The sequence below is a fragment of the Arachis ipaensis genome, chromosome B3, assembly GCF_059453495.1.
Source record: "Arachis ipaensis isolate K30076 ecotype BB chromosome B3, ASM5945349v1, whole genome shotgun sequence".
Taxonomy (NCBI): Eukaryota; Viridiplantae; Streptophyta; class Magnoliopsida; order Fabales; family Fabaceae; genus Arachis; species Arachis ipaensis.
The window spans coordinates 10504608-10576696 of record NC_142438.1 but is presented as its reverse complement, the minus strand read 5'-3'; the positions used below and the strand labels follow the sequence as shown (position 1 = coordinate 10576696).

The following is a 72089-nucleotide window of genomic DNA, read 5'->3' as shown; positions in this document are numbered from 1 at the left end:
TCATTCTTGAATCCGTTTTTGGCCAGATACTCAGTAAGACGATTATACCACATTCGTCCAGATTGCTTTAGACCATATAAAGATCTTTGCAATTTGACTGAGTATAACCCTTGCGAATATTCACTAGATGGTTTAGATATCTTTAGTCCTTCAGGGACTTTCATATAGATATCCCGATCTAATGAGCCGTATAAGTAGGCTGTTACTACATCCATTAAATGCATATGCAGTTTATGATATGCAGATAAACTGACCACATAACGCAATGTTATCGCATCCACTACAGGGGAATACGTTTCTTCATAATCTATACCGGGCCTTTGTGAAAAGCCTTGTGCCACAAGTCGGGCTTTATAGCGCACAACTTCATTTTTCTCATTTCGTTTTCTCACAAATACCCATTTGTATCCAACAGGTTTTACATCTGCAGGTGTACGGACTACAGGTCCAAAGACTTCACGTTTTGCAAGTGAGTTTAATTCAGCCTTCATGGCTGCTTCCCATTTTGGCCAATCATTTCTTTGTCGACATTCTTCAACTGATCTTGGCTCAAGATCCTTACTTTCATGCATGATATCTAATGCCACATTATATGCAAATATTTCATTGACAATTGTCTTATTTCGGTCCCATTTCTCTCCTATAAAGACATAATTTATCGAGATCTCGTCATTTTCACAATTTTCAGGTACCTGAACGTCTTCTGGCGTTATATCAGAATTTTGGACAACTGCAGGTGTCTCTACTATGTCTTTTTCAACAGGAATATTATTTACCTCTTTTCTCTTTCGAGGATTTTTGTCTTTGGAACCGACAGGCCTGCCACGCTTCTGGCGTGAATTTGCTTCAGTGGCTACTTGTCCTACTGGGACATCAATTCGAATTGGGGCATTTTTCGCTGGTATATAAGATTTAGTTATCCTCTTTGTATCGAAAAATGCATCAGGCAAATCATTCGCTATTCTTTGCAAATGTATAATCTTTTGAACTTCCAGTTCACATTGCCCTGATCGAGGATCTAAATGCATCAATGATGATGCATTCCAGTTAAGCTCCTTTTCAGGAAGCTTATTCTCTCCCCCTAATGTTGGAAATTTTGATTCATCAAAATGACAATCCGCAAACCGGACTTTAAATACATCTCCAGTTTGTATCTCAAGATACCTCACTATAGAGGGAGAATCATATCCAACATATATTCCCAATTTTCTTTGGGGTCCCATTTTGGTGCGATTAGGTGGTGCAATGGGAACATATATCGCACACCCAAATATTCTTAAATGGGAAACATTTGACTGCTGGCCAAAGGCTAATTGCATAGGAGAGAATTGATGATAACTCGTTGGCCTCAAACGAATAAGTGTTGCGGCATGTAAAATAGCATGCCCCAAATCGAGGTTGGAAGATTTGTTCTCATAAGCAAGGGTCTAGCAATTAATTGGAGGCGCTTAATAAGTGATTCTGCTAACCCATTTTGCGTGTGAACATAAGCTACTGGATGTTCAACACTTATTCCATTAGCCATACAATAAGCATCAAAAGCTTGGGAAGTAAATTCACCAGCATTATCAAGACGAATTGCTTTGATTGGATTTTCTGGAAATTGTGCTTTTAATCGAATAATTTGAGCCAATAATCTCGCAAACGCCAGGTTGCGAGAAGATAATAAGCACACATGTGACCATCTCGAAGATGCGTCTATTAGGACCATAAAATATCTAAAAGATTCACATGGTGGATGAATAGGTCCACATATATCACCTTGAATCCTTTCCAGGAATTCAGAAGACTCAAATCCAATCTTTACTGGTGATGGCCTTAAAATTAACTTTCCTTGAGAACATGCAGCACAACAAAATTCACTAGTTTTAAGAATCTTCTGGTTCTTTAGTGAATGTCCATGAGAGTTTTCAATAATTCTTCTCATCATGGTTTTTCCCGGATGACCCAATCGGTCGTACCAAGTTATGAACTCATTTGGGCTAATAAACTTCTGGTTTACGGTGGCATGTGATTCAATTGCACTAATCTTGGTATAATACAACCCAGATGAAAGTGAGGGTAATTTTTCTAATATAACTTTCTTATTTGAATCATGAGTTGTGATACATAAATACTCATGATTTCCCTCATTCATCGTCTCAACATGATATCCATTTCGGCGAATATCTTTGAAACTCAACAAGTTCCTCAGAGACTTGGTAGATAATAGTGCATTATTTATTATAAATTTTGTTCCTCCAGGAAACAAAATTATAGCTCTTCCGGAGCCTTCAATCACATTGCCTGAGCCAATAATAGTATTAACATATTCCTCTTTTGGCACAGGATGGGTAAAATATATATCACTTTTGAGAATAGTGTGCGAACTTGCACTATCCGCAAGGCATACATCTTCATTACATATCCTTGCTATTCTCTTCAAAAACAAATAATAATAAAATGAGTAGTATGCACAGATAAATTGAATACTTGATCAGAATTATTTTTCTAAGAAATACCGTACATAAAATAATGTCATATACTAAAATTTTATTTTAAAATTTGACACATTTAATAATTTCAAAATTCATAAACATTAATATTTCATTATTTATGTACATCACATTTGAAACTTAAATACATAGAGAATAAAACTTAACAATAAATTCTTTACATTATTTATTTACATAGATACTTCACAATTTCACATATTAAACTATTCCATCATTGATCAAATGGCCAATATTTTCTTCAGGGTCCTCAAAGAAATCAGATACATCATAATGAGTGGTGGAATTTTCTGCATCATTTGAAACGAAATTCGACTCTTTTCCCTTATCGTCCTTTTTCAAAGATGCCTGGTAAAGATCAACTAGGTGCCTTGGGGTACGAGACCAATGGCCCTTTCCACCACAACGGAAACACTTATCCTCTGTTGATTTACTCTGCCTGATATTTCTTTCTCTATCCCACTTCTGGTGAGATCCTCTCTTTTGAACATAATTCTTTTTCCTTCCATAATTTTTCTTGTTATTAAAAGCTTGCCATTTACCTCTTCTGGGTAACGATTTGCCGCATTTATTTCAGGAAATGGGGCGGCGCCAGCTGGGCGCGCTTCATGATTTTTCAATCACAACTCATTGTTGCGTTCGGCAACAAGAAGGCAAGAAATTAACTCAGAATATTTTTTAAACCCTTTCTCTCGATACTGCTGCTGCAGGAGCACATTCGAAGCATGGAAGGTTGAGAAAGTTTTCTCCAACATATCATGATCAGTTATTTTTTCCCCACACAATTTCATTCGTGAGGTGATTCGAAACATTGCAGAATTATATTCATTTATAGATTTAAAATCTTGTAAACGCAAATGCGTCCATTCATATCGGGCTTGAGGAAGTATCACCGTTTTCTGATGATTATACCTTTCTTCAAGGTCTTTCCAAAGATCTGCAAGATCTTTTAATGTAAGATATTCATTTTTCAATCCTTCGTCAAGATGACGACGAAGAAAAATCATGGCTTTAGCTTTATCCTTCTGGGATGCATTATTTTCAGCCTTAATGGTATCTCCAAGATCCATTGAATCAAGATGGATTTCAGCATCTAGTATCCATGATAAATAATTGTTTCCAGATATATCAAGAGCATTGAATTCAAGATGAGAGAGCTTTGACATAATGAAAATTTGTTACCTTAGTTTTCCTAAAAATTTGATCAGAGTCTCGTGCTGATAACGTGTTATGAAATAAAAGATATATATATATATATATGTAAAGATGTATAAATAGAAGACTCTAGTATTAAAATAATTAGCTCAATAATAATTTATATATATATAATAATATTATATGTTGTAATGTGTATATATATACATAGATAGAAAGAAGTATTAAAAATAAAGAGAGAGAGAATTGCATATGTTTATTGTTACTATCTCAATATAATAAAGATGATTAATATTGCTATTAATATTATATGTAAAGAGTAATAGAAAAGAGAATTTAGAATACTAATAAAATAAAAGAAGAGAAAGAATTGTAGTAGAAATATAAAGAGAAGAGTATTTGATTGCAACATAAAAAAAGAATTGATTTTATTATTAGTTGCTTGTGTCTTGTATCCCTCAAATGACTTCTCTATTTATAAGCCAATGAAGTTTGCTTTTTCAACTTAATTCTTATCGGAAATAGAATTCAACCGTCCATATTAATGGGTATCTAATGTGATCTTATCACAACATATACTATCCTTCTTATAGATCGCTATTCCCCATAATCTACATATATAGCAAAACTAGTATAAATATCTAAATAAGTATCAAACGCTACACCTTAATGCAACATTTATACTGGCATTACATCAAATATCCTATGAAGAAACAAAGAAAGATGATGCAAATAAGTGAAAATTTGTAAATTCACAATAGTATGAAAATTTGTTATAGGTTACAAATGCATGAGCTTCTTTGTCTAAAAATATAATTTCACATTGGAAAACATGTGTGCAAAGTAAATGTAATATATGATTAGCCACATACAAACTTAGATGCTAAAATAGTCAATGTAGAATATTATTCACATACAAACTTTAACCATGAATTCAGATTTATATGATCAGCCATAACAAAGAAAGCAATCTCTAACGAATATATCCACACGCATTGTTTAGCATAAAAAAAGTTGATCAAATTAATTCAAAATGAAGGGGATTTATTAATACCTTCTAAATAGTCAGGATTTCAAAATCTGCATGTTGATAGCAATCGCGATAGTAGGCCGTTATATTGTCAAGGTTGCTAATGAAGATTTTGTATGTTGAATCCACCCCAAAGTTCAACGATTTCAATTTACTACAACAGGAGTAAAACTCTGGCTTTATAATAATAATAATAATAATAATAATAATAATAATAATAATAATAATAATAATAATAATAATAATAATAATAATAATAATAATAATATCTCATGTACTGAGTTGAAACAAAATCTAATAGACTAAAGTAACAATAAGTAAAGATTCAAATTCAATAGATAAGTATATTATAAAGGTGCAATTTGCTTAAAATAACAAATAACTTCTATTTGCTTGTAGTAGTTTGAACAAATAACCTCCTTAGAGTCTTAGACAATTGATTCCAACTTTTTACACAATGTTCTTTTTTTTTTTTTGGTAAAGTATATTTTTTGTTTTTGAAGTTTGACAAAAGTTTTAAAAATATTTTTAAGTTATATTTTATTTTAATTTTGTTTTAAAAAATTTCGATTTGCATCAAATATACATTTGACGACAAATTTTTCAAAAAATTTAAAATCGGTTCAACAACAATTTCATAAGAACAACACTCAACATAAACAAATCAAGTCTAATTTTTATGTATTATTGTTAAATTGGTCTTAAATTTTTTAAAAATTTAGTTGTCGATAGTATATTTTTTTTTGGTGACTTAAAAGAAAAATAAACAAAAACTAAGAAAGAAAAAAAAAACAAGAAACTGCTTAAGAAAGGCAGTCCCGCTGAATACTACTCTCAAACTCCTTCCAAGGCAATGGAAGCTCCACTTGGGGAGAAATAGTCCTCATTGCAGTCTTTGCCATGATGTCTGCTACTGTATTTGCATCTCTCAAGATCAACCGAAGATCAGCACGCCATTTCCAAGACATGATATCTCGGATTTTTAACACCAAAGGATCAGTAAACCCAGAGCAATCTTGTAAATTATTGACAATAGTAAAAGCCTCCACACAGTCTGTCTCACATATAATGTCTCTTTGTCCCGAGTCCCATGCTAAAAGAAAGCCTCTCCAAATAGCAAACAACTCTCCTTGCAAAATGCTACGACTCTCAATTGTTCCCAGACAGCCTCGTTGCCACCTTCCCTTCCAATCTCTGCTAACACAAGCAAAACCAACTCGAGCACCACTGCCAGGATAGCTAGCATCACAATTAATCTTAAAGGTACCCACTGAGGGGGGAATCCAAGAGCCACTAATGGTTGAGGGGATAGATAGTCGTTGCAACTCAAAAATATTTCGGAGCTCCTTTTCTAAGGACAAAGCCATACCAATCACCTTATCTGTGGTCCAATGCTCGTGAGGATGAAAGATCTCGTTGTTTCTCGAACACCAAATCCACCAGAGACCAGAAAAGAATCTAAAGGGGCGCTGTTTGCTATTATGTAAGAACCAACTCATCAAATCCACTGGTTGATCGGAGATCCCTAAAGCTTGCCAAACAAGTTGGGCTTTTGGACAATCCCGAATACAATGTAAAACCGACTCCTGACTTGAGAAACATCGTGGACAGCTATCCGTGTGCGAAATGCCCCTTCTAAAACGAAATGCAGCAGTAGGAAGAGCCTCCCGAAGACATAGCCAGGCCAAAAATTTGTGCTTTTCCGGAACATGTTGACGCCAAAGCCAAAGCCAATTACCCTTATCCTCCCAACTAAACATCTTCTTACTGAGCCATAAATAACCACTATGAGCATCATAAACCTTTGAGGCCGCACCAGTCCAACACCAACCGACCTCTGAACCAGCTTGAACATCTGGGTTGTAAGAATTAATGTTGCTCTGCAGAGACTGATTCAGAGGAGAATAGATATTCTCAAGGTTCCACTGTCCAGATGACCAAAGGTCCAAGATCCTGAGATCCGAATCAGAAATGTGAACATAATCCATCTCCTGACACAGTCGCCCCTCTCTTCTCCATTTAGAAAACCAAAAGTTCTGTTCCAAATCCCCAATGCACCAACTAAAACCTTCCTTTAGGATATCCCAAGCTCGACATATACTCTTCCAAACATAAGATCCACTTCCTCGAGACCGACTAAAACAATCATCCTTAGAAGAATGGTATTTCTCCGTCAACAGTTGAACCCATAGCTTGTTGGGATGGTGAAAAAGTTGCCAAACTAATTTTCCAAGAAGAGCAATATTGGCACAAAAGGGATCTCTAATTCCCAGACCTCCAAACTTCTTAGGAGTGACCAACACTTTCCAGTTAACTAGATTCAGGCCTCTACCATCAGCTTGACCCTTCCATAGAAAGTTTCGCATCATGGATTCTATCTTATTAGTTACCCCTTTAGGGAAGAGAGATACTTGCATGCGATAAGTAGGAATCGCAGTCACTACCGAGTTGAGCAAACAGAGTCTGCCTGCCTTATTAAGCAATCTTCCTTTCCAGCTGGCTAGCCTTCCCCGAATCTTGTCCAAAACATCGTTGAAAGTTGCGCGTGTCACCCGAGAGTGATTAAGGTTCACCCCTAAATACTTGCCCAAGTTCTGAACGAATCTGATGGAGGAGACTCCAGTGAAAATCTCTTTTCTTGTCGCTGAAACATTCTTGGAGCATAGCGCTTTAGATTTTTCCACATTAACCTTCATCCCAGAGGCTCTGCAGAAATTTTCCAAAGCTACCATTACAGTTTGAACTTGCTGTTTTTCAGCTTTACAGAAAAGAAGCAAATCATCGGCAAACATCAAATGAGAAATTCTTGGACCCCCTCTAGAAACCGCAACTGGCTTCCACACGCCCTTATCAACTTGCTGATTAATAGAACAGGACAATCTCTCCATACACAACACAAACAGATACGGTGATATAGGATCTCCTTGCCTAAGACCCCTGCTCGGAGTAAAGCTATTTAATCTATCCCCATTCCAGAGGATAGACAGTGAGGAAGCAGTGACACAACGCATAATCAGATTGACTGTCGGAGGAGGAAAGCCAAAACTCACCAGGGTTTGTTTCAGAAATCCCCAATCCACTCTATCGTATGCTTTCTCCAAATCAATCTTAAAGGCCAGGGTGCCTTTCTTTGACTTTGTCTTCTTCATGAAATGGAGAACCTCTTGTGCTACAATGATGTTGTCAGGGGTTCCTCTCCCCGGGATAAACCCTCCTTGAAGGGGCCCAATAATCTCTTTGAGATGGGGACGAAGTCTATTGACCAGGACCTTCGTTATAACTTTGTAAACCACATTACAGAGACTAATTGGTCGGAAATCCTTCATGGAAACCGGGTTTTCTACCTTCGGAATAAGAACCACAAGAGTTTCCATCATCCTTGGATCCATATCCAAACCAGAGAACGCATGACGAACCATAGTCCAAACATCAAAACCAACAATCTTCCAGTATTCTTTAAAGAAGAAAGCCTGAAACCCATCAGGGCCCGGCGCCTTAAAAGAATGCATACTGAAAACAGCCGACTTAACTTCTTCCAGAGTAACTGGCGCTGTGAGACTACAACAGGCTTCATCATTCAGGGAAGGCAGTGGCACATCACCAAGACAACCTAAGTCTACATCCTCCAACTGGCAGAATAGGCGTTTATAGAAGGATTCAGCTTCCCTTCTAAGGACATCCGGGTCCGTTTCCCACACCCCATCTTGAAGAAAGAGACCATGAATCTTATTATGCTTTCTCCGCACAAGAGTCTGGACATGAAAGAACTTGGTATTTCTATCCCCAAATTTTACCCACTGCTCTCTGGATTTTTGAAACCATAGAAGTTCCTCCTGCACAAGCGTGTTATTAAATTCCTCAATCAGCTGTTTTTCTTTTTGCCGCATAGACAAATCTTCCATTACTTCAAGTCGCTTCTGAAGGAAATTAATCTGTCTCTCCAATTTGCATTTCCTAATGAAAATATTGCCGAACACTTTAGAATTAAACTCCAAAGAGTTCTTCTGCACTTCTGAAAGCTTGCCGTGCATCTCTCTGTAGCCAGCCTGCCATGACTGGTTCACAATATTTCTGTACCCCGGATGAGTTGCCCAAGCTGCGATAAACCGAAAAGGTCTATTCTTTTTCGGTTGGGGACGACCTGTACAGCGTACTAGGATAGGACAATGATCAGATTGAAGCCTATTTAAAATTTCTGCGTAAGCCTCTGGAAATAGAGATAGCCAGCCACTATTGATACAAACCCGGTCAAGTTTTTTCGCCACTTCAATACCATTTTTAACCCTTCTGTACCAAGAAAATTGTCTTCCAATAGTCTTCAAGTCAAACAGATTACTATCCCCTAGAGAGGCAGCAAGCCGATCTGCATGATGACTCGAGAAGAGGCAACCCTTAGATTCATGAGAGAATAGTACTTCATTAAAATCACCAAGAACAATCCATGGCCCGCAGAAAGACGAAGATTGAGTAACAAGATAATCCCATAGCAAAACTCTGGTATTAAATTGAGGACTACCATAGATACCACTGCACCTCCAAATCACATTATTTACCTGAACCTCAACTGTAACACACTGATCGAAAGCATCAACCCATTTGCAGTGAACACCCTGTATTGCAGAAAGGAACCAAATACCCCCCTTGTGTCCTGACGCCTCCACTATACCAATAGGGTGATAACCAAGTCTTTCCCAGAACATTTTCAAGTGTTGAAAAGGACAGTGAGTTTCAACCACAATAAAAATTACAGGTTTAAATTTCCTAACCAGCTCTTTACAATTCACCCGGGCTAACTTATTAGAAGCACCCCTAATATTCCAAGCTATTATATTTAAACTATCCATAATATAAAATATAAAAATATAAAACAAGGAAATCAAAGTGCTTCACCAACCTCAAACCGAGGCTTGCCCAGCGGAAGTGACTCCCGTGACCTTCAGGTTTGCCGGATCTCCCTGGAATATCTCCTTAATCCCGCCTACCGACGCAGTAACAGCTGGCAATGCGCCTTCCTTCTCCAATGGAACCGCCACGGTAACACCCTCCTTCACGGTTGCAGGAAGACATGACGATGCTTCCACCACCGTGCCTCCATTCTTCTCAACTGGCGAGCTCTGTAGGGACCCCGGCCTTGGTCGTTTCCGGAGAGAGGACCCGCAAGGCACTGGGGTGTGTCGGGTTGAGGAGATCGACGTCTCACCAACACGGGAAGCACTGTGTCCGACCTTGACTCGTGACCCGACCCTAGCACGATAGGAGCTTGATCCATTCGTGTGAGAGAAGTGAATGGTGGGCCTGATTACTCTACCCGAATCGATTCTGGATTGAATGCCTCTTTGGACCTTGTTAGATTGCTTCTGACCCAGCTTGGTTTTACCTTTCCTCACAACTTGCTCCCAGCCTGGTTCATCATGCATGCAAGCCTCCTCAACATTATTTCTTTCCAAATTATTAGCCTCCAAATATTCTTGCAAATTCGATGCAGGATTCTCGCCAGTAACGCCACCTACCACATTAGGTTCTACTTCATTTAAATTGTGACTTTTGGTCTCAAGATGTGGCACTGCCTTTGTACCGTCCCGTGACTTGGTGGCATCGGAATCAACACTCTTTCCTTCCCTAGAGTCTCTACCCAAGCACTGTGCCATATCGTGACCATAACGTGCACAAGAGTTACAAATTAAATTTAAACTTTCATACTCCACTACATGAGTTACGCCTTCCACAATGATATGCTTGATCACTGGCAGTCCTAAATTTATTTGAACACATACTCGGGCATATCGTCCTCTCTCAGCCAATTTAGTGGCTAAGTCCACTTTGATGGGAACTCCTATTGCAGAAGCAATACGCATCATGGCCTGTTCCTGATAGCACCAGATTGGGAGCCCCGAAATCCGAACCCATACAAGCGTAGACCCGAAGGATTGCTCACATGGCCGAAAATCTATATCCCACGGTTTTACAGCAACATAGTGCCCCTCAATCAACCACGGACCACCAAGCATGACCTTCTCACGATCTTCACATGCATCGAATTTTACCATGAAGTACCCAAACCCCACATCAAGCAGATCAAAGCCACCTTTGATGCGCCAAACCATCCGAAGCTTGTGTGAAAGAGCTGTGTAACTATAATTTTTATCAAGAACCTTAATCACTAAAGCTTCTCGATAAGGCTCTGCCAAACAAAGCTTGGCTTCTTCAGTGAAGTTTACACATGGAGGTTGGGAATCGCCCTGCTTGCCCACCACCGTGGCTATACTATCCCCAGATAGAGATCCTGCAAGTGCAAACGCCTTCGATTTCTCTGGACCAATGACTTTATCTCTAAAGGAGATCTTTGTAGGATTTGAAAAACCCCCTCGTGAAAAACCCTCCTTGACACCGGATGCACCCCCACCCACACTCTCCCCCTTATCTCTTCCGACGGCATGGCCGCCATGCTCACTGTGTTTCGCCCTCAAACACTCGTTCCCGCTCTCTCCTTCTCTCATTCTCTCTGAGTACGGAGTACGTACTCTTTCTCTGCTAGGGTTTCTTCGCGTATTAGAGAGACAAAAAAAAAAAAAAAAAAAAATTGTCGATAGTATATTTGATATAAATCGAAAATTTTTTAGACAAAATTAAAACAAAATAAAACTTAAGAATATTTTTAAATTTTTGTCAAATTTCAAAAACAAAAAATATACTTTACACTTATTCACACACACTAATCCAGCTATCCAGCTATTACTGCTAGGATTCGAACCACGTGTGACTTAGTTTGAGATAAACACCTTTGTCATTATATCACATGCCTCAGCTACTTATTATGTTTATGTGTAAATCTCTTAACAATTTTCCTTATCTCTTGTATAATTTTCTATTGGGTTTGGACCCATGTCCATCTTCAAATTGAAAGATCATTTGAGACAGTACTCCTAGAGGCACTCTTATTATATTCCCAATACACTCTTGTTTAAAAAATTAATAGACAACCCATAATATATTGTGCAGGCCAAGATATGTGCAACCCAAAAATCTAAATGTCTATTCCACAATAACCCATCTCTTAACAAAGCTAGGCCCAAACACTTTGTTGGACTAAGTCCAATAACTACAAAGCCCGGTTACCCAATAAAAAATATAGATAGAAACGCTGCCAATACCATTGTCCCAGCAATCATAAAACACACCATAAGTACTCCTAACTCCTTTGACCTTTTCTTATCAAATCTCAAGATAATATCAATAAATAGCATAAAAAATATGGATAAAAATTCCACTAACAATGCAGCTTGTGGCTTTGATACTAATCATTATCAACATCACCAATTATACATCCTTTTAATGAAATGTGTTTCAATTTTGGATCCAGGGCACATTTTAATTTAGCAAAATAAAACCGATTATTGAACCGGTGCATTGTGCAATGGCATATATTAATGCACACGTTATACTAACAACACCCTTTACACGTGCACTAATTTATATTAGTGTACAGTGTATTAGTTCAATTATTAATTTTATCATACTAAAATGTGTGATGGATCCAATTTTAGAATAAAAGTATTCACTAGGAAGATGTGTAATTGGTGATATTGACAATAAAAGACTAGAATCTAAGCCACTAGTTGCATTGCTAGTAGAATTTTCATGCACATTTTTTATGCTGTTTATTGGTATCACCTTAGAATTTGACAAAAAAGGTCAAAAACATTAGGGTTATCAATGGTGTGTACTGTAATTGTTGGGACATTGGCATTGGTTGTGTTTGTGTCTATATTTGTTGTTGGGCAACCAGACTATACAAGTGTTGAACTTAACCCATCAAAGTGTTTGGACCCAGCTTTACTGAAAAATTTATTGTAAAACATGCATTGAGTTTTTGGGGTTGGACCTTTTTTTGGCCTGTATAACATATTACGGAATATCTATTAATTAGCCGAAGGAAAGTGTGGTTTTAGAACATAGTAGGAGTGTCTCTTGGAGTGTTGTCCCAAATGATCTTCAAATTTAAAGATGAGAAATATTTTATTCTTTAAAATTTGTACGATCTTTATTTATTGTCATATATGAGGAGAGAGCAGCGTCTCGGGACGATGAGTTGCTAGGGGTTTTCACAATTTGGATGGAGAGGCGTAAGAGAAGTTGCAAGGAGGCGCGTTTTTAAATTTTAAAATGAAGTGTTTTGTTTTTTTGAAAAGTCGGCTACTACACATAATCAAGTTAGTTAAGTTAGTTACATATTTTCTAGTAAAAAATATAGATACAAACACAACCAATACTAATATCTCAGCCATAATCGCACACTATTGGTAATTCTAATGTTTTTAAATTTTTTTTGTCAAATCCAAAATTGATATCAACAAATAGCAAACTAAATGTGAAAAAAAATTTCAGTAACCAATAGTCGAAACCAATAGTTGAACTAATACGACATCGTTTTCAATTATCCCTAAAGAGACAAAGATTCCCTCCTTCACTCGTTGATTTTCCAACTCTCTATCTCTTTCTCATGCAACTTCCTTCTTCCATTCACGTCTCCTCCATAAACGTGTTCACTGGTATCTATTTACTACAAAAATAAACGAAAAAAAAAAGAGAAAAAAATTCTGGAAACAAAAAGAAGTGAGTCAATAAAGTTTCGATCTCCATTTACAAGGAAATCACAATGTTCACATTGTCACGGTAGAACTGTACGGTACATATAAATCACTATAAATACATGCAACCCTTTACCTTATCTTCCCACAACACACAAATCACAAGTCACACCCATTATTATTAGGAAAAAGCTATTATTATTAAGATTTAAGTGAGTAATTTAGAGTGTAGTGTGTTTTTATTTTATTGGGTCAATTTTAGAGTTAATTGGGTCAATTTTAGAGTTAATTGTTTACATTATTCACAAAAACCATTGCTTACCTAGCAAAGTCATTATTATTATTATTATTATTATTATTATTATTATTATTATTATTATTATTATTAACAAGAAAATTTCTATAGTGAAATTAATTTTGGTAGTTAAAAGTGGTATAAGTTTGACCAACAAATAAAATATTGACATATGACAAGAAAATTAAATTTAAAATAAAAATGACTCTCTTGTATTTTTTTATGATTATTTTTACTAAAATAATTTTTTATAATTATTTTTATTTTTTATTTATTTTTATTATTATTATTTTTAATAATTTCTAAAAATAACACCAAAATTATTTTTTTAATTATTTTTATTTCTAAAAAATAATTTTTTATAATTATTTTTTTTATAATTTTGAAAAAGTAACACCAAAATGATATTCTCCCTCTTGGTGTTAGTTTAAAAATAATCATAAAAATTATAAGAGAAAGAATATTATTTTGGTTTTAGTTTTCAAAATTACAAAAAAAAATAAATATAAAAAAATTTATTTTGATAAAAAATAATAATAAAAATAATTAAAAAATAATTTTAGTATTATTTTTAAAAATTATTAAAAAAAATAATAAAAAGAATTATAAAAAAATTATTTTAGTAAAAATAATTTTAAAAATAATTATAAAAAATTATTTTAATATTTTTTAAAATTATTTTTATAATTACAAAAAAATTATAAAAAATTATTTTAATAAAAATAATTATAAAAAATTATAAAAAAAAGAATCATTTTAATTTTAGATTTAATTTTTTTTTATTATGGGTCAATATTTTATTTATTGATTAAATTTATACCAACTTTATCCACCAAAACCAATGCAATCACAGAACTTCTCTAATAACAATTAACAACCATGACCAAAGCCTTAACCTTCTTCTCCACACTCACGGTCCTCTTCTTCCTCTTCTCGTCCTATGTAACAGCCAAACAACCACGCTTCTATCGAAGCATTTCTCCGACATCTCTGGCCCTCCGCAAAGAGAAGCTCAGCCACCTCCACTTCTACTTCCACGACATTGTCAGCGGCCCAAAGCCCACCGCCATAAGGGTGGCCGAGGCCCAAGTGACAAAACATTCCCCCACCCTCTTCGGAGCCGTGGTCATGATCGACGACCCCTTGACAGCGGGGCCCGAGCCCAGCTCGAAGCTCGTGGGAAAAGCCCAGGGAATCTACGCCTCTGCTTCGCAGAACGACATGGGGTTGCTGATGGTGATGAACTTGGATTTCTCTGAAGGCAAATACAATGGCAGCACGCTAAGCTTGCTTGGTCGGAACAGCCATTTGATCTTAATTTGATGCAATTTTGTAACGAAGGATTTCGATGAAAACGTATATAGGTAGCAATATAGGTAGGCTCATTTCGATGTTTGTCTCCACCATCTTCTCGCACTCATTTTCTCTTTTTCTTTTTTTTCTGTGTAATGTAGTCAGAAACCATGCCATGTGATGTTCTTAAGTTCCTCCTAGCTAGCTTAGAAGATATACAATACCCAACCTATAATAAGCTTAGCTTATATGAATCTCAATCATATCATAAACTTACTCACCTTAATAAACTGTTCTAGTGTCAATGATTTTTTTTTTGTACTTAAAAAAATAACATAAAAATGTATTGATTACTATTTTAAACTAGGTTGTTGATGATCTTCAAGAAAGTTGGAGGCTGATGGGATAGTAAAGACCTCTTGATGACATTGTTATTATACCAAATAGAAATCTGTTGTGATGTCTCTTCTCTGGTTATTGTCGTAACTGTTCGTGATTGTACTTTCTTGTCAGATTGTACTTTCTGTATTTGTGAGTGGAGATCTACTTCTAAAGCTTATAACTAACATGTTTCAGAATATATTTATTGATACATATGCATCATTAACTTACTTGACGCTCAAGTTCTTCTTTTAATTTGTGACATATGCTGTTCTAGGTTAAGCTCTCTTCCAGCCAAAGGATTGTGTTGCTTAATTACAACAAAGACACTAAGCAAATTGATTTTCGACATTATTCGATAAGATTACAACCAGTAGGTGTTTCACGCAGAATAAGAAAATTTGTGCAGAACCATCAGGTGCCAGATCTAAGGAATCTTCAAGATGTGAGTGATTTCGTGACAAAGGAAGTCCCTTGCTTATCTACTTAAACCTTCGTTTTCCCATTTGGAGAATGGATATAATCCATTTCTAACATTTCCACTCATTATTTCCTTCTTCAAACTGGTAAATATGATATTTTTTAGGAGTAAGATTTGTATTGAATAGATCCTATTTAACTTGCTCTTAATTTTCATATGAATTGTATTATGCACAAAAAATAAGAATGCTTTTTTTGTTTTTCCTTTTCATTCTATTGATTCTCACATCCACTTTGATTTTTAAGAGCTGGCTATGGATCAGAAAGTGAGGCAGAGGAAGAAGCTGCAACTGTAACTTTGTCTAGCGATGTTGGTAGGGTTAACCGTGCTTCGAAAGCTTCAAGAAATTGGTCCCAGGATGACTCTTCAACTAGTTAAAGTTGAAAAGGGACTTCGTTCAGGAGAAGTCCTTTTCAGTGAATATGGTAGGTATATCATCTTGCAATTGCATATCCTTGTTATCTGTACTTCCTCGGAAACTCGCAAATTCATTCATTTTCTTTTCTTTCCTATTCCTTAATCGTTCCTTAGTCCTTCTTTTATATGTATCTTCGTTTTAAATTCTCTACTAGTTTGCATCTTGTCTCTTAATGCCTTTTCCTTTTGAAAATACCTCCTTATCTCATTTCTTCTTCCCTGTTAGGGAAACCTGGTGACAAAGGAAAACATGATTATGAAGATAATGAGATGCAGGACAATGAAGATGAAGATGATTCAAAAGGTAGTGAAGATCAAGATGGCAATGGTTCTGAAGTTGATGAAGATGAAGGCCATGAAGAACTTGATTAAGGGAAATGGTGATATTCAGTTTTCGTGTTCTGAAAGTTATGAATTAATTAATGATTAGAAAGTTGCCACCAGAAAATTTTCATTAACCATTCTAGTGGCCTCATATAAAATTTTGTTTGGGTTATATATAAATTTTGTTTGAAGCAGTTAAGTTCATATATAGTTAGAGTAACAAAAACCGGTTTTAACTCTTCTCCAGTTAAGACACTTTTTCCAGGTAGTTTATTTGGCTGAAACTTAGTTATGCCAATTCTATTATCAACCATAAACAGGACTCCTTTAAAATGTTAGGCTTTAAAAATTGGACCTTGATGTTATGGATATATCTAAATAATTGTAGAGAGATATAAAATGGGCAAAATATTGGATTGAAACTGGAATACAAAATTTTAATTAAATAACGTTCTTTATTAAATATATTAAATTTACGCAATGCAGTAAACGAAACATAATAAATATGCGACGATGTGACATGTATAAGTCTTTCTATAATCAATCAAATTCAACCAAGTTAGTACAACTTCAAGAAAACAAAATTTGCATATGGGTCACCATTTTTCTTTTTCTGTGTTTCCTTAGCACAAAATTTTCTATTGTAAAGCACAAAAAGTTATGGACATAGCAAAGAAATTTGTGCACGTAGCACATACATTTTTGTATAAAACACAAATTTATTGATATAACTTAGAAAGTTTTGTAATAGCACAAATTTTTACTCAGTAAAAAAATTTTTTCGCACAAATTTTGGTTACGAGTGTAATTTGTTAGTTGAATGAATTAATGTTTTGGACACGTAGTCTTTCAAAAATTTGTATTGTGCATCAAAAATTTGTGTGCTTTGCGAAAAAAATTTATGTTCTGTGTACCAAAATTTTTATATTGTATGTATTTTGTTGTTTGGATGTTAATATTTTGGATATATAGTTTTTTAAAATTTTTGTACTATATACTAAAATTTTTTACATTATACACCAAATATTTGTGTTATGCGTATTTTGTTAGTTGAGTGTCAATGTTCTGGGTATGTGGTTTTTTAAAATTTTTTGTTGTGCATCAAATTTTTTTTATTATGCATCAAGATTTCTATGCTCTAATTTTTTAAATATATATTAAAAAAAAAAAGACGAACATAATAATGATAGTGATAAAGAAAGAGATGGAATAAAAAAAGAAAAAATCAAACAAAATAAGTAGCATCATAACTTTCAAAAATGAAGCGCGCTATGACAACATGGTTACATAAAGTTTAACGCCTAGTTTTATTAATAAATGTTTATGTAACTTTTGTGCAATAATTAGATAATAAGAATTAATCAATTTTAAAATAATGTTAGTTATATATATAATTGAGAAATCAAAGTTCTTTTGTCAATTGATATTGTTGTAAAATTATTTGCTTTACTATTTATCGGCTAAGACTAGAAACACCTTAAATATGTTCCAGTAAACATGATCCAATGTTTTCAAAGACCACAATTCCAGTGGGTTGTTTTATATTGAAAAGAACGATCACCGTTATAACTTAGAAACCATTAATATCTTTTCCTCCAACTTATCAATTACGAATACAAGAATAATTATATTTATTAAATTGTTTTTTGAGAAAAGTATTTATTTGTTTGATAAGAAAGAGAACCTAGCAAAGTTCCCCAAAAACAGCATCAATTTTTGTTTCTCGAACTAGCTCGTCCCAAAATCCATGCTTAGTTGAGGGACTTTGTTCCTACAACCAACCACATTTTTCATCCCTCAAAGTCTCAACCTGTGCACCCAGTCTGATTCCTTTTTATATAAAACAGATGCCCTTTGCAGCCCAATTTTATTTTATATTTTTTCGTTATCTTCTTTTTCAAGTGATTTTCAAAATGGAAATGTTTATGTGGAAAGAGACTAATGGGTATCATCATGATCAATTTGCATGTGGATATGGTAAAAAGGTACCCAAAATGATGTCTTCTCGTGCATCACCTCCTATTGCACTTGGATGCATCCAACATTCTATCTCCAAAATGGACACGTTAGCTGGCATTGCAATCAAGTATGGTGTTGAGGTACTAGATTATCTTTTTAGGAATTTCGTGATGAAAATGGCACTTATAAATCAGCCTTCATGCATGTCATGTATGTAACTGTTTTATTGTATATCATATGAGACATTATTCACGCAATAAACTCTTAGATATGTGATTAAAGTTTTGTAGTACCATATACCAATCACTTATCATATGCTTTAATCATTTATTAGATTTAATTAGACTTTAAGAATATAAATTTGACCAATATTATTATCTGCAAAACTCTGAAACAATCTTTTGGCATCCTGCAAATAGTATTTAAAATAATTGTTGAATTTTTTTTGTTTGCTTCTTTCTCTCTAAAATTTTGAACATTTTAATTTGCTTTGGGAAACTGTAGGTTGCAGATATAAAAAAGGTGAACGGGCTTAGGTAACATTAACATGTTTGTCTCTCAATTTCTTTACTTTGATATGAACATAACCTGGGTAAATATATTTGAGTAATTAGATTTTATGTACTAGTTTTTACAGATTTCAATACAAACTTCCCTTCAAAATCATTGTGGACCGAGTATTTATTTTTCATTAGCATTTTTAAGCTCCGATTTTTTAACATGCTCTAAAACGCGTCGTTTTGTGCCCGGAACCTAACCCACCCACTAATCTAACCTAACCCAACGAAGCCACTAACTCATGACTCAACTCACTCTCTGCACCGTTCCCCTCTCTCAACTCTCATTCTCTCACTGCTCTAGTGCTCTGTGCCTCTTCCTCCACCATTCGCTGCCTTCTCCGCCGTTTGCCTACTTCTCCTTCCTTTACTCTGATTCACGCCTCCAACTATGGATCCAGCGTTATCTGCTCCTTCCTTTACTTCTCCGCCGTTTGCCTACTTCGCTGCAGATTGCGTCTCTGCTCTGCTTCGTGCACTCATTCTCCACCGTTGTTGGGTACTTGCGTCGGCATCGGCGTCGGCGTCCCCCGATCTGAGATCCAGCGTTATCACGGAGGCCAGATCTGAGATCCACCTCTCCTTCCCGTTCACCGCCGCTACTCCGTCGATCTGTCTGCCAGGTACTGGTTTCTGCTCTTCTACTTGTTTTTTTTTTTTTTGTTGCTGTGTTTTGAGTTTTAAAGTTTGAATATATGATTTTATTTCAACTCACGATTTTGTTTTGCGTTTTAAAGTTTGAATATATGATTTTATTTGGGCAATGTCTTGCATGCGTCTGAATATATCAAGCAATTTCCTTCACTTATCATATCTATCATCGCAAAATTCATCTGTTTTGTATTGGGTGGCTTTGCTGCAATTCTGATCATCATAGCTTCTCTTGAGGAGTCTCTGCTCGAGGGCCATGTATGATATCTGTTTTAGTTTCGACAAAGTTATTCAGCATGTCATGACAATCATTACTTTATTTTTAACAAAAACTCATTGCAGATATTTGGCTGGAATCTGTTTTATTTAGTCTAAATATAATTTTATTGTATATTTAATTAAACAAGTTTTCTAATTCTGATTAAACTATTAAACCATTAAATCATTCATTTGACCGGTTTATTCATCGTTCTGGTTCTTACAACTTTTTTTTTGGGTCATGGGCTTAGTCCTACAAAGACCCGATCCGTCCAGAAAAGTGTTTTACATCTTTTTTTTAGAAATTTTTTTTTGGTCTTGGGCTAAGCCCTTCAACCCTACCCAAACCCAACAACCCACCCGCCCCAAATCCAGATCCCCTCTTTTACTCGGTGGAACTTGAACACAGTGCTCCCATGGCTTCCTTGTCAGACACACGGTCCTCTTCTCTTCAACACTTTCTTTCATTTTTTTTTCTTCATGTACATCAGTACATCTTTTTTTTTTTTTTGGGTCATTACAAACAAACTCACACACCCACTCACACACACTAACCTAGCTGCCACTGCTAGGATTCGAACCTATGTGACTTTAGTTGGAGGCAAATACTTTTGCCACTGGATGACATGCCTCAGCCACAGTACATCTTTAAACTTCATCATTTGCCACATCGATGCTACTGTCTTCGGACCTCGCACTGTTGCTTGGCAAATGGATAAGTAGTCCATATACTATGCATGCTAAGAAAGGGCCAACCCAAAAGATCCAATGTTCATTCCACAGTGACCCACCCCTTAGCAAAACTGGACCCAAACACCTTGCTGGGTTAAGCCCAACACCTGCATAGCCTGAGTGTCCAGTAATATTTGTTGACACAAACACTACAAATGTCACTGATCCAGCAGTCAACATACACCCGTTTCGTAACCCTAATTTATTTGACCTTAAGAGTAACACCAACTAACAGCACAATAAATGTACAAAAAAATTCTATAAGTAGTGCAAGTAGAGGCTTTGATCCTAGTCCTTTATGATGATCATCACTAATAACACATCCTCTTAACGAATATGTTTTTTGTAATTTTGGATCCATTATATATTTTATCATAATGAATCCAATTATAGAACCAATACACTGTGCAATGGCATACATTAGTGCACGTGTTATGGTAATAACATTTTTTAATAGAGAAATTAATGTTATTGTTGGACTAAGGTGTCTTCCGGACAATGAAACCGTTACTAGTAGGAGCCAAAATGATATAATAAAATAAAAACTGCAACTGGCACTAAGACAACAGGAGCTACTTTCTTCGACTCGACAATTATAATTGAGCATGTTAGCCCAAACATGAGTACGGCGGTAGCAGCTAACTCGATGAGAGTTAGCTTCCAGGTCTGAAACAAGAAGAAAATAAATTAAGATGTTAGAGATAGCATAATTTTTTATAAAAAAAACTGACAAAATCCCTTTCTTATCGGGAAAAAAAAAAACAGAGCATGTTGACAACCCAAAGCAATTGTTGCAGACAAAAAAAGATCTTTTGAACTTTTTTATCTCCAGATTTATCTTTTTTTCTTTTCACCTTTTTCTTTTTTCTTTTCTTTCCTTTTTTTTCCCTTGAAATTTTTGCTGCTAAATGTTGGTTTCAGGTGCACTAAATGTTGCTGCTGTCAGCGAAGAGTTAGCAGCACGGCAGCAAGATGGTGATGCCGGAAAGCCAACTGGTGGAGATTCACCGTTGGAGATGGAAGAGAAGAACGGTAGAAGATATCTTGCCATGCAAAGGTAACTTTTTTAAATTTAAAAATAAAAACTACTGTTTATTTATTTGTCTAATCTTCTATTTTTATTTCAAAACATTTTGAGACTCTTTCGATCAATATAAGTAAGATTTTAAAAAACTTAAATAATAAAAGTTTATTCGTAGAATCATAAATTTGATCGAGTTTATATAACTTAAGTATGAGATTACCTCCTTTGAGAAGAATTCTCTGCCTCCAAGAATCTTATGGAATGAATCCATGAATCGAGATTGATATGTCTGTGTTTCTTTGTTCTGTTCCATTCTAAAGATGTTTTTAGAACTGAATTTTGAACAAGAGAGAGAAACACCAAAGAAAGAACAGAGAGAATACACTATCTAAAGCTTCAGCAGTAGGGCATATATATACACACTACTGTCAATAATTTTTTTTGTACTGAAAAGAATAACATAAAAATGTATTGATTACTGATTACTATTTTGAACAAGGTTTTTGATGATCTTCAAAAAAGGAGTGTTTAGTTTTTTCTTTTGACCCATATTTTGCTAACAGATCTTGTTACTTATAACCTGCCTCTTTTTAAAGTTCGTTAACTAGAAATCAATTCATGTGGCTTTATTACTCGTTGACTAGTTTATTCTACACAATAGTTAAATGTAATTTTTATTTTTGGTTCTAAAACTGGTGGACAAGTCAATTTGATTTAAAAATGATTAATATCTCTACTTTAAAATAATGCGACTCATGTTAGTATTTAAGTAAATTTTTGTCTCACAACTTTTAGTATAGTGATAATTAAATATCACCATAATAACAAAAATGTTTAGTAATAAAAAACAATTAGCTAAAATTTATATAAATTTTGTTTTTTTTTTGTCTTTTTAATATTATCGTATTATAATGGCCAATTGACATAGTTAATATAGTTTTCGAAATTAAATTTTATGATTTAATTAGTGTGAATTAAAAAATAATTAATACGCTCTTTATATATTATTTACTGGTAAATATTGATGATCTTTGCATTATTGAAGACCTAAATATTTGAATACAACCTTGGCCTAAGTCACATGTCATCATATTCTTTGTTATGTTGTCTAGTTTTGGTGAATATAAAGTATCAAATCTACTTGTTGGTGACTGATCAAATATAGAGACACAATTCAATAGTTGCATGCATTATTATTATTATCACTATCACGTGCATGTGTGTTAATTCGCTGTTCACATTATTGTAGAAATGATCAAATTATTGTCCTTGAGCAATCAATTTTTTATCACATATATGATGTCCTAGCTTTGAAATATTAAACATGTGTCTCTCATTTTATTCTAATCTCGTATAAGTAGAGTTGATTTAAAAATAATCTATTAACATCTCTCATTTTCTTTAAAAATAAATCACCAAAGTTAATATTAGAGCAACTTATTAATCTTGTTGATGAGATCTAAGTAAGTGGTATAGAAGCAATATTAATCTTGTTGTCATTAATTATTCATTATCCTAAAGAATTGAAAGATGGATAAAGTATGACAATGTGGGGATAGAATAGGATATGATGGGCTACAGTTATTGGTTGTATTACTTGGCTCCCACACGATTCATTTTGTTCAACATGATTTTGGTTTTTCTTTCCTAGCCATAAACATTATTATTAAATGTGGGTAAAGTGGTAAACATTACTCTCTTGTTAATGTGTTAAGACTAAAGAGAGCAACATGCAACATGATCTTCATGCTATACGATTTAATAAAGCATGAAATTGATCTAATAGCTATATTTTCTAACATATTATAATAGCCAATTCACATGGAGAAAGAGATAGAGAAAGAAAAAAGGAGTGCGAGAAGGAGACAAACATTAAAATGAATGCTACCTATATTGCTACCGATATCTAATCAAAGGACGTTTTGATACCAATATTGATACAGTAGAATTTGGAGGGAATAATTGTAGTAGAGTAGGGTAAAGAAAGAAACTGGAAGCATGTGATGAGTAAGCTTATGATATGAACGGCAATAATTTCACAGTTCCAGTGACACTAATAAGAAGCTATATATTAAGGTGAGTAAGTTTATGATATGATTAAGATTCATATAAGCTAAGCTTATTATATGTTGGGTATTGTATATCTTCTAAGCTAGATCACCGACGATGAATTTAAGAACATCACATTGTTTCTGACTACATTACACAGAAAAAGAAAAAGACATTATTAAGGTACATGTGTAGCAGTTTTCCTCTCAAAGCAAATGGCATTACCTTTCATTGAATTCGTAAAAAATGAGAGACACATGTTTAATATTTTAAAGCTAGGACATCATATATGTGGTAAAAAATTGACAGCTCAAGCACCATTATTGATTTGAGATTTGTTTTTGTTGTAGCAGTTGCTAGTAGGGTGCCGTCTATAGAGGCTAGATATGATAGAACCTATGAGAGTTTGACAGTTGGAAGAGAGATGGTTTTGATTTGGATTATGACCACCTTAATCGCAATAAATTTGTTAAGCAGTCACGCCAAAGAGATCTGTTAGGAAACGGCCATGGACGCCGCCCAGATCCATGACCCTGGCTCGGAACTTTCGAAACTGCAGCGCGTGCGTACGGCGCCAAGGCTAAGACCAATTTTCCATCTTATTTATGAATTTATAAGCATTCGTAAACTACTTTTAATTTCCTATAGGTTGAGGACTTGAGGTAATGCGTTCTTTTTAATCAATCATGATGCAAGTTCAATTATTAAATTGAGATTGTTGCTAGGAAAGCTCAACCTTTATTGAGAGGAAGTCGTGGGCACCGATTAGGACAAGAAATTTGTGCCAAATTACTCCAACAGCAGCCATTTACGAGATGGTTGAGATGAATCAATATTTCTCTCTTCTTTTCTCAGTGGGAAAATACTCAAAAAGAAGGTTGGTTGAGATGCTGAATTACTTGAGTAAGTGACGGATCCTATTTAATTTCTTTTCTTTGTTCTCTTATCAAATGTGATATATGATTGAGTAAGCGAGGAAACTGCTACACACGTACGTTGATATTCTGTTTTTCCTTCTCCGTGTAATGTAGTCAGAATCAATGTGATATAGGTTTCTCTCCACTTTCTTCCTTTACTAAATTGGTATATAGGTAGCACTGTAGGTTGGCTCCTTTCGATGTCATGTAGTCTGAAACAGGGTCCCTTCAACCATGTGATGTTCTTAAAAGTCATCTTCTTGCACTCCTTTTCTCTTTTTCTTTATTCAGAAACCATGTGATGTATAGTTGAGTGTTCATAACAACTTTTGTTTTGCGAGGGATAATCTCTTTTTCTTTCTGTGTAATGTAGTCAGAAATAAAGTGATGTTCTTAAGTTCATCGTGGGTGAGCCTAGCTTAGAATATAATAAGCTTAGCTTATGTGAATCTCAATCATATCATAAACTTACTCACCTTAATAAACTGTTCTAGTGTCAATGATTTTTTTTTTGTACTTAAAAAAATAACATAAAAATGTATTGATTACTATTTTAAACTAGGTTGTTGATGATCTTCAAGAAAGTAGTGTTTAGATTCTTCTTTTGACCCATATTTTGCTAACAGATCTTGTTACTTATAACCTGCCTCTTTTTAAAGTTCCTTAACTAGAAATCAATTCATGTGGCTTTATTACTTGTTGATTAGATTATTCTACACAATAGTATTGTCTATCATTTTTAAAACTGCTTGGTATAATTGAACTGTCTCCCTGAATAGATTTTACATACAAGATTTATGAATTTATACATTCTCGTTTATTTTTTACCAAAAATATAACAAAAATTGTCACTTTAAAAAATGTCGCAATCTTATATATAAAAATACAAAATCAAATTCAACATTTTCAAAAGCCACCCGGTCTTAATCATATGGCAAGCAATGTTTTTTATAAAGAAATTTACCTTGCCAGAATAGTGTTTACACTTTACATTATTTTTTTTTTAAAAAAAAGCTAAAGTGCATAAGCATAAAACTTTACAAGGGACAAGAAATAGTAAAAACTATGAAATCAAATTCAAGTGAATGAGGTATTTGTATTTTAAGTTAGACAGAAATTTATTCATCTTTAAATGAAAAAGTTAGAGATTTATTTGTCTTTTTTATTTTTTTTATATAATGCAAATAACTATAAGATTATTCATGGTATTTATGTAGTTTATAAAGTTAATTTGAAGATATTTTTGAGGGAAAAAAGTTAGTTTACTTAAAATAACAGCCAAAAAATTTAATTTTAATCCAAATAAAGTAAATTAATTCAATTTTATTTTGTACACTTCACAATAATTTTAAATATTATTTCAGTTAAATATGCATGACACATTTAGTTTGTCTTTTTATCAAATATATCTCTGATTTTTGTTTCACATTTAGTTTGTGTAAATCAGGATAAGATAGATACATTAGTCACAACATATAGCAATATGATTCTAAGGATATTATTGTGACGTGTAAAAGCAATGTACCATATGAATCAGGATTAATGCATATGAGATGTTTGTTTTAATGCTCCAATGGGGTTTTTGTTTCATAGGTGTTTGGTATGGCTGCTGGTTTGAAGAGAGATTCAATTGTAATTCTATGCTTTGATGGTGAAGCTCTTCTTGAGTTTGTTAATGGTCCAAGTTATGAAGCTGAAATGGCATCCATATTCTCTCAGATTGGTTCCCCTTAACAATTGTTTTAATTGTCTATCATTTTTTTTTAATTTTATGATATCACTTATTCTATTGTGCAACACATTTTGACAATGACAATGACAATTTTTTTATAAAATATTTGGAAAAGCTAATAATTTTAAATTATAATGATTTTATTAAATGAAAACCAATTATGAAATAATAAATAATATTAACAAATGATTTCTTATTATTTTAATAATTTTAATATTTTATAATACATTATTTTTCAACTAAATTATAAAATAGATAAACTAATTTCACATGATTTATTCCATGAGAATTGTTTATTAAAATAAGTCTAATGTTTTAATTTTTATGTCATTGTCAAAATGTGTTGCACAATAGAATAAATGATATCATAAAATTAAAAAAAAAAAGCTTTTGTTAAATTTTAAGTTTATCATTTTATTTTTTCTTATCGATTTTTAATATTTAAAAAAATAATTTAGAAATTAAAAGCAAAAATATCTATTTATTGTAATTTTAGATGTTATTATGTTAATTATAATTTATTACAATTCTATAATTATGAAGTTATAATGATTGAAAGATAAAAATATTAATACTTTTAATAATTTTTTTTCTATTGATTACATATCCCTATAATGTAAGGATCTGTATGCAGCATTAAAAAATGGAGATGACATTCAAATTTACAATGTAAGAGCAAAAATACATTACATGGAACATAACAAAATGGAGATGGCATTCAAATTTACAATGTAAGAACAGAAATGCATTATATGACTTTCAAATAAGTTAGAATCAATCCGCGGCTGTTTAACAGAATATAACAATTACACATTGAACTCTTTCTGTAGATAAATAAACAAAGCATACAATTTTTTTGTTTTTGTTGTTCATACAAACACACTCACACTCTCACTTAGCATACAATTATTTGTACAATTCATGATATATTATGAAGGGAAGAAAGACCCAACCAAAAGCACCTAAAAGTTCATTCCTCAATAATCCATTTATTAGCAAAGCGGCCCAAACACCTTGTTGGATTAAACCCAACACCAGCATAGCCTAAGTATCCAGTAACAATTATAGAGACAAACGTTGTCAATGCCAATACTCCAGCAGTCACAGCAGACACCCTTGGTAATCCTAATTTCTCTAACTTTTTCTTGTCAAATCCCAAAGTAAACAGCACCAAAGATGTGAATGAAAATTCTATAAAAAATGCAACTAGTGGCTTTGATCCTACTTTTATATTATGATCATTACCAATTGCACAGCTTTCAAATGAATATTTTTTTTGTAATTTTGGATTTATTACATATTTTAGTATAAAAAATATTAATTGGTCCCTTAAAGATAAGAGACAGTAATACAGTATATCATTGCATAGTGTATTTATTGTTGTCACAATTAATGAATACTAAATAAAATAAATTCTGACTTTTTTATCTCTCTAATATTACCAAAAATTTTATAAAATGTTTTTTTTGTTATAATTAATAATTGCCACTATTTCAATTTCTAGGTACACAAATTTAAATATTTCGTAGACATTTGCTGTTGCGATGATTATGATGATCCATCTTTTTATTATAAACTTTGTTGGATACCTATATGATATATTTATAAGATAGCAGAGCTCTATCAGATCAATTGTAAAAATAAAATTATCATGTTTTGTTAATTTCTAACGAATTATTTTATAGAAGTGGTGATTACTTTTCAAAGAATCTAAACTTGTTTATACTATTTATAGTCTTAAATAAATTTATTAAGTAGCTAAAGGCTCATACTATGAATGACATTTATTAAATATAATTATAAGCTCAAGTTGAAATACGTGACAATAGTTAAATATAATTTTTATTTTTGGTTCTAAAACTGGTGGACAAGTCAATTTGATTTAAAAATGATTAAAATCCCTATTTTAAAATAATGCGACTCATGTTAGTATTTAAGTGAATTTTAGGTAAATTATTGTCTCACAACTTTTAGTATAGTGATAATTAAATATCACCATAATAACAAAAATGTTTGATAATAAAAAAAATTAGCTAAAATTTATATAAATTATTTTTTTTTTGGTTTTTTAATATTACCGTATTATAATGGCCAATTGATATAGTCAATATAATTTTCGAAATTAAATTTTATAATTTAATTAGTGTGAACTGAAAAATAATTAATGCGCTCTTTATATATTATTTATTAGTGAATATTGATGATCTTTGCAGACCTAAATATTTAAATACAACCTTGGCCTAAGTCACATGTCATCATATTCTTTGTCATGTTGTCTAGTTTTGGTGGATATAAAACATCAAATTTATATGTTGGTGACTGATCAAATGTAAAGACACAATTCAATAGTTGCATGCATTATTATTATTATAACTATCACGTGTGTTATCAATTCGCTGTTCACATTATTGTAAAAATGATCAAATTATTGTGCTTGAGGAATCAATTTTTTATCACATATATGATGTTCCAGTCCCAGCTTTGAAATATTAAACATGTGTCTCTCATTTTATTCTAATCTCGTACAAGAAGAGTTGACTTAAAAATAATCTATTAACGTCTCTCATTTTCTTTAAACATAAATCACCAAAGTTAATATTAGAGCAACTCATTAATCTTGTTGACGAGATCTAAGTAAGTGGTTTAGAAGCAATATTAATCTTGTTGTCATTAGTTATTCATTATCCTAAAGAATTGAAAAATTGATAAAGTATGACAATGTGTGAATAAATCAGGATATGATGGACTATAGTTATTGGTTGTATTATTTGGCTCTCACACGCTTTATTTTGTTCCACATGATTTTGGTTTTTCTTTCCTAGCCATAAACATCATTATTAAATGTGAGTAAAGTGGTAAACATCATTCTGTTGTTAATGTGTTTCTTTTTCTACGTAAGAAAAAGTAAATAAAGACTAAAGAGAAGAACATGCAACATCATCTTCATGCTATGCGATTTAATAAAGCATGAAATTGATCAAATAGCTATATTTTCCAACATATTATAATGGCCAATTCACATGGAGAAAGAGAAAAGGAGTGCGAGAAGGAGACAAACATTGAAATGAAGGCTACTTATATTACTACGGATATCTAATCAAAGGACGTTTGATACCAATATAGGTAGAGTGGAATTCGGAGAGAATAATTGTGGTAGGGTAGGGTAAACATGTTATGAATAAATTTATGATATGAACGACAATAATTTCACAGTTCCAGTGAGACTAATAAGAAGCTATTAAGGTGAGTAAGTGTATGATATGATTGAGATTCATATAAGCTAAGCTGATTATATGTTGGGTATTGTATATCTTCTAAGCTAGCTAGGCTCACATTTTTATTAGATGGTCAATTACTAGCCACCTGTAGCCACGGTTAACGTAGGTACGTACCATAGTTGTAGCCCCTTGTTGCTAGTATTGTCGGGAATCTTTGTTGTGGCATTGGACCATATACACGTTTCATGTACATTATATTGCCTACGAATCTTATTTATGAATTTATAAGCATTCGAAAACTACTTTTAATTTTCTATAAGTTGAGGAATTGAGGTAATGCGTTCTTTTTAATCAATCATGATGCAAGTTCAATTATTGAATTGAGATATTTGCTGGGAAAGCTCAACCTTTTATATTCTTAAATTTCATCCACCAAGTGCTTAATATTTGCAACTCAGTCATCCGATTAGTAATGACATACTACGTATTTCTATTATGATACATACTACGTATTTTATTTAAGTACATTCAACTTACAGGTTACTGCTGATTGTTGAGGTAACTGATCCAAAAGACACAAGTTGGGATTTCAATTATCACTACTTTTTATTTTTGTTGTGGAAATAATATTTTTTGAAACACATAATAATTAAAAAAAATTCTAAGCACAACATACATGATCTATTTAATAGAATGATGAGTACACAATAAATAAATAAATAATATGTCATTATATTATTATCTTTTAGTCAAAATATAATGATAAAAAGATTGTACGGAAATGTAGGATTTTATAGTAACATGCTACATACTCAAAATCTTATAATATTAAATATTTGTCTCTCATTTTACTCTAATCTAGTACAATTAGCATTGAATATCCTTTGGTATGTTCATAGAAAATATATATAATATAAAAAGAAACCAGCATTAGTTATTTACTATATAATAATAATAATAATAATAATAATAATAATAATAATAATATCTTATATACTGAGTTGAAAGAAATTATAATAGATTAAGGCTTTCTTGTACTGTTCATAAGTAAAAAATTTTATAATGTTGGAATAATAATTAAAAATACTAAAAATTGCTGATATTAAATTTTTTTTTTTAAATATGCATGCCAATATATATTTTTTCTTCTTATCAAAGATTGAAATTAATTAATTAATTATATAATCTCATTGATTTATTACATAAAAATGTAGCTCACCAAGAAGCACTGAAAAGGGGGATAGAAGACTAAGGCAAGTGTATCACCAACTAAACGTGAAGAAGAATATGGAAATTACTTCAGCCACTGTCACCTTCAATATCTCCATCTTCAACAAGACCACTTGTGATACTCAGAATAATGAAAAGGAACAGCTTATCAATGTTTGAATAAAAATAATAATAAAAAAACGTGGAAAGAAAACCCTACCCAATACAAGTCTCTCACCCTATTATTAGTACTACATTGATCAAGGCTAGCTAGGTATAGCTATAGCGTGAGTGATTCTTTGTTTCTTTCTTTCTTTTATTTTATTCAAAGAGGAAGGAATAAAAGTACCAAAAAAGAAAGAAAAAATGAGGTAAAATTATTAAAATTTAAATGGAAAAGAAAAAGAGGGAAAAAATTGTGACTTATTGTGATGTAATTGAATTGAATGGTGTCAGTACTATTGGGTAGTGAGGGTGGTGAGAATTTTTATTAGGGTAACTGAATTGATGAGAAAGAAAGAAATAAAAATGAGAGAATTGAGAAGGGGTCACATTATATATCATATAATATAAGTGTCTTTTTACCGTCAAATGCTTGGCAAAGAATTTGTTAAAATTGGAAGAAATTAGATCAAAACCCGATTTAGAGGATTGGAGATGGTCACTGGATTTTTTCTTTGAAATAATCATTGGGTCCCTTACGTAAAGAACCTATTAAATTTTGTGGACACTGAATCTAATAGTAGCGGATGTCTTTACTACGGTTGGAGTTGGAACTGGGAGTTTCTAAGCCAAATCTTCTCCCGAAATATCTTGAATCTTATTTAGTCCTTGAAAGCTCCTCAATTTAAATTTGTCCATTGCATTATTTGTCTCAGAAAATTATTTCTAATTATAGTTAATTACTCTACTAATTATGGACCAAATTATACATGTTTTATACATAAACTTCAATAATAAAACTCAAACTTGTAAAAGTTTATTTGTAGAATTATAAATTTCATCGATTTAGAATCTAAACTTGTAAACTCGAAAGTTTTTATAACTTCTGTATTAAATTACGTCTATTGGAAAATTTTATGCACATTAATAGAGACAAGAAGTTTTGTACAATAAAAAATAGTCATTTGTATATTCTTTAAAATTATCTTTACTAATTTATGTTTCCAAAATTAAAATCTTTTATATTTATATTATCAACTAATTTAATAAGTATAAATAAATTGTATTTTTTATTGAATATGATAAAAACATAATTATTAAAATAAAATAAAACAACATTGAATAACTACCTTAACTTGAATCAATTTAAAAGTAAATCTTGCAAAGACCAAACATAAGTTATAATTTTATCTAACATTATTATAGTTATTATTTGTGTATTTTATAGTACTATTAAAGTAAATACAAAAAGTATTGAATTGTTAAGCATAAAGTTGATTGATGTGATATTCTAAAATTAAGAATTACCAATAATATTTCTTTTTCAGTAAAACAAATTATATAAAAGTAACTTCATGTCTTTGAACTATAGTATAAACTTTTCATTGGTTTTTATTTTTTAAAACAATCTAGCATACCCATCTTTCATAAATTATTTTTAGAAGATGCAATTGTAAAAACAAATGAATAACCAACTTATTTCATGTGTCTCTAAAAAAAATTAAAAATACTTTAATCTACAAATTAGGATCCAACACATGTAATGCTTATAATAAGAAAAAATATCTTATAGATTTTTAGTCTTTCCATTTTGAGAGTAGAAAGCATTTGAACCCTTGTGAAAAATTACGATACTAAATTATAGGTTTTATTGATTATGATAAAAAATATTTTTCAAAAATAAAGATTACCTTTTTTGTAATAGAAAAAAAATACATTATGAGTAATACATACTCTTTTAAAAATTAGTTAAAATCTTCATTTTTTTTAATTTATTTTTTTAAAGGAGGAAACTGAAAGCTTTCAGAAAAATTTACAAACTATAAAAAGGTGTTTCCCTTGCACTTTCAAAAGAAATAACTTACTTTATGTGTTTAGTGCTTCCAAAATTTTTAGCTAAATCCAAACCAATGATATATTTAAATAGGCACTTTTAAAAGATGTTATTACTATAATTCGTGCACTAATGACCATATAATAGAGAACCAGCATATTTGATGTATAGGTATATATTATAGTTTGCTATATGGTATTTGTTGTTCAAGGTTTATATTATAGGAAATACAATTTTAAATAGTATACCGTATACGATTTAGAGGAGTGTGGTAATACTATGACGGAACATTAAGCCATCGTTTTAATTAAATTTTTTTTTCGGTTTTGATCGACTCAATTAATTTCACTTTTGGTACCTCTTTTTCCTTTTTTTGTCACAAAAAAATTTTACATTCCCTTGTTCCTCCAATTAGGACCACATATATATGTATGCTGATTTTTGGAGTCCAATATTATCTTCTATTGAAACCATATTGTTCCATTAATTTATGCAGCCCACTTATTATTTTTCTTAAGTAATTCCATTAACAACTAATTATACATCTTTCATTTTACGAAAAACAAGAACAAAAAAGACGCATCAATCCTCAGTGCCATTCCCTCAACACCGTTTTTACATATTTCAATACACGTGTTGCCTGCTTATGCTTACACGACTTGTAAGCATACCATGTTGATAAAGAGAATCAGCACCACAAAACTTCCCTTAACATACATGTGCCTATTTAGATAGATATATTATTGGTTTGGATTTAGCTAAAAGTTTTGAAAGCACTAAACACATGCATCATGATCCACTTACTATATAAAAGGACTCCATTCTATGCAACATAAGCATGTCAAAAGACAGTAAGTTATCTCTGTGAAAGTGCAAGAGAAACACCTTTTGATATATAGTTTGTAAATTTCTCTGAAAGCTTTCAGCTTCCTCCTTTAAAAAAATAAATAAAAGAAAATGAAGATTTTAGCTAATTTTTTTAAGAGTATGTATTACTCATAATGTTTTTTTTTCTATTATAAAAAATGTCATCTTTATTTTTGGAAAATATTTTTTACCATAATCGATAAGACCTTTAATTTAGTACCCTAATCTTTTATAAGGATTCAAATGCCTTCTACTCTCAAGATGAAAAGGCTAAAATTTATAAGACATTTTTCTTTATTATAAACATCACATGTGTTGGATCTTAAATTGTAGATTAAAGTATTTTTATTTTTTTTAAGAGACACATAAAATAAGTTGCTTTCATTTGTTTCTACAATTGCATCTTTTAAAAATAAAGGAAAAGTCTAGGGGCAGCAACTTTTGTGTTTTCTGGCCAGCACTTAACCATCGAAACAAAAGTGAGTGATCTCTCACCATTAGATATAATTTCACACCATTAAAAATACTATTGATGGCCAATTGATGGTTACAAAACACTAAAATTGCTGCCCCTAGCCTTCCTCAAAAATAATTTATGATGAAAGATGGATATGCTAGATTGTTTCAAAAATTAAAATCAATGAAAAGTTTATACTATAGTTCAAAGAGATGAAATTACTTTTATATAGTTTGTTTTACATAAAAAGAAATACTATTGCTCATTCTTAATTTTAGACGATTGCAATCAACTTTATGCTTTATCATTCAACACATTTTTGTATTTACTTTAATAGTACTATAAAATACACAAATAACTATAATAATGTTAGATAAAATTATAACTTGTGTTTGGTCTTTGTAACGTTTACTTTTAAATTGATTGAAACTAAAGTAGTTATTCAATGTTATTTTGTTTTAATATTTATGTTTTAATCCTATTCAATAAAAAATACAATTGATTTATACTTATTAAAATAGTTGATAATATAAATATAAAATTTTAATTTTTGTAACATAAATTAATAAAGATAATTTTAAAAATTATACAAATAACTATCTTTTATTATATCTATAAAATTTTTCCATAGAGATAATCTCATACAAAAGTTATAAAAACTTTTGAGTTTATAAGTTTAAATTTAAAATCGATCAAATTTATGATTCTACTAATAAATTTTTACAAGTTTGAGTTTTATTATTAAAGTTTATGTATAAAAACATGTATAATTTGGTCCATAATTAGTAGAATAATTAACTATAATTAGAAATAATTTAAATAATAGTTAGAAGAATTATAATAGATTATAAGAAATGAAATTTAAGTCTCTCTCTTAAATTCTCTTTTCAAATTCTTTTTTTATTTTTTCTTCTAAATTACACATTTTATATTCACATGTATTTCATCCTTAGTTCACACACAAGTTCATTTTTTCTTTCGTCACTGCTACTGCTACAACTACTTTCTCCTTACTCTTATATATTTTGGATTTTTTTTTAAGTCTTGGATATATTTTTTAATTGTGTTAAATATTTCTTTTTGTAGTGTTGAATGTTCTTTTTCAAATAATTTTAAATATCCCAATTTGTTAGTTTTTATTTTTTTTAAATAATTTTAGTTATCTCTTTTTTCTTAAGTTTTAGATGTTTATTTTTATTGAATTTTGTGATTTAATTAGTGTCTACGAATTTCAATTTGACTAAGTAATATAATTTGTGTCGATTATTTTTTTCTTCTATCTATTTGCAGTCAGAAAGCGTGAAATGAAGGTAGTTCTTCTGCATCAATGTGTTCATCTAACTAACACCGAGGAGGCTCATCACCACATGTTTTGACATTCACATGGCTCTTAGATTAAGTACAGTGACCCCATATATATTTCCCACAAACATTGAAATGAAGGGTACCTATATTGCTATCTATATCTAATCAAAGGACGTTTTTGTACCAATATAGGTAGAGTGGGATTTGGAGGAAATAATTATGGTAGGGTAGTGTAAACAAAGAGTGGAAGCATGTGGTGATAGGTCTAAGGGTGCGTGATGCAGAAGAACCACCTTAATAATTATGTTCATTTCACGCTCTCTATCTGACGGTAAATCAGAAAACAAAACATACCATTTTATCACTTGTTCAACATTTTTAAGCTAATAGATAGAAGGAAAAAAAAATGGACACTAATCATATTACTTAATCAAATTAAAATTAATGGACACTAATTAAATCACAAGATTCTTTACTGCATTGAATAAGATTTAGGTGAATTTTAGGCAAATTTTTTTCTCACCACTTTTAGTATATATCGAACTAACTTCTTCTTTTCTTCTTACTATATATTATAAATTAGTTGAAAGGAACACAGAAGAACACAAACTAAATATTAATATCCTTTATTGTATGTTTTTAATTTAAGTTCAGATGTAACATAATAGAGTTTGTTTTTTGTATAGCTGTCAAGTTGGTTAATTTGTTAGACATAATTATAGCACTATTAGTTAGTAATTTATTTTCCCTTTTGCTATATATATTGTAATTGGTACTCAGTACTCCTGTGTGGTTCTTTTAATCAATCATTCTCTCTTTTCACTTCTTATCAATTCTTCTTCCATTACTTTGAATTTCAATGCCTGAGAGTACATCACCAACCTTCTTCTTTTCTTATAATTATCATTTTTGTAATTCACTTGAATTTTAAGCTTGGTATCATTTTACATGGTATCAGAGCGAGAAGATCCAACTATGGCAGATAATTTAGCTAATCCGAATGCAAGCCCTTCATCAAATTCCGCTGCAGATTTTGAGAATTTCACCGCTTTCATGCGTCAATTCTCTCAATTCCAGGCACATCTTGGCAGATTTAGTTCCTCTTCTGCAATTTCTGATCCGATTAGCCATTATTTTCTTCATCCAGGAGAAAGTCCTGGTTTGGCCCTAATTCCACTTAAGTTGACACCTCAAAATTATTATCAGTGGTCGCACGATATGTGGAGAGCACTCAGATCGAAGAACAAGGTGAAATTCCTCGATGGATCCATTCTAAAACCAGGTGAAGGTGATCCTAATTTTGAAGCATGGGATAGGTGTAACAATTTTCTCCTCTCCTGGATCAACCTCTCTCTCAGCCCTGAAATCGCTAAGAGCGTGATGCGGATTAGCTCAGCTCCAAACTTGTGGAATGATTTAAAACGTCGTTACTCACAGGGAGATGTCTTTCAAGTTGGTACGTTAAAAGAAGAATTTTATGCACTCAAACAAGGTGATCTTACTGTTACCTCTTACTTTGCTATGTTGAAAGCTATTTGGGAAGAATTAGAAAATTTACGTGCTATTCCTAGTTGTGTTGCTTGTGTTAATGGATGTTTATGTGGATTACAAATTGTTCGAGACTATGCTTCTGAGGAATATGTTGTCAAATTCTTAAAAGGATTGAATGAGCAATATTCAAATGTTAAATCACAAATCATGTTAATAAAGCCGTTACCTGAAATCAACACAGTACTATCTATGTTAACCCAACAAGAGCAAGAATTGAATTGTGACCTGTCAAATAGCAACATAGTGACTAACTCTTTAGAGGTGCAAAACTCAACTGGAGGCGGTTCATTTTCTGGAAGAGGCAGAGGCCGTGGACGAAATTCCGGCAGAGGAGGAAATCAAAAATTTTATAGTCGAGGCTACACTTCAAAGTTTTGTAGCTACTGTAATCGAATTGGTCATTTAGCAGAGACATGCTATAAGAAAAATGGCTTTCCTACTCACCAAAAGCAGCGAGTGGCCAATCAACTTAGCACTGACGAGATAGTTGAGAATTCTGGTGCTGAGATTGCTGATTTTAACCAGGATAAAAGGAGCGATGATACAGTACTTGTGTTGACTCCAGATCAGAAGGAAACCTTACTAGTACTCCTTCAACAACCACGCATGCCAACTTCAAATAGTGTAAACCACATTACTTCTTCGGCCACCCTTACTCAACCAAAAGGTAGGCATTGCTTGAGTGTATCATCAAATTTTACTAAAACTTCTTGGATACTTGACAGTGGAACTACTGATCATGCATCCTATATTCAAGAGTCTTTCAAAACTTTTCATTATATGAGACCAGTTTTAGTAAATCTACCTGATGGTTCTACCACTACAACAAATATTTGTGGCACTGTGCAACTCTCTAAACATTTGATTCTTACCAATGTTTTATTCATACCTCACTTTAAATATAATTTGATTTCAGTGTCTAAACTCACAAAGTCATTACATTGTGAATTAAAATTTACTGATTCTTTTTGTGAGATACAGGTACTCCCATCATTGAAGATGATTGGGCAAGCTAAAGTCATTGGTGATCTTTATGTGATGGATGCTCAACCTTGGAAACTAACTACACCAGAAGTTAACACACATTCTGTAAATGTCACAGTGCAGCAAGATTTAGGAACTCTATGGCATGCTAGACTAGGTCATTTACCATCCAAAAGAATGTCAATCATGAAAAATACATTTCCATTTATTGAATGCATTTCATCATCTCATGTTTGTGATTCTTGCCACTTGGCTAGACAAAAGAAATTGTCTTTTCCCATTAGTAATACACAATCAGAAAATATTTTTGATTTGTTACATATAGATATTTGGGGACCACTCTCACTTTTATCTACTGCTGGCCATAAATATTTTCTTACAATTGTAGAAGATAAAACGAGGTTTACTTGGATTTATTGCATGAAACTAAAATCCGAAACTAGAGTGTTAATAGAAAATTTTGTTCAAATGGTGCAAACTCAATTTCATAAAGTTGTGAAACAAATTAGAACAGATAATGGGATGGAATTTAAAATGAACTCCTTCTATAACTCAAAAGGAATATTACATCAAACATCTTGTGTTGAAACTCCTCAACAAAATGGAATTGTTGAGAGGAAGCATCAACATATACTGAATATTGCAAGAGCACTTTTGTTTCATTCTAATATGCCAAAATGTTTTTGGCACTATGCTATGCAACATTCAGTACATTTAATAAATAGACTACCAAGCACCTTCTTGAATCATCAAACGCCTTATGAGGCACTTTTCAAGAATAAACCAGATTTGACTCATCTCAAGGTGTTTGGTTGTCTTGTTTTTGCTACCACTTTGAGTACTAATAGAAGAAAATTAGATCCTAGAGCTAGAAAATGTGTTTTTCTTGGTTATCAATCAGGAACAAAAGGGTCCATTTTATTTGATTTAAAATCCAAAGAAATTTTTATATCAAGAAACACTGAATTTTATGAACACTATTTTCCATTCAAACAAATACCAAGCACTGATTTTTCTATAGATCAGCCTTCAATTGAATCATCCAATTTTGACCCTTTTGCATTCTTTTATAATAACTCTGCACATACTTCTTCATATGAGCATACTCATGGCATAATTGCACCTCACACCATACACACTACACCTGATTCATCTGCCACTTCTACATCACCCATGGCATCTCTTCATGATATAACAGATTCTGCATCACCCGCCACCTTAGAATCAGCATCTGCATTGGCACCATTGGAACATTCATCCATTCATATTGAGTCATAATCTGCTGCACCAGTTTTGAGAAGGTCTGAACGAGAAAGAAAAACACCCTCTTATCTTAAAGATTTTCATTGTTTCCATATTTCATCACATAGAGATCCAATCAATGCGGCCCAATTACCTTCAACATGTAAGTATCCCCTTTCTCACCATTTGTCATATTCATTGTTCACTCCCAAGCACCAGGCCTTCACTTTTGCTCTCATAAATAACCCGGACCCCAAACACTATTCTGAGGCTGTTATGCATGATTGTTGGAGGAAGGCTATTGAGGCAGAACTCACTGCTCTTGAGCAAAACAAAACCTGGATCATCACTTCTCTTCCTCCTGGAAAGAATGCAGTTGGTTGTAAGTGGATTTTTCGCACAAAATTCAACCCAGATGGCACTATCGAGAGGCATAAGGCACGTCTTGTTGCCCAAGGTTTCACTCAAATTCCTGGAGTTGATTACATTGACACCTTTAGTCCCGTTGTGAAAATGAGCACTGTGTGTGTTCTTCTTACCGTTGCAGCAGCAAAGAATTGGCATCTTCATCAACTTGATGTGAATACAGCTTTTCTCCATGGAGACCTACATGAGGACGTTTATATGAAACTTCCAAAGGGGTTGCAGTGTTCCGATCCAAACTTAGTCTGCAAGTTGACAAAATCTTTGTACGGTTTGAAACAAGCTAGTCGCCAATGGAACATCAAGTTGTCTGCTGCACTTGCTGATCTGGGGTTTACTCCATCTGAAAATGATCACTCGCTTTTTACCAAATCCACAGGTACAAGTTTCACAGCTATTCTTGTTTATGTTGATGATCTTGTGTTAGCTGGAGATGATTTGAGTGAAATTCAAGCTGTCAAAATGTTTTTGGATGATAAATTCAAAATTAAAGACCTTGGCCTTCTTAAGTTCTTTATTGGGATGGAGGTAGCACGAAGCAATGCTGGTATTGCACTGTATCAAAGAAAGTATGCATTGGATTTGATCACAGACTGCGGTTTGCTTGGTGCAAAACCAGCATCTACTCCTATGGAGTACACTACTTCTCTGTCTAAGGCTTCAGGCTCCCCTCTTCCTGATGCAACCATCTATCGTAGATTGGTGGGCAGACTTCTGTACCTTACTAACACAAGACCAGATCTCAGCTACTCTGTTGGATGCCTATCTCAGTTCATGGATTCACCAACTGATGCCCACTTGAAGGCTGCCTATAGGATCATCCGGTATCTAAAACAATCACCAGCAACTGGCTTATTTTTCTCTGTCAACAATTCTTTCACACTATCTGGTTACACTGATTCTGATTGGGGGGCTTGTAAAGACACCCGAAAATCCATCAGTGGTTATTGTTTCTTCCTTGACCAAACTCTTATTTCTTGGAAGAGTAAGAAGCAGGCTACAGTTTCAAGGTCGTCCTCAGAAGCAGAATATCGCGCCCTTGCTAATGGCACTTGTGAACTCGTTTGGTTACTCAAACTACTAAAAGAATTCAACATTCTTCCTCCTCTTCCGGTTGATATCTTCTGTGATAATAAATCTGCTATCTATATTGCTTCAAATCCTGTCTTTCATGAAAGAACCAAGCATGTTGAGGTTGATTGTCATGTGGCTCGAAACAAGTTCAAAGAAGGGGTTTCTAATCTTAGGCACGTTGTCTCCAGTGAACAACCGGCTGATCTATTCACTAAATCCCTTCCTCCAGGACCATTCTCTCATTTGCTTTCCAAGCTGGGATTACTTGATTTGCACAAACCACGTAATACCAGCTTGCGGGGGATGTAACATAATAGAGTTTGTTTTTTGTATAGCTGTCAAGTTGGTTAATTTGTTAGACATAATTATAGCACTATTAGTTAGTAATTTATTTTTCCTTTTGCTATATATATTGTAATTGGTACTCAGTACTCCTGTGTGGTTCTTTTAATCAATCATTCTCTCTTTTCACTTCTTATCAATTCTTCTTCCATTACTTTGAATTTCAATGACCTGAGAGTACATCACCAACCTTCTTCTTTTCTTATAATTATCATTTTTGTAATTCACTTGAATTTTAAGCTTGGTATCATTTTACAGCCTTTTCATCTTGAGAATAAAGGCATTTAAACCCTTATAAATTATTATCATTTATTATTAAAATTTATGTATGTAACATGTATAATTTGGTCCTAACATAATGAATAGAGTAATTAGTTATAAGTAGAAATAATTTAAATAGTAGTTAAAAGAATTACGAAAGATTATGAAAAGTAAAATTTAAGTCTCCTTTTTTTAAATTCACTATGATAATTTTTAGCAATAAAATCTTTAGCTCCAATACAATAATAAAAAATTTAGCTAAATTATTATTTTAGTAAGACAACAACAAATTTAATTATCACCGATAATTAGTAACAAATTCAAGGTGAAAAGATAATTTACAGCAACAAAAAACAGGATCATTTGTTGGAATTTACCTGCCCGAGGACAATGTTTACTTTCCAGCTAAAAGAAAAAGGGAGATACTGACCATATTTTATCATAAAATGATAAAAATTATGGGTTTTATTAATAAATAAATTAAGGTTTAATTACTCTTTTGGTCCATATAGTTTCGTAAAATTTTCAATTAGGTCTTTATATTTTTTTTTAATTGAATCCTTGCACCAAATTTTTTTTAATTGGGTCCCTACATTTTTTTTTCTTTTTATTTAGGTCCCTGTACCAATTCTTTTTTTTAGTTAGATCCCTATAAAATTAAGTCAATTACTACTAAGAGGAACTTAATTGAAAAAAAAAATTGGTGCAAGAACCCAATTAAAAAGAAAAAAAGTGTAGGGACCTAATTAAAAATTTTACGAAATTATAAGGACCAACAGAGTAATTAGACCATAAATTAACTAAAAATTTTATTTACGGACATGTGTATTTTAGAGAGTATTTAGATCTTTAAATCATAATACATATTTCATCTATAGTATAAAAAAGATAAATATAAACATTACAATAATATTATATTGTTCTATGATGCAGAGTTGGTGGATAAACATTACTATCATAATACATATTTCATCTATAGTAGTTGGTGGATATTTTTAGTTTTATGTATCATCTTCGTAAAAGAAAAAATAGAGAACAAAGCAGCAGTCAAATAAGATGCAGAGAAGAGTGTTTTTTTATCCAACATGTATGTTGTGCTTAGAATTTTTTTTAATTATTATGTATTTCAAAAAATATTATTTCTACAACAAAAATAAAAAGTAGTGATAATTGGAATCTCAACTCGTGTCTTTTGGATCAATTTTTCTTACCTCAACACTCAACAGTAACCTGTAAGTTGAATGTACTTAAGTAAAATACATAGTATGTATTTATCATGATAGAAATACATTACTAAATGTATATTATTCATTAGAAATGCTATTTATGAACTAAAATTAGTTTTTAAAATCAGTCACCAATGTATTTATATATATATATATATATATATGGTTTAATTTATTTTCAATGTGTATTTATATTCTAGTAGTGTTAGATAATTTTTTTAGTGTTTGAATGTTTTTTTTCAAAAAATTTTAGATATTTCGATTCGTTAGATTTTGATTTTTTTTAAAATAATTTTAGTTATCATTTTTAGGTTTTGAATGTTTATTTTTATTGAATTTTGTGATTTAATTAGTGTCTACTAATTTTAATTTGATTAAGTAATATGATTAGTGTCAATTTTTGTATTTTTTTTCCTTCTATTTATTAGCTAAAAAATGTTGAAGAAGGAATTGGATAACAATTGATAAAATTGTATGTTTTGTTTTCTGATTTGCAGTCAGAAAGCGTGAAATGATAAATGAAGGTGGTTCTTCTGCATTACCCTTAGGCCCATCACCACATGCTTCAACGTTCTTTGATTAGATCTAGCTAGGTATAGTAGCAATATAGGTACTCTTCATTTCAATGTCTGTCTCCTTCTTTTTTCCACGTGAACGGGTGAACTCGGGATTTTTTGCTGAAATTAAAAAAAAAATTATTTAAAAGGTGAGTAAGTTTATGATATAATTGAGATTCATATAAGCTAAGTTTATTATATGTTCATTATGTTGGGTATTGTATATCTTCTAAAATAGGCTCACCGATAATGAAATTAAGAACATCAAGGGACCCTGCTTCTGACTACATTACAGAAAAAAAAATTGACAGCTCAAGCACCATTATTGAATTGAGATTTGGACCACCTAGATTTGCTTTTGTTGTAGCAGTTGCCAGTATTGTCATTAGCATCCAAAACAGATTGGTATCATATTTGGTAATTTTTGTTGTGGCATTGGACCATACACGTTTTATGTACATTGTCTACGCATCTTATTTATGAATTTATAAGCATTCGTAAACTACTTTTAATTTCCTATAGGTTGAGGACTTGAGGTAATGCGTATTTTTTTAATCAATCTTGATGCAATTCAATTATTGAATCGAGATTGTTGCTGGCAAAGCTCAACTTTGTATATTCTTAAATTATACCCAATCAAAATAGATTGGACCAACTTTAAAGTTGAAACATGGCATATATAGCGTGTTACAACAACTTCAAATTTCATCTATCGAAGTGCTTAATATTTACAACTCAGTCTTCCCATAAATCAATAATATACATTTAGTAATGTATTTCTATCATAAAAAGGGCCTTTGATTAGATATAGGTGTCAATATAGGTAGCCTTCATTTCAATGTTTGTCTCCATTTGATTTGTTGGAAAATACAGCCAATTTCATGCTTTATTAGATCGCATAGCATGAAGATGATGTTGCATGTTCCTCTCTTTAGTCTTTATTTACTTTTTCTTACGTGGTAAAAGAAACACGTTAACAACATAGTGATGTTTAACCACATTTAATAATGATGTTTATGGATTGGAAAGAAAAACTAAAATCATGTGAAACAAAATAATAGTGTGGGAGCCAAATAACACAACCAATAAATTAAATTCAAAATTTAAAATCAAATTTCATTATTTGTACAGTTATTTTAGTTTTCAATCCAAAAGAGTTTCATCTTTTGCCTATATATATACGCATGAATTAGTTGAAAGGAACATAAGAACACAGAAATATGATTTGCTTCTATTTGAGTTTGGGATCATTTCACAATGCTCCGATTCTTAGTTCTCTTCTTACAAACAATAGAATGACTATGATAAAATTAAATAAAAAAAAGCTTTTGAAAGGCAGCCCTACGTGCAGCGGTCACTATGGTACTCTACGATATGCTGGACGAGCATCCCACTTATTGGAGCGGTCCAAGTGTGTGGGATACTATAAGCAGCTGGACGTAGCGTGTCAGCAAGATGAGCTGTAAACCCATCCGAACTGAACACCGGCGGCGATAGAGGACGTGGCTTTGGTGGTAGTGGAGACTGGTTCTCTAAGTGGAGAGAATTAGATAGAAAGATTGTAGTTGTATTCGGTGGAGGAAACTGGAAAGGTACTCCATTGTGTGTTTGAAAGAGCTTCAATTCAACTAGTGTGTGTCCAGTTGAGGGATTCTTTCACATAAAGAAAGGGTATGTTATGTAGTTGCATGCATGTAATGGAGAGAGAATCTTTCACATAAATTTCAGATTTCTTATGGCAGTTTCTAAATCTCTCTGCATATATTGCACAAATTTAAAGCTTTGAATAATTTTGTTTGTAGAAGAATTTAACATTCTATTTGACTAGAAACTTGGTTTTTGGAGATATACATTTTAAGTCATTATCATGCATTAAGGTAATATAATAGTTTAAATTTGGATTCTGATCTATCATAATGGCTTACAGCATGATTTAAATTTATACTATTAAATTATCTTTTGACAATCACATAGAAAACTAAAAGATTTATGTGAAACTGCAGTAAGAAGTCTGAAATTTATGTGAAAGATTCTCTCTCCATTACATGCAATGCAACTACATAACATACCCTTTCTCCCTCCCTCTTCTATTACACACCTTCCCCTCAACTTCACACACACCATGAAGAACGAGAAGCCAGCGTTGGACGTCCGCGTTTTCTGTTGGTCTCCAGGTCAGCGAGGAGTGCCCGGCATGGACCTTGAACTGCAATAATTTAGAGAACGAAGGTATACTTTTTAGAAGGATTGTTGTTGTGTTTGGTGGAGAAAAGGGGCTCCATTGTGTGTTTAAAAGAGCTTCAATTCAATTCAAGTAGTGTGTGTGAAGTTGAGGAGAAGGTTTTTAATAGAAGAGGGAGGGAGAAAGGGTATGTTATGTAGTTGCATTGCATGTAATGGAGAGAGAATCTTTCACATAAATTTCAGACTTCTTACTGCAGTTTCACATAAATCTTTTAATTTTCTATGTGATTGTCAAAATGTGTTGCACAATAGAATAAGTGATATCATAAAATTAAATATTTTTTTTTGTTATATTTTAAGTTTATTATTTTATATTTTCTTTATCAATTTTAAAATTAAAAAAATTTAATTTAGAAATTAAAAACAAAAATATCTATTTATTGTAATTTTAGATGTATGTTATTATGTTAATTATAAATTTAGTATTTGCTAGGGGTAACAACAAAAATGTCTCATGCATATTTAACTGAAATAATATTTAAAATTATTGTGAAGTGTAGGAAATAAAATTGAATTAATTTACTTTATTTGAATTAAAATCAATCTTTTTGGCTGATCTTCTAAGTAAACCAACTTTTTTCCCTAAAAAATTATCTTTAAATTAACTTTATAAACTACATAAATACCGTGAATAATCTTATAGTTATTTGGGTTATATAAAAACAAATAAAAAAGATAAATAAATTTTTAACTTTTTTATTGATAGATAAATAAATTTTTGATTAACTTAAAATACAAATACGTTATTTATCTTGAATTTGATTTCATAATTTTAACTATTTTTTATCTCTTAAGTTTTATGTTTATACACTTTAGCTATTTTCTTTTTAAATAATGTAAAGTGTAAACACTATTTTGGCAACGTAAATTTTTTTATCAAAAACATTGCTTGCCATATGATTAAGACCGAGTGGCTTTTGAAAACGTTGAATTTGCTTGCGATGACATTTTACCTTTGCTAATTTCTAGCAAATCATTCTATAGAAGTGGTGATCACTTTCCAAAGAATCTAAATTTGTTTATGCTATTTATAGTCTTAAATTAATTTGTTAAGTATCTAAAGACTCCTGCTACGACATTTATTAAACATAAGCTCAAATTAAAGCACGTGATAATAGTTAGATGTAATTTTTCTTTTTGGTTTTAAAACTGATGGACAAGTTAATTTGATTTAAAAATGATTCACTAAGATCTCTACTTTAAAATAATGCGATCCATGTTAGTATTTAAGTGAATTTGTCTCGCAACTTTTAGTATAATGATAATTAAATACTACCATAATATTATAATGGTCAATTGACATACTCAATATAATTTTTGAAATTGAATCTTGTGATTTAATTAGTGTCAACTGAAAAATAATTAATGCGCTCTCTCTCCATATATTATTTACTGGTGAATATTGATTCTCTTTGCATTATTGAAGACCTAAATATTGAATACGACCTTGGGCTATTTCACATGCCATCATATTCTGTTATGTTGTCTATTTTTGGTGGGTATAAAACATCAAATGTACATGTTCGTGACTGATCAAATGTAGAGACACAATTCAATAGTTGCATGCATTATTATTATTCTCACTATTGTTATCAATTCGCTGCTCCCATTATTGTACAATTGATCAAATTATTGTGCTTCAACTGTCAATTTTTTACCACATATATGATGTCCTAGTTTTATATATAGAATAATTATGGTGGTAAAATTGGAAACAAAATTATATAGTGGGAGATATATATAGGGTCACTCTACTTGATCTAAGAACCATATGAATGTGATATATATAAAGAATATTTTTTGGTGACTATATATATAAAGAATATGAAAAGAAAAAGAAACCACAACCCATAAGATGCTCAAATTAAGGTTCCAAAGGCAAAATGTAACATGCCAAGCTTTAAGCTTTTTATGAGGTCCACCAAATTGTTTCATGTTGTAAGCTTTAAGAAAAAGAAACGTATGCATTAGGCCTGGAATAAAGATTTTAACTAATTTTTTCAGAAAAGAATGCATTACACATGATGTATTTATTTATTTATTTATTTTTCTATTATAAAAAGTATTCCAGTTCACCAGTTCAAGTGGAAAAAGAAGGAGACAATCATTGTAATGAAGGCTACCTATATTGCTACTTATATCTAATCAAAGGACGTTTTCATACTAATATAGGTAGAGTGGGATTTGGAGGGAATAATTGTGGTAGAGTAGACAAAGAACGTGAAGCATGTGGTGAGTAAATTTATGATATGAACTGCAATAATCTCAGAGTTCCAGTGACACTAATAAGAAGCTATGAAGGTGAGTAAGTGTATGATATGATTGAGATTCATATAAGCTAAGCTTATTATATGTTGGGGTATTGTATATCTTCTAAGCTAGGCTCACCGACAATGAACTACTTAAGAACAGCACATGGTTCACATGGTTCAAGGGACCCTGTTTCTGACTGCATTACGCAGAGAAAGAAAAGACATTATTAAGGTACATGTATAGCAGTTTCCTTGCAAAGCAAATGGCATTATCTTTCATTGAATGTGTTATGAACTCTCAACCATACAGCTGAGTGTCAACCTACTTTAAAGGTCTCTAGTGAATGCATTTCGTCACTTGAGAGAAGCATGTGTGTATCTTTCAGCATTTAAACCCTTTTAAAAGAGTAAGATCCTTCATTACAATACTGCAACTCCTTCACATCTCTTAAATTAAGATCACATGGCTGTTTCTCAAGTAACGTGGTACAAGTTTCTTGTTTTTGTTTTCGTGGGTGCCCATGAATTCTTTTCCATAGAGATAATCTCATACGGCAGTTATAAGTAGAAATAATTTAAATAGTACTTAGAAAAATGATGGATTATGAGAGATGAAATTTAAGTCTGCCTCTCTTAAATTCTCTTTTCAAATTCTTTCTTGATTGATTGATTTTCTTTCTTCCAAATTACACATTAACATCCACATGTTTTCATCTTTAGTTCACACACAGCCATTTCTTTCTTTCATTCTCATTATCGTTATTAAATTCCACGAACTTAGAGAAATTCTCGAGTTGAATTATCCTGAGGTGAATCTTCATATAAAAATGATAACTAAGATTATTTAAGTAAGACGACAACAAATTCAAGGTTCAAAATCAGCAACAAATTCAACCACCATTAATGATCAGTGATGATTTTCAAAAGAAAAGAAAAATTAGCTCGGTGATTATTTTCAGCAACAAATTCAAGGTGTAGTGATGATTTATAACAACGAAAAACAGGGCAATTTGTTGGAACTCACCTGCCCAGGGACCAACTGACGGCCGAAGCAAGAAGACGACAACGACCACCAGCTGCCGCCGGCGACTGACTAGCTTGAGTGCGAGACAGTGAGTGAGTGAGTGAGACCGGAGACGACGGCGCCTGAGTGCGACAACACCAGCCGTGAGAGAGTGAAGAGAAAGAGACACGTTGAGGGCTCCAGGGTTAGGGCATTAGGGATGCCTCCTTCAAAACGACGCCGGTTTCCAGTTTTTTAAATAGAAAAAGTTTTAAGCATAACTCGGTCCGGATTAAAAATAAACCAACCGGTTCACTGGGTAATCAAGTTTTCGTTCAAACATGTTAAACTATTTAATTATTTTTACACAAAAATATCTTCACATGACTAATCACTTTATATTAAATATCGAAATTATATATGAATATGAAGTATCTTCATGCAAAGGACGATGTTTTATTTCATTTTCTTCTTCTTGTTTCAAACATAGAAGGCGGCAATGACTGAATTGGTTGCAACTTGCGTTATTATCAACAGTTTCAATCATTTCATGTTTGGACTCCAACGGAAAGGATTCAATATTGTTAGTACCCGTTGTAATATTTATTATATCATATTTTTTTTAGTAGTCATAATTTCATTTTCTGACGGTTACATGAGTTCCGTTGTCACATATATCGCAGCACTAAAGGGTGTTATAACCTTGACACGTGCACTAATTTATGTTATTGCACAGTTTATTGGTTCAATAATTGAATTTATTATGCTAAAATATGCCATAGATCCAATGTTGAAACAAAAATATTCACCTGAAGGATGTGCAATTAGTGATGTTAAAGAACCAAAACCAAAGCCACTATTTACATTCTTAGTGGAATTTTTACCGATATTTTTTATGCTGTTTGCTGCTGTCACCTTTAGATTTGACAAGAAATGGTCAAAAGAATCAGCGTTACCAATAGTGTGCATTGTAATTGCTGGGCTATTTGCAATAGCAGTGTATGCATCTATATTTTATTCTTGGCAATTTGACTATGCAAATGTTAGAGATAACCAGTAAAGTGTTTGGGTCCAGCTTTATTAAAAAGTAGATTATTGTGGAGTAGTTTGAGTTTTTTTCGTTGGAAGTTTTTAGGCCTGCATTACATATTAGTATATTATTGTGTGTAGTGTGGCTGTGTGAGTGTGTTATGATTTGGAGGTTGTCCAATCTATTTAATTAAAAAAAAAAAAAAAGTCAGAAGGAGAGTGTCTCTAGGAGTGTTATCCCAAATAATAGGTTTGAAGAGGAAAAACCTTTTCTTCTTTAAAATTTGTACCATCTTTATTGTATATTCTCTTCAAGTTTGAAGATGGAAAACATTTTGTTCTTTAAAATTTGTATAATTTTTATTTATTTTCAAAATCTTTATTATATAATCTTGTACATATAAAATATATTCTAATAATTAATAAAATATAATATTAGAATTGTTAAAATAGAAAATATTACTTTTTATGAATATATATAATATACAATAAAAAAAATATTTTTAAGTTTTTGATGTGACATTGATAATTGATTTGTATCTTGCAATCCATTAATCAACTTCTTGAATATAATTTTCAGCCTCTAACAAAAAAACTGACTAAATTTCTGATGAATCTTGTCTTTAGTCCATCAAAAAGCATTATGTTAAGGCAAAATGCTATTAAGCAGATAAGCTTTGCAAGAATTCATCTCAGCAATTAATTAGTTTTTTTCCCCCTTTTTTGGGTGTGTGACACTGAAGAAGCCCATCAATTCCTTTAATAATCAGTAAATTCCTTCCAAAAACAATTAGTAGGATAAACACAAACCAGAATGCATATTAACAAAATTAAATTCAATTCAATAAAGAAGAACACACTACAATTTTACATGCCTTATACTAGTCCTAATTGTTAGTAATTAGTAACATATGACACTATTTTGTATCCAAGGAACTTGAAAGTAATTAAATACAACAATTTACAAACCTATCCACCACTATATGCTATTGCAGCAGCTTGTGAAGAGAAAGCATATTAAAAAAAACAATCTCCTGCATAATATGTACCTCAAAACACAATCCTGCATTGACATAGAGCACCTAATTCAACAACAACACATTCATCATAAAGATGAACATTCAATCATGTTGTGAGCTTCCTGACAACTTTTCTCCACGAAAGGGTTGCTGCTTAAGTTCATTCATCAATGCCTTATGCAAAATCTTATCACCTTTGGTCAAACCAGTTACACCAACACCATCAGGGTCCTGAAGAAAAGGATTATGAAGGGGATTCAACCCTTCTAAATTTGACCTAAGCATCTTATCCTTCCTCAAAAAGTCACCCTTTTTATCAAACCAATCACCCCAACCTTCCCTCAAAGGCGAATCCTTTCTTCCCAGTTTCAAAAGAAGAGCGTCTTCCACACCCTTTACCTCAACAACCTTCCTCCGAACACGTTCATCAACCGGAATATCATCAGAGCCAAACGTGGCCTTGCTCCGATCTTCATTACCCATTACCGGAGACCCCAAAAAGATTCCAACTTGGCGAGACCCATCTTCCCAATCCCCCGGGGAACTCTTGGTGAAGGCCTTTCTAATGGCGCCACCGACATGGTAGAAGAAGTAGCCGGAAACATTAAGTTGGATGAGGGAGGGTTCTTCGCCAACGTCAGCAGTGTCGTCATCGTCGGATGTGCCACCGAGAGGGGATTGTTCGTCGACGATGTCAAGGGCGTCGATGGCGTCCTCGCTGGAAGATGCGGCGTCGATGACGGAATCGGAGAGGAGGGTGTCGTAGTTGACCAAATGGTGGAAGGGATGGATTCTTCGAAGAAAACGACGATGATGGTGGTGACGGTGATGATGGTGGCGGTGGTGGTGGGGGTTGTTGGTTTGGGATGTGTGGTGGAAAGAGAAGAGGAAGAGGGTTGAAACGACGGCACATAGCAGCAACCCATAGCGAGGGCGCCGCTGTGATCGGAGCCGGAATCGGAGATTTCGAAACATTTTTTTTTTCGGTGATTGGGGACAAATATTTCTGTTTTGTATGCAGTAGTTTGTATTTTTGGGGTAAAGTTGTATACAGCAGTTGATATTTTTTTTTTAAATTTGGGTCATAGAGTATTGCTATGGTGGGCTCATTTAGTAAGTCATGGTAAAAGAAGGTCTTGCTTGGAGTATTTCTACGGTGGGTCCATTTAGGAAAACCCAAGTCAATGGTTTGGGCTCTAGGCCCAACTTGAACAAATCACCTGGGAATCGCCTTGTTTAACCAATGTGGGTTGATCGAGTAGTTATCTCACTCCTCCGCTTAAATAAGCATCGGAAATTCGAATCCTAACTTGTGCATGCAACTATGACCAGCAGCAGACTTTTAAATGGAGTTTAAATTTGTGATATATTAGTTTGTGAACAAAAAAAAAAGTGAACCATCTTGTATATACAACAACTCATTAATCAATAACAAACTTTTAAATAGAACTTAGTTCGACCAGATATTAGTCATTGTCTTAGACAGGTGTTGTAATGGCAAAGTTGTTTTTACAATGAAAGTGCAAGTTTTTTTGCTTTTGATAGAGCCTAATTAGAGTGCCTATTTCAAATTAGATGTAATTAGAGTTGAAAATCTAATCGCAACCTCTTCCCAACAACCACAAACCAGTAACACAATCTCCATGAAGGATTTGCTTTCCAACTAATCCAAATTTTATATGTCTATAGTAAAGTTCTTATACACGTGTCTGAGGGATTATTTTTCAAAAATTCTTGTAAACTGTAATTGTGTATTATGATTTCTTTTTCATTATTTAATTGAAGGAGATACATTAGGCCAAGAAATAATTTTGTTAACTAGAAAAATTACTTAAAACTAAAAGATACGTTACATACTCTCTTTTTTATTTTTGTGCACTATGAATATTCTTGCAATTGAAGCATATTATTATACAGTTAAATCAGTTAATGTGATCTAACACTACCAAAATTTGGATGCAATTGGAATTTTTACTTTGAACAAGCGATCTTGAAAAAAAGTTTTATGGGAGTCAAACATATAATTAAGATATAAATTATGTGTCATGAAACTACTTTTTTCAAAACTTAAATTCATAAAAAAAATAACATCAATTATATCTCTAATATTATGTAAAAGTATTTATGTTCAAATTAAAAGTATTAATTTTTTTGATCTTACAATCATTATAACTTCATAATTATAGAATTGAATCAATTATAAAAAAATAGAAATTATAATTAACATAATAACATCTAAAATTACAGTAAGTAGATATTTTTGTTTTTAATTTATAAATTAAATTTTTTTAAAAAATATTAAAAATCAATAAAAAAAATATAAAATGATAAACTTAAAATTTAACAAAAGCTTTTTTTTATTTAATTTTATGATATCACTTATTCTATTCTACAACATATTTTGACAATGACATAGAAAATCAAAAGATTAGACTTATTTTAATAAACGCTACTCATGGAATAAATCACGTGGAATTAATTTATCTATTTTATAATTTAGTTGAAAAATAATATATTATAAAATATTAAAATTACTAAAACAGTATGAAATCATTTGTTAATATTATTTATTATTTCATAATTGGATTTTGTTTAATAAAATTATTATAATTTAAAATTATTAGCTTGTCTTTCTAATTTTAAACTTAAGAAATATTATTTATAATTATAATATAAAATCAAGATATAAATAAATAAAAGTAAAAGAATAAAGATTGATGACGTTTAAAAAAAAAGAAAGAGATATATATAATGGAAAAAAAAAAAGAAAAAAAAGTGCTTGTAAGAATACTTGAATTAAGAATCGGAGCATTGTGAAATGACTTACAAGAGGAGTGAACACTAACTCAACTTCTTTTCTACATTTGTTACAATGGTAACAATTTCTTTATAAAATATTTGGGGGGTAAAACTTATATCAATGTCACTATTTTTTCTTTATTGATTACATATCCCTATAATAAAAAGAACTGTATGCACCATAAAAAACAAGAAATGGCATTCAAATTTACAATATAAGAACAGAACTACATTACATGGCTTTTGAATAAGTTGGAATCAATCAGCTTTCACCAGCTATTTAACAGAATATAACAATTACACATTGAACTCTTTCTGTAGATAAATAAACAAAGGAAATATATATATACTTTTTTTTGTTCATACAAACACTCTGACAATCTCTCTTAGCATACAATTATTTGTACAATTCGTAATATATTCTGAAGGCCAAGAAAGATCCAACCAAAAACACCTAAAGTTCATTCCCCAATAATCCACTTCTTTGCAAAGCTGGGCCCAAACACCTTGTTGGGTTAAACCCAACACCTGCATAGCCTAGGTAACCAGTAACAATTATAGAAACATGCGTTGTCAATGCTAATGCTCCAGCAGTCACAGCAGACACCATTGATAACCTTAATTTCTTTAAATTTTTTCTTGTCAAATCCCAAAGCAAACAGCACCAAAGATGTGCATGAAAATTCTATAACAAATGCAGCTAGTGACTTTGATCCTAGTTTTTTATTACGATCATCACCAATTGCACAGCTTTCAAATGAATATTTTTCTGGTAATTTTGGATTTATTACATATTTTAGTATAATGAAACCAATTATTGAATCAATACACTGTGCAATGATATACATTAGTGCACGTGTTAATAGTAATAACATTTTTTAATAATGCTATTAATGTGACAGTGGAACTCATGTGAATTCCGATGAATGGAATTGTGTTTATTAGGAACAAAAATAATAGAAAGAATATTACAACAGGGACTAACAGTTTGGGATCAACTTCATTTGAGTCCAAGCAGCCCATTATTGAGGTTGTTAGCATAAACATTAAAAGGCAGTTGAAAGCTAGCTCGGTCAGCGCTGCCATCCATGTCTGAAACAAGAAGAAGAAAATAAATAAAATGTCAGTATAATTTTTTATTAAAAAAAACTGACAAAAATCCTTTAAAAAAAGCATGTTGATAGCCCAAAACAATTGTTGCAGACACAAAAAAGGGCTTTTAAACTAAAAAATAAAGAGTTATGTTTGTTGGGACAGAAAATATGGTACAAAAACGAAGTATGAACTACCAAAAAAAAACGCAGCTCCATCAATCTCTTTCATTGTTTTCTTTTTTCTTTTTTTTCCTGTTTTTTTTTTTTAATAATGACTAGAAGCTAAGATGAACAAATACATATGTTAATATGTTTTTTATATATATAATAACAACAACAACAAGGTATTCAATAGTGTACCATAGTGACCTATAATGGGATGTTAGTTCCTGTTTTACAGCTTTTCTTACTGATGCCGTACGTTCAGTTGCTTGATATATGGTATCTTATTATTGGCTAGACGAACATCTTACTCATTGATCCACAGAGCCAGATACAAGCGGTCCAAGTGTGTGGGATATCAAGCAATTGGACGTAGGGTGTCAGCAAGGAAAGCTGTAAATCCAATCCAAACTGCGGGTTGATTCTCTAAGTGGAGAGAATTAGGCTTAGAAGGAGTGTGGTAAGGGACTCCATTCTGTGTTTAAATTAAAGAGCTTCAATTTAAGTAGTGTGTGTGGGTTTGTGAACTTTGTGTGTTATGGTGTGGAGTTCACGGGATGCTGTGTGGGGGTTTTTATAATAGAAGTAGGGAGAAAGGATATGTTAAATTAATTTAAGAGGCTTTAGTTACCTAACAAATTAATTTAAGACTATAAATAGTATAAACAAGTTTAGATTCTTTGAAAAGTGATCGCAACTTCTATAGAATAAGTAGCTAGAAATTAGCAGAACTTCGTAATTTTATTTCTATAATTGATAGAGCTCTGCTATCCTATAACTGAATCGTATAGGTATCCAAAAAAGTTCATAATGAAAAGATGGATCATAATCATCGCAACAGTAAATGTACCGACATAGTAGAAGTAGCTGGAAACATTAAGTTGGATGAGGGAGGGTTCTTCGCCGGCGTCAGCAGTGTCATCATCGTCGGATGTGTCACCGAGAGGGGACTCTTCGTCGACGATGGCAAGGGCGTCGATGACGGAATCGGAGAGGAGGGTGTCGTAGTTGACCAAATGGTGGAAGGGATGGATTCTTCGGAGAAAACGACGATGATGGTGTCGGTGGTGGTGGGGTTTGTTGGTTTAGGATGTCGGGGGTAGTAAAGTTGTATGCAGCTCCAGCAGTTTCATAATTCATTTTAACAATATTGTGTTTGGCCAATTGAAATTGATTTCTGAAAGATGATCTTATTTATTTGGGTCATGGTAAAAGAAGGTCTTGCTTGCAGTATTTCTACGGTGGGCCCAAGTCAATGGTTTGGGCTCTAGGCCCAACTTGAACAAATCACCTACGAATAAGTGAATTGCCTTGTTTAACCAACTTGGGTTGGTCGAGTAGTCAACTCATTCGTCCGCTTAAACTTAAGCAAGTGTCAGGAGATTCGAATTTCGACTTGTGCATGCAACTATCCATTAGCTAGTGGCAGATCCTTAAATAGAGTTCAGATCTGCAACGAATTAGTTTGTAGGCAACCAAAAAATAAAAAGTGAATAGCCTTGTGCATATAACAACTCATTAGTCAATAACAAACTTTTAAATGAAATTTAGATCCGCGATATGTTAGTCATTGACTTGCCGAGACGGGTGTTGTAGTGGCAAAGTTGTTTTTACAATAAAAGTGCAAGTCTTTTTGCTTTTGAGGGTGCCTAATTAGAGTGCCTATTTCAAATTAGATGTAATTAGAGCTGAAAATCTAATCCCAACCTCTTCCCAACAACCACAAACCAGTAACACAATCTCCATGAAAGACTTGCTTTTCAACTAATCCAAATTTTATATGTCTATAGTAAAGCTCTTATACTACATGTCCTACCCATTACAAACTTGTCATGGTCATTAAAGTATTGGATATTATTATATAAATATGATATGACAAGTCCTGCATAACATTCACAGCCAAGGAAATTAATTGCATTCATCTGATTTATCAACGAAAGAAATTATGGGAGATGAAGGTATCATGAGAGGTGTCACAAAGCAAGTCAACCCTGGGAAGGCTTCCATATTAGCTCTTGGCAAGGCATTCCCACACCAACTTGTCATGCAAGAATACTTGGTTGATGGATATTTTAGGGACACTAACTGTGACAATCTTGAGCTCAAACAGAAGCTAAGCAGACTTTGTAAGCGCGCATATATATATATAGATTATCCTCTATCCTTTTCTATTAGGTAGCATTTAGTTCCCGTTTAGGACAGAGAGTACAAAAATAGTGAAATGGTTCAGAAGTATTTCTTTTATCTCTTCTTGTGTGCACAAATTAGCTTAAAATAATCCTAAAAATATATCTTTAACCCCTATATTTTGGAAGTATATGAATAATATTAAAATTTGTTCTCAACATTTCTGTTACTTTTGTCATGGGATAGTAACTGAACGCACTTTTATTATATGTATTTACTTAGAGACAATTGCGATTCCTATGTAAATAATACTGCAATGCAATGTCACTTTTGGTACTAATGTCACATTGGCTTTATAATGGTGTATATACACAGGCAAGACAACAACAGTGAAAACAAGGTATGTGGTCATGTCTGAGGAGATACTAAGGAAGTACCCAGAACTTGCGCTTGAAGGCCTTCCAACGGTGAAGCAAAGGCTAGAGATATGTAACAAGGCAGTGACACAAATGGCAATTGAAGCCTCCCAGGTTTGCATCAAGAACTGGGGTAGATCCTTATCTGACATAACACACTTGGTTTATGTCTCATCAAGTGAAGCTAGACTACCAGGTGGTGACCTTTATCTAGCCAGAGGACTAGGACTCAGCCCTGCGACTCAACGAGTCTTGCTCTATTTCGTGGGGTGCTCAGGGGGTGTGGCCGGCCTACGTGTTGCAAAAGACATAGCCGAGAACAACCCTGGTAGCAGAGTGCTTCTAGCTACTTCTGAGACTACAATCATTGGGTTCAAACCACCAAGTGCAGATAGACCCTATGATCTTGTTGGGGTGGCTCTCTTTGGTGATGGCGCTGGTGCAATGATAATTGGCTCAGACCCAATAGAGGGTACTGAGAAGCCTCTCTTTGAGCTTAACACAGCAATTCAAGAGTTTCTGCCAGACACTGAGAAGAAAATTGATGGAAGATTGACTGAGGAGGGGATAAGCTTCAAGTTAGCAAGAGAACTTCCTCAAATAATTGAGGACAATGTGGAAGATTTCTGTGACAAGTTAATGAGTGTTGCTGGATTCCAGAACAAGGAGTATAATAAGCTGTTCTGGGCAGTGCATCCAGGTGGCCCTGCAATCTTGAACCGCATAGAGAAGAGGCTCGACTTGCTGCCAGAGAAGTTGAATGCAAGTAGAAAGGCTTTGATGGATTATGGAAATGCTAGCAGCAACACCATTGTGTATGTGCTGGAATACATGCTAGAAGAGGCCATTAAGATTAGAAAGGATGGTGGAGATGATCCTGAATGGGGCATGTTGCTTGCTTTTGGACCTGGGATCACTTTTGAAGGGATTCTAGCAAGGAACCTGTGTAATTAACCTTTGAAACAACATGTGATGCAATGTTGTTATTGTTGTCATAGAGGTGTGTTGTGTGATACTGATATATCACTATCCAATACAAGTTCAATGCTTTAATGATAAAATGAAAAAAAAAAAAAATCTAATAAATTCGTTTCAACAAAACCCTTATCAAGGAATTTTATATTATGAATCACAAGTTTATCATCGTGCTAGAGGGCAACATTCACAATTGTGTAACTTCTAGATCCGTTAAGTAGGCAGAGCTCCACGTAAGACTTTGTTTATAACTTTGGCATTTGAAATGGTGACAACAAAAATCCAGCTTAATCAAAATGGAGACTCCATGTATAAACGACTTTTCAACTATAAATAACCGTACATTAAGCATAAATAATTAGTTTTCTTTCATCTCCAAATTTTACAGAACCAGCTTCCACCAAGGAACCAAATAAGTGTGTAAACACACAGTGTACTCTAACAAGGGTAACCCACCATATTGCCTGATTAAGTTAAAGTGTATCCATTGAAACAGATCCTTCACTCACACCACTCCAGAGGGAAGACGAAGAACAAGCTGACCTCCAAAAACACTGCAACAAAATAAATATTATAAGAAGTCATGCTAGAAGGACCTCAAGATTCTATGCCAAAGCTGCCAGATAAAGAACTGTACAATATGCTAAACCAACCTTTTGACATAGTAGTAACAGAAATCTGCTAGGATGAAGGTCTGGACAATTTCTGATATAAGAACCATCGGTGGCCATAAACCATACCCCAAGGCAACCAACAAATGTCCACGGGTATCTAATACCTGTTACAAGAAATAGAATGTTAGTATGAGTAGGCACCCGGCAGACAGTATCCTGTGAACTATATCAGTAAGAAATGTGCTAATAATGGCAGCAATACTCTATTGTCTAACTTGCTATCTATCAAAATTGATGTAACTTAAATTTATAAACTCAGCAAAGAAAAATTTGACAGGAAAATCACATACAGCAAAGCACAAGCTCTCTAACAAATCTTCAGAGGAATGACGTCAGGATTGTACCATTGAAAACGAAAGAGATAAACTTATAATAATGTTAATTTACACCCTTGGTCAAGGACATTGCCATTCTAGTGGAAAAAAGACATTAACCATCACAGTGATAGGTATCAACATGATATGCCAGGAAACAAGCCATAACCAAATTTGCAAATGAATCAAATTCTTGACTAATATAGCTAGTAATTTTTAAGAACATATCATACCTGAAGAACCCAATGAGCACAGCTAAGGAATCTTGCAACGCCCAGCGCAAATACATAATGAGCAGTGAATGGCTCAACAATCTGGAGGTTAAAATTAAAAAAGGTTAGAAAGGAAAATAACCAGATCAGATCCCAAACATAAAATTTAGAATGGCAATTCTTGGAGTTAAGTAATAATACTTTGGTGTTCTGCATGACCCGCAGTTGAGGTAATACCGAAACTGCTTCCAGATATACACAGAATGCCCAGAAAATCCTGTTCAATAAATGATGAGAAGTTGATGGATGAATAAGCAAGGCCAACACAGCACAGGGTATCACCTGCATTCAGTTTCAAAATTAGAACAAGTCAAATTGAATCTAATAGAAGGCCAATCTGTACAGAACACCCCAACCTCACACTTCAACCACATCACCTATAAGTCCTGATAAACGTGAAAAACGGATATCTAGAAGGGACTGGACTTCTAATTTTTTTTAGTGATAAATAAGGAAAGCTTACCACATAGTATATCGCAAAGTTATCCTTCTCTTCCATGTAACTAGCCTTCAGTTTGAACCGAATCATGTATATGACCCACATTGTAGTTACGAAAGTAGCGAAATCGAGTAGTGTGTGTATATCATATTCCATGACAAAACTACAGTACAGCCTAACAGCTAAAAAGATAGCTGTTAATTCCTGGGACTTGAGTGACAATCCTGCACATCATTTCAAAAACCATTAGCACAACAGAACAACAATAGAACAGACATGTCACTCTTTTAATCCAATAACTCAAGTCAATACACTTTCATATATATAGAAGAAATCAAATCAGCCAAACAATGTCATGTATAGTGCAACAAGTTTCATTCTGATTTCGGAACCTAGTATGGTCTTGGTATAAAATCAAAATCAAAATCCAGTGCAACTAATCCCAAAAAAAATTGACTTTTCCTTTTCAATATCTTATACCCTAGCATTTCAACAAAGCCTTAAGCAAATTACGAGCTCAAATAGCTAAAAAGATAACATTTTTAAGCCTACCGAGTTCACAAAACCCCAGAGAAGGTAAAAAAATCCAATCAATCAAAACAACAAAATCCAAATTAACAATCAAATTAAGCGATTAGCGAGAGTTTCCACTTTCCGAATCAATAAACAAGAAGAATTAGGGTTAGTGAGTTACCGACCGGCGCAGGTCTTCTCCTTGATGAGCTTATAGATGAGAACAGAGATGCCCAGGGAGTGAACAGCCTCGGCGGCGACGAATAGGTTGTCGTGGTCGTGGACGATGAAGCGGAGCAGAACAAGCGCCGCCATGCCGGAAATCACGGCGAGGAAAGCCTTCACCTTTGGTGGCTGCCGCTTGAGCCACGTGGTCATGGAGTGGATCGACATTCTCTGACCCCTCATTACTGAAAAAAGCTAAACTCTTTGTTCACAATTTGTGCGAAGTGAATGAAGTTCGATCGATTGGTGTGTTGGCTTTTGAGAAGTGGGAAAGTGGGAATTGAAACGAGGGATTGAGTGATTGGAGAAGGTGAGAGAAGTAATGTTAATGCGTAATTTATTAATACTTATTAGAGGTTTCAGCTACTGCTGCTACTTCTCGCCGAAACTGCAAACAATCACAACTTCCGTGTACAAACATTAACTACTGTGTTTTTTTTTATTATTATTATTGAAAAATAAGAAACCCTCTTTGTTTGAATTACATTATCTCTATTTAATAATTAAAAGAAAAATTAGTTTTTTTTTATCAGTATTTAATTATTTTAAAATTCAAATTATATATTTACTCAGCAAAAAACAGTCAAATCGTACCTTTAAAATTATAAATGGTAATTGCAGGAGAAATAAATTGTGCTTTTCCTTTTTTTTTTTTGTAAAATATAGTATAGCTGTGTAGGTAATTTAATAATAAGTTTCATGAATGTTTTTGTATAAAAAATTCTTGTTAATTACACCCTTTCTTTTACCGTTTATAGAAATTTTTAAGAAAAATAATTTAGTTCTTAAAGCAATGCTTGAAAGAATTAAAGTGAGGTTCAATGAAAAAAAACCTTGAGAATTTGAATTAGATTAAATTACTTTATAGAATTAATTTAGTGTTTGAAAATTTTATAACTGTCAATTAAAATATGGTAAAGAAAAATATTACAGAATATTGCAATAATTATACTTTACAAAAAGTGGTATATTTTATATTATTTTTACACAAATTTAATGACAAAACTATATTCATCTTTTTTTAATGGTATTTTTTTTTTACCAAAAATAGGAGACTCGAACCCGCAATCTCTTAATTGAGTATGGGAAGATTATGTTATTTGAACTATTACTTATTGGCTTTCTAATGGTATGTTGACTATAATAATTTTATTAAATAATATTATTATAGTATGAGCTTATTAAGAACAACTTCTATACCAAGTAAAAGAAAAAAATAAAGAAAAAACTTATTTAAATGGTGGTGGAGATTTTCGAAAGAGGAGTGTCCCTTATGGAAAAGGATTGTCTGCTCCTGCAACAACCTGAAGCCTGATATCATGCTAGCAAGCCAAAAGTTACCAGTTAAAGGAGGGCCCTGGAAAGACATATGCAATCTTAATTTAAAAGAGCAGAGGATAAAAGACAAAATGCTTACAGGTCTGGCGATGGAGGTAGGGAACGGGAGGAATATCCTGTTTTGGGAGGATAACTGGCTGCAAGGGGGCCCCTTGAAGGTGGCTTTTCCAAGATTATTCTCTGTGTCGAATCAGCAAGGATCGATGCTAGGGGATTGTGGATTTTGGGATGGACTAGAGTGGATCTGGAACTTCCAGTGGCGGAGAGATTTGTTCCAATGGGAGCTGGAACTGATCCATCAACTTCATGAGCGGCTAAGGCCAGTGAAGCTGTCAGATGGTAAAGAAGACACTTTGGTTTGGAAGTTTGATAGTAAAGGGGTTTTCTCTACTAAGTCGGTGTTGAAGGTCCTACAATCGGAGACTCTGTCAGATGAGATAACGAGTTACAGTTTCACAAATACAGTATGGCGCGGGATGGTACCACCAAGAATTGAGTTGTTTGGGTGGTTTGTGCTCATTGGTAGAGTGAATACTAAAGAGAGACTGAGTAGACTAGGAGCTCTAAGACTCAGTGATACTCTCTGTGTACTATGTAAGAAGGAGATAGAGTCGGTGGAGCATCTGTTTCTTCTCTGTGAGTTCACATGGCAGGTATGGTGCAGGTGGGTGGGGTCTTTTGGGGAGGTTTGGTCTATGCCTGGAACTGTAAGGGAAATGTTTGAGAGGTGGACTGGTCGGCATAAGCGGAAACAAGAGCAGAAGAAATGGTTGCCGGGATTCTTTGCAGTTATTTGGAACATATGGGTGGAACGCAATGCTAGAATTTTTCAGCATCAGGAAACAGTGGTGGACTTTGTACTAAGTAAGACAATACAGAGCTACAACGAATGGACTGAGAGTGTCTCTTTTGGTGGTTGATGGCGGTGGGGAAAGTTATAGGAATTTTATGTTTTTACGAAATTCTTGTTGTTTCTTTTGTTGCTCCACATTAGTGTGTTGAGCTTATGTTGATTCAAAAAAAAATAAAGAAAAAACTTTTATTTGCTTTACCAAATATTATTATTACAAATTTCTAGCAAACCTCTTTTTGCTCAACTTTGATGAAGAGTTGAAGACAAAGCAAAATTAAAAAAAAAAAAATTGTGATACCAAGGTGAATTGATATTGAAGACAGTTGTAGCATGCAGATGTTGTTTTAGACACCACGCTTGTGATGGAACAAAACATTTCCTTCCTTACACTTTAGATTTAGCCAAACTACAAAGTTAAAGAATAATTTTTGGTAATGCACTAAGCAAAAGGGTTGCCATAATATTGAATAATAATCTCTTGCATACAAATATTTTTAAGTGAAATTGATAATTAATAATTTTAAATAAATTAATATATTTCTTAAAATGTTTAAAGAATTTTAACCAGGAGAAAAAAAAATTAGAGAGGTTGCAAGAGAAAAATAGAAAGTAATAAAGATAATGGTGAAGAGAAATAAATTTAGTCTCCTAACCAATTCTATTCTCTAACAATGAGATTTTTTTATTATAAGTGTATGTTTGGATTACAGATTATAATGAAAATTTATATACAATTGATTTTACGAATTTGATTTGGATGAAAAATAAATTTGTGTTAAGGTGATTTATATTTGGCAATCTTTATATCAAAATGGATTATAGTTAAATAAATGTTGTTTGAATTATACTACTCAAAATTACTTTTAAATAAAAAATTACTAAAATAGACATCAACTTAAATAATATATATATTATCTTATCATTTTAATTTAAATATTTGAATAGATCTTATTAATTAATTTTATAATAAAATTAATATTTACTTACTAAAATAAAAATAACATAAAAATTGGTAAAATATATTTTTAATTAAAACTAAAAAAAATAAATTTTAGAGAGTATTAAAAATAATAAAAAAATTAAATATTTATTTTAGTAGTGATTGAAATAAATCAAAAATATTTTTATGATATTTTTATATAGTATATTTTTAGTATTTTTATTATTTTTTTAGTATGCTATCATTTTTACTATTATTATTTACGATTAATTTTTTGTTTAATTTGCTTTACCTAATGGGATCAATAAATTATATTATAAAAAAGATAATAAAAAAATAATACACAAAAATTATAATTATAAAAGTGTATAATGTTAAATAAATAGTTAACAAAAAAATAAAAATAATAAATAATAAAAAGAGAGAGTTTATATAAATAGAAATAAAAAGAATTCTATAAATAATACAATAATACAATAATATGCATAAAGAATAAAGTTGGTGAAAGGTAAATAAAAGTTTAGTATTAATGGCTAAAAATCCATTAATAAAATGCAAAAGCTAAAAATTGTTGCTTCTTGTAAACTTGATTTTAAAGGCAAAATCACTTCTACTTTTATGAATAAAAAAGTTTGCCAAACAAAAAATTAAAACTTAAAAAAGTTTAAATGTGTTTTTTCCATTTTAATGCGCTTGCCAAACACACGCTAACTCATAGGAGTGGCAAGAGGGGAAGCCTGCTGTCCCGTCCTACCCCACCTAGTGAGGCGGTCCTAAAATCCCACCCCACTCTGCCTAACCAAGTTTTCATCCAAAACATAAGTATAAATATTCTATCCAAAGCAAAATAAACATAATCCAAAATATAATTATAAATATTTTTTTCAAATTAATATAAACATAATCCAAAACACTCAATTTTTATCTTCATACTCTTGTAAGTTAGGTTGAAAAAAGTTAGGTTTTGGCAAAAAAATTACAAAAATACCCTTTCACTAAAAAAAACTAAGCCCGGCGGAAAAACTTGTTCCGTCCCGCCAAAACCTGCAGTTTAAGCGATGCGAGTTAAGCGTGCTTTTGTTATTTGGCGGTCCCAATTTTTTAATTCGATCTATTTTTTTTTGACGGATTACGCAAACCGCCGACAGATTTAGATCCATTTACCAACTCTACTAGTAACTCATCACTTTAACTTGACAATTATGCATTTTTTGTTATAAACTGACCATGAAAACTGAAAGAAGAATAACGTCAGAAGTTAAAAGTGTCTTTTTTTTTTCTTCAAAAATTATGTTTATAAAAATGTTTAGAAGTCAAGTTAGATTTTCACTCGTTAAGAATAATTTCTCGTAAAGCACTGAGCAAAAAAGTTACCATAATATTGAAGAATAATATCTTGCATAACTGAATTTTGATTTTGATCTATACATGGATACTTTGATTGCTCACATAAAGTTGATAAGAATTTCGAAGACAAGCCTTTTCTATAGGGCTGGAAGTGAGCCGAACTGAGTTGAGTTAGATCAAGTTCAAATTTGACTCACAAAAATTGAGCTTGACTCACGGTTCGATTAATTAACAATTAAGCCTATTTCTTAAGCTCAAGCTCAGCTCACAAAAAACTCACGAACTGGTTCAAATAATAGAACATAAATACATAATCTATAATTCTATATCAATAAATTATAACTTATATATTTTAAAAAATATTTAAAAAAATTCAATTTTATATATTGTTATCTATCAATAAATTATAAATTTTTTATTTATGTCCTACATCAAAATTATATGTAAAAAGTAAATATAAAATTTTAAATAATTAAGATCATATATATATATATATATATATAATATTAAAAATATAGATTAAATGCATATAGGATATGTGTATTAATAATTATATATATATAATCGAGTCAGTTTACGAGTTAATGAACTGAGCTTGTCTAAGCTCAAACTTGGCTCATTTAATTTATGAGTTCAATTCCAAGCTCAAGCTTGGCTCACTAGCTCACGAACTTAGCTTATCGAATTATTAACGAATCGAGTTCGAACTAGCTTATGAGCTAGCTTGACTAACTTCCAACCCTACTTCCCTGACTCTTGCTCCATGCTTGGACAACACCATTTTTTTTTTGCAAGTTTCTTACATGGCATGTACTATAGTTAATTAAATTTTAAAAGGTTTAATTAATTTGTGCTCTGAAAATTAATATTTGAGAATTTTAGATCATTTAACAAATTTTGTCTAAAAAAAAATTATATGGTACAGATCTAAATTTGTACAGATTTAAATATTTGTTTACTTAAATCACACTTTCTAAAGCCACACTTTTCACTTAAAACTGTAGCTCTAATGGAAAAAAGTAAATTAGAAGATTTAAGAGAAGAAATAATTAAGTTATCAAAATTAATAGATCAAAAATTAATGATTTTAACTAATGTTAACTGTAATGACACCGAATTCTTAAAATCAATACAAAATGATTTTTCTCAAAATCTTTATTTTACTATAAGTTTTATTGAAGGACTTCAAAAACCTGAAAAAACTTATTTTTCACACGGAATTTCTAAGAAATGTTACCATGGAAATGATTCCCCACATCTTTATCATACTTTTAACCCACAATTAAATTCTATAGTAGATATGCTTGAAGAAATATTAGTATCTATAAAATTTCAAAGAAATAAGGAAAAAGAAAATCCCAAAGAAGAAAAATTTCAAAATATAATCAACATAACAGATTTAAAAGTAAAACCACCACTAAAATTATGAATATTGAAGAAAAATTAGAAGAAGTTACAATGCTTTTTAAACAATTAAAAATAGCTCAAGAAAATAATATTATGGAATAGGGATTTCAGATAGAAGAAGAATTAGTAAATTCTGAAAATATAGAAAATGAAGAACACATCCTAGATTATTCAAGTGACGAAGAACCAGCAATTCCAATACAAGTAAAAAATGAAGCTGGAACATCTAGGGATAATCAATCTCAATTTAAATGGGAAACAGGTTTTGATAATTATGCTTTTAAAAAAGGATTTATAAATAAAGATTCAAAATATACAAAAACACCATCAAAATACGTTCCTAAAATCCAGGAAATGGAAGGAGAAAGAATGCTCGATTTAGACTGTAAAAAGAATGAAAAAGAAATTTTCGAAAACTGGTTGAATTCCTTCTTATTAGAAGCCTTTACTAATCCAAAACTTAATGAATTATCTGGAAGAGATATTTGGAATTACATAGGGTTTCATACTAAAGGAGCTATAAGAGATTATATGATATCAATAGAAAACCAAATAATAGAAGAATTAGCAACAAAAACAATAGCTTATGATAAGATATTATATATAATGATGATTCTATATAAAGAATTTTTTGGAAAAAATATTATAGATCATAAACAAGAAGTCTATAATAAAGAATATCAAGAAGCAAAAAATCATTTAGCTAACATTCAGATATATGATCTATGTAATGTGGAGTCTTATATATGTGAATATAGAATACATTATTACAAAATAAAAGAAGAAGATAAAAATCATTATCTTAGTATGTATATAACAAAACTTCCATATCCTGCTAATGAATTTATTATGGGAAGATTTATAAGAGAAATAAATAGAGGAACAATTGAAAATAATTTTGGTGGAGGAACCTCTGCAATAAGAGAGGAAATAAAAGAACGTTGTATGCAAGAAGCAACTCAAAAAAGATTTGCAAATATAATTAGAATTTGCTGTCAGGATAATGAAGAGATACCTCAAAAATATGGTCTTAATAAAAATTTTCAAAGAAAAAGAAAATATCAATTTAGAAAAAGAAAATACTATCCAAACTGGAGAAAAAAGAGGTATTTTAGAAAAAGAAATAACAATAAAAACAAAAGACAAAAAAGTGATTATTGCCCGAATAAAAAAGAAAATTGTAAGTGTTGGTATTGCCAAGAAGAAGGACACTATGCAAATGAATGTCCGAAAAAGAAGGATAAAAAGGATCTTACTAAACAAATAGAAATTGCTAAGTCCTGTTTCATGGAACCATTAGAAGAATCTGATGATAACTTAGACTATATTTTTGAATATGTCTCGGAAACAGACTCAGAGACTGAGTAATAATGCTACATTTATTACTATAAAAATAACAGAAAAGTTTATAAATGCTTTCATAGATTCTGGAGCAACGCAATGCTTTGCTAGTTCAAACATAAAACTTGATTGGAAAAAATTAAAGAAACCATTAAGAGTTAGAATAGCTGACAAATCAATACATAAAATTAACCAAAAAGCAGAGATGGTTGAAATTTTTATTCAAAATTATAGGTTCATTGTTCCATCTATATATATGTTAGACTCTGGAATAGATTTTATCATAGGAAATAATTTTTTAAAGCTATATCATCCATTCATTCAAGAATTAACATATATAGTTTTAAAAGCACCATATGATTCTTCAATAAATCAAAAATCAAAACGTATAAAAATACCAACTACCACTATAGATAAGATCTTAAAATTTAAAATATTTTCTATATTAGAGACATGTTATTTAAATTTATACTTTCAGATAAATATCCCAAAAAATAGTCTTGAAATAAAGATAGAAGAACTTTTGGATGAAATTTGTGCTGAAAATTCTTTAGATGTTAAAAATACAAATAACGAATTAGTAAGTATTAAATTAAAAGATCCTACAAAAGAGATAAATGTTCCAAATAAAATTCCTTATTCCGCAAGAGATAGAGAAGAGTTTTCATTAGAATGTAGAGATCTTTTGGAAAAATGAATTATAAGATTAAGTAAAAGTCCTCGTGCGGCTCCAGCCTTTTATGTCAAAAACAATAATGAAATTAAAAGGGAAAAACGAAGAATGGTTATTAACTATAAGAAGATGAATGAAGCAACTATTGGTGATGCTCATAAACTTCCAAGAAAAGATTCTATTTTAGAAAAAATCAAAGGAGCAACTTGGTTTTCATCTCTTGATGCAAAATCAGGATATTGGCAGCTTCGTTTAGACGAAGAAACAAAGAAATTAACTGCTTTTACTTGCACAACAAAAGAATCAACAAGTGTGTTACTCTATGAATGGAATGTATTACCATTCGGATTAAAACAAGCCCCAGGTATTTACCAAAGATTTATGGAAGAAAATCTAAAAGAGTTAAATGAATTTGTTTTAGTGTATATTGATGATATACTAATTTTTACAAAACAGGAAAGAGAAGATCATCTTCAAAAATTATTAATAGTTTTAGAAAGATGTAAAGAAAAATGATTAGTTCTTAGCAAAAAGAAAGCAAGAATAGCAAAACAAGAAATAGAGTTTCTTGGATTAATTCTATCTACTCAAGGAAAGCTAAAACTTCAACCAAATGTCATAGAAAAGGTAAATTTATTTCCTAATAAAATAGAAGATAGAAAACAATTACAAAGATTTTTAGGATGTATAAATTATATTTCTGATCAAGGATTTTTAAAGAATATAACAGAATACACTAAAAGCTTATTTCCAAAAAATAAGTACTAAAAAAGAATGGAAATGGGATGAAAAAGATAGTATGCAAATTCAAAGGATTAAAGAATTATGTGAAAAACTTCCAGAACTTTATATTCCAGAAGAAAATGACTACTTAATAGTAGAAACAGATGCTTCAGACATAACCTGGTCAGGATGTCTAAAAACTAAGAAAGCTATAAAAAGTTTGGAACAAGGAAAAAAATCACTAGATTCTAAAGATTCCCTAAAGGAATTACTTTGCAGGTATATTTCAGGGACTTTTACTCCAACAGAACAGAGATATACCACTCATGAAAAGGAAACTCTAGCAGCAATTAAATCTCTTAAGAAATGGAAAATTGATTTACTACCAAGAGAATTTACATTAAGGACAGATTCAAGCTACCTAACAGGTTTCATACGATATAATTTAAAAGTTGATTATAATCATGGACGATTGGTAAGATGGCAATTATTTTTGTTACAATATCCAATAAAAATTGAATATATTAAGGGTGACAAAAATGTTATTGCAGATACATTAATAAGAGAATGGAGTTCGTCTACAACGCATTAGATCAAGAAATTCAAAAATATGAGCAAGAGCTCGAAAAATGCAAGCATTGTCAGCAAATAAGGACACAGATCCAATCCCTCAAGAAGGCCATCGAAGCAATGAAATCAACATAACAAGCAGAAACATCAGAGTTCAGCCAGCTAAGCATGGTGGACAAATCAGGTGAAGAAAAAATTTCAGAAAATAAAACAATTGCTGAAATCATTAAAAAATCCACCCAAGATAAAAAATATTATGTAATTTATAATGGCCCCATGAAAGGAGTATATGATGCCTGGGAACAAGCAGCACCATTCACACACTAGTCAAAGATAATTCATAAAGGAGGGTTCCTAACACTGGAAGAGGCAAAGAAATCCTTCAAGGAATATGAAGCTCTCCATCCAGAACAAACCCTAAAAAGAGCAGATAAAGCTCCAATTCAAACCCAAAGAACAGGGATAATAAGAAACATTCCTACAAGGGCTGAAATCAAGGAAAAGAAAAGGGTCTGTAGATCTAATCTCAGAGAAACCCTTAACATAGTTCTGAATTGGACTGAAGAAAAAAGGACAATTTTGGGATATTATCCTGTTGCCAAAGAACAGCTAACAAAGCTGGTTATATTTCCAGATACTTCCCCATCTGACACCTATCAGTTTTTCCAGTATGGGTTAATTGATACAATCTTAATTTTTAATGATCTAAAAATTATTAGTGAGTTTCCTGCAGGATTCGTTGATGCAGTAAAGAGATTTAAAAATATGATTGACAATATAAATCCAAGGGATATATCCCTAAAATTTACAAACAGTCAACCTATTTTTAATGAAGAAGAAGAATGCTTGGTTCCAGCACACCAAGTAATATTCATGTCCGTCTTCCCAGGAAATTTTCAACCAATTGATCAAATTCAAGATTTAACAATTTACAGTCATGAAGGAAGGCTAGCCAGCACATTAGCAAGGGTCTTTGAAAGAACTCAAAAAATAACGAAGGAATCTCACACAAGGATTAATTATAAAAGTAGAAATACTCTACTTGTGTCCAGTAAAAGAAATGAAATTGAAGAAAGAGAGATGAGACTCTTGGTAGAATTTGAATCAGCATTCTACAACTTATTTGGACTTTTAGAAAAGCTCCCTGAAGGGATAAAGAGGAATCTCTGCTATTTGATAAAAGACAGAGAAGACCACAAGTGCCAGCTATGTGCCTCAGAGTTATCTGAAGAAAGCAATAATGAAACGGAATCAACTCACATGATGAAGGAAGAAGACAATACATCTGACGGTCACATGATAAAAGAAGAGGACAGCACATCTGAAGCATCTCTCAACATTATTGCATAGTGACGTAAGCACTTAGGTCATAGAGCACCAACAATGTAGCTGGTGAAAGAGAACAAACAATGACGTAAGCAATGACGTCATAAGAAGGGTAAGGATGTGAATTGTCCATCAAATCCAACTATTATAAATAGGCTGCTTAGGCAATTGTAAAGGCATCAGACAATAGGAAGCAGGAGGCTAAGAGTACTCATATGCTAGGAGAGCAAGGAGGAAGCTGCCGAGGCGATTCTATAGTTTGAGGAAGAATCCTCTTAGGAAAAAATAGTTCTAAACTCCCCTCTGGAGTTAGTATCTACAATCTCCCCTCTGGAGATAAAAACCCCTTATGTAAAATATACTGAATAAAGGAAGTTTTTCTCCAGAAAGGTACATCTTCATTCTAGTCTTTCAATTGTGAATTATTTAGAAAGTTTAGAATTAACAGAAGAATCTGATTATTATAGATTAACTGCTTTATTAGATAATGAAAAGCAGTCTGTTCTAAAAACAGAATTAAATCTCAAATCAAATGAAAATTTTAATAAACAAAATCTTTTAAAAGAAGTTTTTAACAGAAAAAATATAATATACTATGGAAAAATTCAACTTGAAGCTCCTATAAAAATAAAATCTGCCAATGGAGAACTTGAAATAGCTTTGATAAATAATGAAGAATTGAGTAAACAGATTGAGAAAATTAAGGATCAACAAAAAAGATCTAAAATTGGATGGATTCATATTAGTACTATACAAGTCTTAATTAAATCTACATATATGAAAGGAATTAATTCACCAATAAGTTTAGCAATCTGTGACAAAAGAATTACTGATGACCCAATAGATCAAATAATTGGAATTGTTCATGGAAATTTAGCAAACGTAAATGTTAAATTTAATGCCCATCTTGGATATGCTATACCTTTATCAACTGAAAATCTTGGAAGATCTGTAAGTTTGGCTTATA

The 72089-nt window shown here is 32.2% G+C and overlaps 5 protein-coding genes, 1 long non-coding RNA gene and 4 pseudogenes across 10 annotated transcripts; 4 read left to right on the top strand and 6 right to left on the bottom strand.

The window, feature by feature from the left end:
• Positions 1 to 11615: 11615 nt before the first annotated feature.
• On the bottom strand, positions 11616 to 13102 carry LOC148569822 (uncharacterized; annotated as a pseudogene).
• Positions 13103 to 14439: 1337 nt separating this feature from the next.
• LOC107632492 (pterocarpan synthase 1 pseudogene) lies at positions 14440 to 14883 on the top strand (annotated as a pseudogene).
• A 4246-nt stretch (positions 14884 to 19129) lies between these two features.
• Positions 19130 to 26321, top strand: LOC107629595 (uncharacterized). Of its 2 annotated transcripts, XR_001617997.3 has the most exons (4): positions 19138 to 19595; positions 21535 to 21670; positions 24040 to 24589; positions 26197 to 26321. XR_001617997.3 is itself a non-coding variant. In XM_088509120.1 (3 exons), the coding sequence occupies exons 1-3, from the start codon at positions 19364 to 19366 to the stop codon at positions 26219 to 26221; spliced, it is 393 nt and encodes a 130-aa protein (XP_088365246.1). In that variant the 5' UTR covers positions 19130 to 19363; the 3' UTR covers positions 26222 to 26321. The 2 variants fall into 2 exon arrangements, 1 of the variants encoding a protein (XP_088365246.1); XM_088509120.1 differs by lacking the exon at positions 24040 to 24589 and having other exon boundaries at positions 19130 to 19595.
• On the bottom strand, positions 20053 to 21285 carry LOC148569821 (aquaporin TIP4-2-like; annotated as a pseudogene). The gene has a single exon (XR_015907394.1). The product of XR_015907394.1 is annotated as an aquaporin TIP4-2-like (transcript).
• A 10014-nt stretch (positions 26322 to 36335) lies between the features above and the next one.
• LOC107632493 (uncharacterized) lies at positions 36336 to 43073 on the top strand. The gene is made up of 5 exons (XM_088506661.1): positions 36336 to 37814; positions 37920 to 38079; positions 38944 to 39193; positions 39293 to 40944; positions 42988 to 43073. The coding sequence occupies exons 1-5, from the start codon at positions 36336 to 36338 to the stop codon at positions 43071 to 43073; spliced, it is 3627 nt and encodes a 1208-aa protein (XP_088362787.1).
• A 1179-nt stretch (positions 43074 to 44252) lies between these two features.
• LOC110269942 (uncharacterized) lies at positions 44253 to 48762 on the bottom strand. Its single transcript, XR_002358804.2, has 2 exons — positions 48568 to 48762; positions 44253 to 45253 (listed from the first exon to the last, which is right to left on the bottom strand). It is a non-coding gene; the product is annotated as an uncharacterized LOC110269942 (long non-coding RNA).
• Positions 48763 to 50390: 1628 nt separating this feature from the next.
• On the bottom strand, positions 50391 to 51607 carry LOC107629596 (uncharacterized protein At4g19900-like). The gene has a single exon (XM_088509520.1). It carries the CDS (start codon positions 51567 to 51569, stop codon positions 50697 to 50699), a length of 873 nt encoding a protein of 290 aa, XP_088365646.1. The 5' UTR covers positions 51570 to 51607; the 3' UTR covers positions 50391 to 50696.
• A 1968-nt stretch (positions 51608 to 53575) lies between these two features.
• Positions 53576 to 55801, bottom strand: LOC110269360 (aquaporin PIP2-7-like; annotated as a pseudogene). The gene is made up of 2 exons (XR_015907350.1): positions 55500 to 55801; positions 53576 to 54485 (listed from the first exon to the last, which is right to left on the bottom strand). The product of XR_015907350.1 is annotated as an aquaporin PIP2-7-like (transcript).
• Positions 54855 to 58287, top strand: LAP5 (Chalcone and stilbene synthase family protein). Of its 2 annotated transcripts, XM_016332415.3 has the most exons (3): positions 54855 to 55109; positions 56549 to 56775; positions 57152 to 58287. In XM_016332415.3, the coding sequence occupies exons 2-3, from the start codon at positions 56595 to 56597 to the stop codon at positions 58144 to 58146; spliced, it is 1176 nt and encodes a 391-aa protein (XP_016187901.1). In that variant the 5' UTR covers positions 54855 to 55109; positions 56549 to 56594; the 3' UTR covers positions 58147 to 58287. The 2 variants fall into 2 exon arrangements, with proteins under 2 accessions (XP_016187901.1, XP_088364933.1); XM_088508807.1 differs by lacking the exon at positions 56549 to 56775.
• A 108-nt stretch (positions 58288 to 58395) lies between these two features.
• Positions 58396 to 61075, bottom strand: LOC107629598 (uncharacterized). The gene is made up of 6 exons (XM_016332416.3): positions 60565 to 61075; positions 59891 to 60090; positions 59569 to 59709; positions 59389 to 59469; positions 58821 to 58945; positions 58396 to 58721 (listed from the first exon to the last, which is right to left on the bottom strand). The coding sequence occupies exons 1-6, from the start codon at positions 60785 to 60787 to the stop codon at positions 58673 to 58675; spliced, it is 819 nt and encodes a 272-aa protein (XP_016187902.1). The 5' UTR covers positions 60788 to 61075; the 3' UTR covers positions 58396 to 58672.
• Positions 61076 to 72089: the final 11014 nt, after the last annotated feature.

Coding starts and splice junctions, on each gene's coding strand:
- LOC107629595 (XM_088509120.1), top strand. CDS start 19,364: ATGGATCCAGCGTTATCTGCTCCTTCCTTTACTTCTCCGCCGTTTGCC. Junction 19,596..21,534: donor TCCGTCGATCTGTCTGCCAG/GTACTGGTTTCT, acceptor TGTTGGTTTCAG/GTGCACTAAATGTTGCTGCT. Junction 21,671..26,196: donor AGATATCTTGCCATGCAAAG/GTAACTTTTTTA, acceptor TTTGTTTCATAG/GTGTTTGGTATGGCTGCTGG.
- LOC107632493 (XM_088506661.1), top strand. CDS start 36,336: ATGGTATCAGAGCGAGAAGATCCAACTATGGCAGATAATTTAGCTAAT. Junction 39,194..39,292: donor CATTCATCCATTCATATTGA/GTCATAATCTGC, acceptor TTCATCACATAG/AGATCCAATCAATGCGGCCC. Junction 40,945..42,987: donor ACTTGATTTGCACAAACCAC/GTAATACCAGCT, acceptor TCTGATTTGCAG/TCAGAAAGCGTGAAATGATA.
- LOC107629596 (XM_088509520.1), bottom strand. CDS start 51,569: ATGTTTCGAAATCTCCGATTCCGGCTCCGATCACAGCGGCGCCCTCGC.
- LAP5 (XM_016332415.3), top strand. CDS start 56,595: ATGGGAGATGAAGGTATCATGAGAGGTGTCACAAAGCAAGTCAACCCT. Junction 56,776..57,151: donor ACAGAAGCTAAGCAGACTTT/GTAAGCGCGCAT, acceptor GTATATACACAG/GCAAGACAACAACAGTGAAA.
- LOC107629598 (XM_016332416.3), bottom strand. CDS start 60,787: ATGAGGGGTCAGAGAATGTCGATCCACTCCATGACCACGTGGCTCAAG. Junction 59,710..59,890: donor ACTTTGCGATATACTATGTG/GTAAGCTTTCCT, acceptor AACTGAATGCAG/GTGATACCCTGTGCTGTGTT. Junction 58,946..59,388: donor GTGCTCATTGGGTTCTTCAG/GTATGATATGTT, acceptor TTCTTGTAACAG/GTATTAGATACCCGTGGACA.